We start from the raw sequence: 71084 nt of genomic DNA, 5'->3' as shown, positions 1-71084 counted from the left end.
AGTGCACCTGTGAGACTAACTTCTCAGCACCCTTTGAGTTTCTCAGAGATACACTGTTTTAGCATAGGTTTTTGTTTGTTTGGTTTTATGTATTTTGTGAGTAGATTGGTGTCTGTTCTTCAATTCTAGGGTTTTGGGGTAGCAGCAAAGTCTACTCAAGACTGCAGAAAAGTGGACCCCATGGCAATTGTGGTGTTTCATCAGGCAGACATTGGGGAATACGTACGGCATGAAGAGACGTTGACTTAGGATGGTCATCCCAAGACCTTTTCGCTGTGTGAGAGGACTTAGCTGTTTCCTGGGTGTGCAAACATCATCACGTTGAATTTGGAGAACACCGATACATGCACCTTGGATTCTTACTCAACAGAAATGGCTTAAAAATAGGGTTTCAGGCCCTCTAGAGGCAAAAGCAGGTGGATCACAAGACCCGCTTGGGCTACCTGGCAAGTTCAAGGCTAGCCTGGGCTACCTAGTGAGACTCTGTCTCAAAAATCTAAAACAAACAACCCCAAAAGCTGTCAAGTGTTTGTATAGTAAGTAGTGTTTCTGTTCTCCACCTGCATGGACTCTGTTTGCTTCATCAGACTTGGTCTGATAACGGGTTCTAAGTTACTGCACTGAGGACAGGGGCAGTTTTATTGTTATCTGTGATAACACTCTTTTCTAGCCTAGTAATAGCATATCAGACTTTCTACTATTTTTTAAAATATCATTAAAGATAGAAACAGCCATATAAAGGTAAGCTATGCCTGTGATTTTACAGATGGAATTTAGTAAAAATAATAGATGCAACTCAGCCATTTTTCTTGGTGGTAAGTGGTGTGTGGTGTGGAAGAGCCTATACTCAAGCCTCATTCCTACCACCTGCCAGTTGTGTGGTATTGGACAAGTTTTTCCACTTAGGCTCCATTTTCTTCCTTTGTTAAAAGGAGGGTGGGGGGAAACATGAAACTGCTGAGTATGGTTGTACACATCTTTAATTCCAGCACCGGGGAGGCAGATGGTCTCTGTGGATTCGAGGCCAGCCTGGTCTACAAAGGGAGTTCCTGGCCAGCCAAAAAAACAAGCTCAAAACCCACAAAACTGGAAAAGCGCCTTTAATCGTCACTGTAACAGCAGTATTCATAATTAATGATTGTAAAGCATATAACATAGGATCTGGCAAACAGATGTGAATAAATACTGAAATATGTTTTTAAAAGGGTTTTACATTTATTTTTTGTATGTGAATGTTTTGTCTGCATGTACGTATGTGTGTGCACCATGATATGGAGGCCAAAAGAGGGTCTTGGATTCCCTGGAACTAGAGTTACAGGTAGTCGGAAGTTTTCCTATCAGGATTCGTGTAACAGTTACAGATGTGTGTGAGCCACCGTGGGGGTGCTTGGGACCAAACTGGGTTTCCTCCGAGAGCAGCCTGTGCTTTTTTAAACCATTGAACGTCTCTCCAACCCCCATTTTTAAAAATTGCATGTGTGCCAGGCATGGTGGCACACACCTTTAATCCCAGCACTCAGGAGACAGAGGCAGGTGGATCTCTGAGTTCAAAGCCAATAGTCTATATAGTGAGTTCCAGGACAGCCAGGGCTATGTAGAGAAACCCTGTCTCAAAAGAAAAGCTGTGTGTGTATGAGTATATTCCACTTGGATACAAGTCTCCTCAGGCCGGAAGAGGGGTTGAATTCCCTGGAGCTGGAGTTAAAGGCAATTGTAAACTGCCCTGTGTTGGTGTGCTGGGAACCAACGTCCTGTCCTCTGAAACAGATGGCTCTTGACTTCTGGGCCATCTTCCCTGCCTGTGTTGAAATATTTTTGTTACATTATTTTAATTGAAACAGAGTCTCACTATGTATCCATGACAGGCTTGGAACTTGCTGTGTAGACTATGTTGGCTTTGAACTCATGAGATCCATCTGCCTCTAAATGCTGGAATCAAATGGGTGAACAACCACACTGGGCTCAAACACATATTTTTTTTTTTTTTTTTTTTGAGACGGTTCTCTGTGTAGCCCTGGCTGTCTTGGCCTTGAACTCACAGAGATCCACCTGCCTCTGCCTCCTGAGTGCTGGGATTAAAGGTCTGCGCCACCACTACCCAGCATCTCTTTTATTTTAGATACAATTTAGATACAATTTTCTCACATTGTATCTAAGTTGGTCTGAAACACTGTAGTCAGCCTCTCACGGGATGGATGGTATTATAAGTCTGTGTTACCACACCTACTTTCCCAAGGTAACATCCTTTAAAGAGAAATATTTTGAACCACAGAAAGGCACTGTGAGGCCAGCAAGATAGCTCAGTGGTAGGCTGGTAGAGTGGATAAGGACATCGGCCACCAAGCCTGATGTTGAGTTCAGTCCCTGGGACAAGGTAGAGGGAGGGAATGCTAAACTTTACAGCCCTACACAATGGATTAAAAATTCTTAAAGACACTTAACAAAATTAGACTTTGTCCCATTGATTTCAACTCTTCCTTCAGAGCGTTCTAACTTATTTTGAGATAGGGTCTTGAACTGGCTGAAGCTGATCTCAGTGCTTCCACTCTGGAGTGCTCAGGTTCAGACTTGTGTGCTACCACTCTGATTGATGTGGGGGTTCTAAGGATCAAAGGTAAAGCTGCTGCGGGCAAAGCGGGCTCTCGGAAACTGGGCTACATCTTCAGAACCCCCTTCCAGGCTCTTCTGTTACCTTCTAAGTGGAGTCCATGAGGGGAAGGGACAGTTGTAGAGAGAATGGTATTTTAGGTGGGGGTGGGGGTCGGGGGCTTGTAGTACACACCTTGGCAGCAGTGGGGAGGCAGAGGCAAGTGAATCTCTTGAGTTTGAGGCCAGCTGGGTCTACACAGCAAGTTCTAGGCTAGCCAAGGCTACATAGTGAGACCCTGTCTCAAAAAATGGTATTTTAGTTTAGCACGTAATACATATTTTAGAATAATCAGCATCAGCATTCTTTATTATTGCCATTTGCATTTATTAATGAACAAATATAGGATTTAAGTTGACTTCCCCCCCCCCAAAAAAAAAGCTGATTTGATCAAAGCTTTGATGAAGATGCTGTGTATTAGCATCTTGGCTTTGTGTTAGTGGTTGAGACAGTGAAAAGACGTTTCAAGAAATAGAGCTGAAGGACCCCAGAAAGAACAATGGCAAGGCTCTGAGCTGCGGACCACCAGTTCACGTAGGTGTAGTTGGACTGGAGAAGGAAAAAGTCAGCCACTTTCCTCATTCTGGCAAAGTTGTAGTAGCGCCACATGTGAAAAACATTGTTCTGCACCTTTCGTGTGCTGTGCTGTGGGAAAAAGGAAAGCTGCGTTGACTGCCGGCTGGGCCTCCCTTGCACTAAGTTCCTAAGTCATATTACTCATGATTCTGACATCCATAGCACTATAGCAGTTGAAAATAAAGAACACACACCTTTAATCCCAGCACTTGGGAGGCAGAGGCAGGTAGATCTCTGTGAGTTCAAGGCCAGTCTGGTCTACAGAGCAAGATCCAGGACAGGCAGAGCTGTTACACAGAGAAACCCTGTCTTGAAAAAAACCGAAAGAAAAAAAAAAAACATGGTACTTTGGCTGTATTTGCAAAACTTTGCTGGGGTAGTTTTAAAGTTGGGAGGTGTGGGTGGGGGCTTGGGATGTACCTCAGTAGTAAGAAGGATTGCCTACTACGCAGAAAACTCAGCACCCTAAACACAGCCTTGCACATTTGAGGTAAACATTCTTATTGAGCTCAAACTCTGTAGCCAAGGATAACTTTGAATTCCTGACCTACTCTGTTGAGGTTACGAGTATAAATCACTATCGGTGCCAGAAATAGTTGTAGGACAACAGATTAAGATGTATGCTCGGAGCCGGTCGGTGGTGGCGCACGCCTTTAATCCCAGCACTTGGGAGGCAGAGCCAGGCGGATCTCTGTGAGTTCGAGGCCAGCCTGGGCTACCAAGTGAGTTCCAGGAAAGGCGCAAAGCTACACAGAGAAACCCTGTCTCGAAAAACAAAAAACAAAAACAAAAACAAAAAAGATGTATGCTCGGGGCTGGAGAGATGGCTCAGTGGTTAAGAACACTGTCTACTCTTCCAGAGGACCTGGGTTCAATTCCCAGCACCCATATGGCAGCTAACAACTGTCTGTAATTCCAAGATCTGACACCCTCACACAGACATGCATACAGGCAGAATACCAATGCACACAGAGATAAATAAATTATTTTAAAAAAAAAGATGTATGCTCAGCCTGTCATTACCCTCCTAACTGATGTCTTCTCCCTACAAACTGTTAGGCTTATAAAGAAACACCTTTGGCAAGATGTGTCTTGCAAGTACTAAATTTTGCCATTATAGCCCAAAAGCAGTCATACATGATGTGTAACTGTCAAACGAATGTGGCTCTGTTCCCATAAGATGTAGGTTTACAGAACACAAGCTTTTGTATGCCAAGGAGACAAAGTGGTGGGAGATGTGTGCAGATCACATGTCAGAGGGGGCTATGTGTGCTGCTGGTGCTTGTACATACTGGGCAAGGACTCACTAGCACTGAGTTACAGCCCCAGCCCTGAGCAAAGGATCTGAATAGACATTTTTTCCAAGATCTACAAAATGGTTAATAAGCATGTGAAGACGGTCTTTATCTATATATCTCCAGCTGTCCTGGAACTCGCTCTGTAGGCTAGCTCAGACTCAGAGATCTGTCTGCCTCTGCCTGTGAGACCTGTGTGGTTTTTTTTTTTTTTAAAGTAATCAAAATGGGTTAGTGGTGGCGCACGCCTTTAATTACTGCACTTGGGAGGCAGAGGCAGGCGGATCTCTGTGAGTTCGAAGCCAGCCTGGCCTACAAAGCAAGTTCCAAGACAGCCAGAGCTGTTACACAGAGAAACCCTGTCTCAAAAAAAACTAAATAAATAATCAAGCTGGGCATGGTGGCACATGCCTTTAGTCTCAGCACTAAAGAGATGGATGGAGCTCCGTAAGTTCAAGGCATAGTAAGACCTTGTCTCAAACAAAAGCCATGCTTCGTGAAAGAAGCCGCCACAAAGTCACATGTTTACATAAAATTTCAAACAGAAAACCTACAGGAACAGTACAGCAGTGATTCTACTAGCATTGGGAGATTCTGGAGGGAATGGGGGCAGTCAGGATATGCATAGAGTTTCTCTAGAGGACATGAGATTGTTGTGCTTTAGGGACTAGGGGTAGCTGCCCAACCTTGTGAATACATATGAAAACAGGCAGTGGGCTAGATGGAGCTGTAACAGGAGCTCCATGCTGCATGCTGCTGCATTGGATCGTTCCACTCCTCCTGTGGTTTCTATCCTGAGTCAGCATTCAGGCTCCACCCCCAGGATGCTAAGCCCATTACCTCAATCGCATCCAGAGTGTCGTTCAGCTGTTTCCTTTGGTTCTGTTTGTGATCCATTTCAGGCCCTTCGTAGAAGACGCCAAAGTTGAGATACACTTGTATAGCACTGAAGCGATTCTGCTCATTTTTTAGACAAAGCTGATAGTAACCTGTGGGAATTCCTAGATCTTATTACCATGTTTTAGGTGTCCCACCCTGTCTTAAGGTTCCCCTAGACAGCTGTTCACCAGCTTGCTTTATTTATTTGTTTGTTTGTTTGTTTTGTTGGGGGGGCATGGTTCAAGACAGAGTTTCTCTGTGTAGTTCTCACTGTCCTGGAACTCACTCTGTAGACCAGACTGACCTTAAACTCACAGAGATCCACCTGTCTCTGCCTCCCAAATGCTGGAATTAAAGGCATTTGCTACCACTGCGCGGCTTGTTTTATTTTTTAATTTGATGCAGGGTCTCACTATGTAGCTCAGTCTGGCCTTGAACCCAGAATTCTCATGCCTCAGCCTTTGAAACACTGGGATGATAGTCATGCACTACCACCTCTAGTTTGTTCCCTGGTTTCAAAGTAACTACAGTAGCACCTGTTTAGGAAGTAATAGAACTATTTTTGACACAAAGGGCACTGTTCTTAACAGTAATTACTTATAATTACATTTTGTTAAATGATAACTCCTGTACTGGATACAAAAATGTTTTTCCTAGCTGGGAGGTGGTGGCACACGCCTTTAATCCCAACACTCGGGAGGCAGAGTCAGGCGGATCTCTGTGAGTTCGAGGCCAGCCTGGGCTACCAAGTGAGTTCCAGGAAAGGCGCAAAGCTACACAGAGAAACCCTGTCTCGAAAAACAAAACAAAACAACAACAAAAAAATGTTTTTCCTCTTCCAACACTAATTGGTTTTGTTTTGTGTTGAGATAAGGTCTCACTGTGTAGTTATGAAGACAAGTGTGGTGGTTTGAATGAGAATGGCCCCACAGGCTCCTATGTTTAAATGCTTGATCCCCAGTTGGGAGAAGTATTTGGGAAGGATTAGGAGGTGTGGCCTTGCTGGAGGAGGTGTGTCACTGTGGGTGGGCTTTGAGGTTTCAAAAGTAGTACCAGGCCTAGTCTCTGCCTCTCTGGCTCATGGTTGTGGGTCAGATGTAACCTCTCAGCTCCCGCTCCAGCACCATGCCTGCCTGTCTACCGTCTTCCTCCCCACCACGGTGGTCACAGACATACCCTCTGAAACTGTAAGCAAGCCCCCAGTTAAATGCTTTCTTCTACGAGTTGCCTTGGTCATGGTATTTTGCCACAGCAATAGAACTCAAACCAGGCTGGCCTCGATCTTACAGGGATCTGCTTGCCTCTGCCTCCTGAGTGCTGAGACTACAGACCTCTGTGTGTCACCCCAGGTATGTGTTGAAGTTGAAAGCATTGTGTCTTTGCCTCTTCTTTGTAGGCTATTAGAACTGGAGGGTGACATCTTGAACTTGAAACTAGGAAAAATTGCTGGGCAGTAGTGGTGGCACACACCTATGGTGGTATTTTATTTGTACTGAAATGTGATTTTTTTTTTTTTTTTTTTTTTTTTTTTTTTTTTTTTTTTTGGTTTTTCGAGACAGGGTTTCTCTGTGTAGCTTTGCGCCTTTCCTGGAACTCACTTGGTAGTCCAGGCTGGCCTCGAACTCACAGAGATCCGCCTGGCTCTGCCTCCCAAGTGCTGGGATTAAAGGCGTGCGCCACCACCGCCCGGCCCTAAAATGTGATTTTAATTGTATGTTAATAAATAAAGTTGCCCGGGGGTCAGAGCTATTAGTGCCATAGCAAAAGCTGGGCATTGGTGGTGCACACCTTTAATCCTAGAACTTGGTAGGCAGAGCTAGGTAGATCTCTGTGTGGTCAAGGATACAGCCAGCATTGGAGACACATGCCTTTAATCTCAATACCAACCATAGAAGACCTGGAGGTCTATACAGACAGGCAGTGACGAGGCAGTCATGTGGTTGGTTTTACAACCAATGAGAAGGCAGAACAGAAAGTCTATATAAAGACAGACAGGAAGTAACTCTCTTTTGGAGAGGTCTCTTGGCTGAAGAGGCTAGCTGCAGCAGGCGGGTAAGGCTCTTAGCTCTGATCTCTTGGCTTTCGTCTTTGTATTGGCTCTGTGTTTCTTATTTAATAAAACGGTTGGTTACATCTACACAAGCCTTTAATCCCAGTACTAGGCAGGCAGAGACAGGTGAATCTATGAGTTTGAGGCCAGCCTGGTCTACAAAGTGAGTTCCAGGACAGCCAGGACTACACAGAGAAATGCTGTCTTAAAAAACAAAACAAGGGGCTGGAGAGATGGCTCAGAGGTTAAGAGCACTGACTGTTCTTCCAGAGGGCCTGAGTTCAATTCCCAGCAACCACATGGTGGCTCACAACCATCTGTAATGAGATCTGGCGCCCTCTTCTGGCCTGCAGAGATGCATGCTGTATACATAATAAATAAATAAATCTTTAAAAAAAAGAAAAAACAAAAGAAAAAGAAAAAGAAAGAAACCTAGGAGAAATTGACACATTATTGACACGTTATGGACAAAAGTGTCCTAACTGGAGTAATTCCCTACAAAGTGTTCTGTTTGGTGACTGAAAGTTTGAAGTTTCTTTCTTTTTTTATTTTATTTCATTATTTATTATTTTTGTTTTGTTTTGTGTTTTGGGACAGGGTTTCTCTGTGTAACAGTTCTGGCTATCCTGGAACTCACTTTGTACATCAGGCTGGCCTAGAACTCACAGAGATCTCCCTGTCCGTGCCTCCTGAGTGTTGTGATCAAAGGTGTGGGCCACCACTGCCTCTTATATCCAATTTCATAGAAACTTACGATTATTATCATAGCCTTGGGAATGAATACAGACCTGTCTCTTGTGTAGCGAAGTTAATCTGGCCCCGAACATCCTGGGAAGTGTCAATAAGGAAACCCTGTGGAGTATGTGCCGTGACAGCAATGTGGCGGTCATGTGACATCCCGAGAATGAGCTGAACCTTCCATCACCATTTAAAAAAAAAAAGAAAAGGTCCCTACTACGTCACTCAGACACCAGCAACATGGTCAGACCGGCACACCCACGGCATCAGCGCAGCAGTCCGTGTGGTGGGACCACCCTCCCCAGCCCTCGTCTGGAAGCTCAAAACCGAGGTGGCTCTTTTAGTTGCCACCATGACGGTGTTGTGGAGCCACATCAATGCTGAGCGTTCTTCAGTGTCACACACAGAGTGTAGGATAGAGTCACCCAAACCATCCCCCTGATAAGGAAGAAACCAGCTCTCCTGGCACACAGATATGGACGGATCGGTGCCATATGCAGTTGCCTGTGGGGTTCCTGCCTGACGCTGGGGTGCTTGAGCTCCCTGGGGAGACCTAGATTTGGGTGTTTGCTGTGTGAGAGTCCCCTACCCAAAGCACGCAGCACTTCTGGACACTTGTCCACAGTAAGCTCATTAGCAGCTCTGGTCTAGTAAAACATAAACCATAAGAGACTAGTAAATTAGGAGCCGGGCGGTGGTGGCACACGCCTTTAATCCCAGCACTTGGGAGGCAGAGCCAGGAGGATCTCTGTGAGTTCGAGGCCAGCCTGGGCTACAGAGTGAGTTCCAGGAAAGGTGCAAAGCTACACAGAGAAACCCTGTCTCGAAAAAAAGAAAGAAAAAAAAAAGAAAGAAAGAAAGACTGGTACATTGGGCTGGGTGTGCTGATGCACACCTTTGATCTCAGCACTTGGGAGGCAGAGGCAGGCAGATCTCTTGAGTTCAAGGCCAGCCTGTGGAGCCAATTCCAGGACAGCCAGGGCTACACAGAGAAATCCTGTCTTGAAAAATAAAAAAATAAGCCGGGCGGTGGTGGCACACGCCTTTAGTCCCAGCACTTGGGAGGCAGAGGCAGGCGTATCTTTGTGAGTTTGAGGCCAGCCTGGTCTACAGAGCAAGATCCAGGAAAGGCGCAAAGCTACACAGAGAAACCCTGTCTCGAAAAACCAAAAAAAAATTTTAGTGGAGTAAGAGCAATATAGCTTACTACTATGTAAATCAATATTAGAAAGTTATGGCTGGGTATGGTGGCGGTGGCACATATTTTGGGAAACACAGGAACCTTGCATATTCTCACCCAGTAAGGTCCACATATTGAGATCCTATCTCAAAAAATTAAAAAGAAAAAAAAGTGCCAAATGGTTTCTAAGATAAAAACAGGAGAGATAGGTTACAGCTCAGCGGAGCACCTGCCGAGTGTGCACAGGTCCTGGGTGTGAACTAAAGCCTGCTGGTGTGCACAGGTCCTGGGTGTGAACTAAAGCCTGCTGGTGTACACAAGGTCCTGGGTGTGAACTAAAGCCTGCTGGTGTGCACAGGTCCTGGGTGTGAACTAAAGCCTGCTGGTGTACACAAGGTCCTGGGTGTGAACTAAAGCCTGCTGGTGTGCACAGGTCCTGGGTGTGAACTAAAGCCTGCTGGTGTACACAGGTCCTGGGTGTGAACTAAAGCATGCTAGTGTACATGAGGTCCTGGGTGTGAACTAAAGCCTGCTGGTGTACACAAGGTCCTGGGTGTGAACTAAAGCCTGCTGGTGTACACAAGGTCCTGGGTGTGAACTAAAGCCTGCTGGTGTACACAGGTCCTGGGTGTGAACTAAAGCATGCTAGTGTACATGAGGTCCTGGGTGTGAACTAAAGCCTGCTGGTGTACACGAGGTCCTGGGTGTGAACTAAAGCCTGCTGGTGTACACAAGGTCCTGGGTGTGAACTAAAGCCTGCCTAGTGTACACGAGGTCCTGGGTGTGAACTAAAGCCTGCTGGTGTGCACCTGTAGTCCTAGCACTTGGAAGATGGAGGAGGGAGATCACCAGTTCAGGGTCATCCTTGACTGTATCTCAAGTGTGAGGCCACCTCCTTGCTGTATCCAGGGCTACATGAGACCTTGTCTCCTCTGAGGACCTCCATAACTTAAAAAAAAAAAAAAAGAAAGTACCTCTAACTTTAATATTAACCTCAGAATCTTTAGATGGCATTAACCTCTTGGGGTGTACTTGCCCAAGGGATAGGTACCTTCCTAAAAGAAATAGGTGGCTCAGTGGCTAAGAGCACTTAGCTGCTCTTCCAGAGATCCCGAGTTTAATTCCCAGTAACCACATGGTGGCTCACAACCATCTACAATGAGATCTGATGCCCTCTCCTGGCATAAAGGCATACATGGAGATAGAGCACTCATTTACATAAAATAAATAAATCTTAAAAACAGAAAAAGAACTAGAATTGTCTGGTTGCATAGACAAGCTTTGAGCTGGTTATTCCCCAGTTTACTGGGGTTAAGAGAGGCAGGAAGAACTGACGTGGCCCCTATCCCATTAACTGAAGTGGTTTCATCTGAAATCTATTATGTGACTTTTTCTTCTAACTCTGTGCTGCATAGGTAACTATTTTAGAAGGTATTGGCTCTCCTGTCACCTCAGATCAGAGGAAAGGTGGAGGGTGCCTCTCCTGAAGAAGCATGGTGTTGCCCCTTGGATTTGAGTACACTTCTGTAGTCGCCAGGTCTAGACCGACCCATATGCTTGAGCCACTATTGCCGGCTATTCCTCCAACTCTCATTCAGAGGTGCCCTCTAACTGCAGTTCACAAGCGACAACCACAGCAGCATAGCTAACCAGACCATGGCTCCATCGAAAACCTGACTCACTTTATCAAAGGGATGGCCAGAGGCCTCCACGCACCTCATAGCTGAAGTAGAAGTAACCCATCCGTTCAGCAAACTGCCAGAAACATTCTGTGTCTCCTGGTTGGATCATGATGGCAAAGTCATGTCGATCAGCTCCACGGAAGAGTGGTTGGTCCTCAGAGCCAGTTAGGGGGTCTGTTGCCTGGCTCTTAGCAGAAGTCACTAGGCTCAGAACCATCAGCCTAGCCACAAGGAGCAAAGGGAACATGCTGCCTTCTGTGACTTCTTCTGCAGGTGACTGCTCACAGTCCTGTGGGAAGATTAGACCGCATCTGGCTAATCATTAACCCCACGAGTCACAGTTAGCACCAATTTCAGGGCCATCATAGATATTCTGCAATACAGGTGCTATGTCTGCCTCCTTCCCCCACCCCCCACCTTGGCTCACAGATAGATTTTGCTTCCACCTCAAGAAAGTGGCTTGCTGGATCTGGTTAATGGGTTCTAGAAAAGCACTGTATCAGAAGAGAGGTTTCCATCCATTCTTTGTGCTGTTTTCTCAGTTCTTGTCTATTGTAGATTAAATGTGTGGCAAGTTAATTTATAGCCATTGTGCATACTGACAAGAGCCGGCCGAGGTGAGGTTTCTCTTATATCAAATGGCTAGGTGCCACTTACTGTCTATTCAACACCAGGGTAGCATCTGGCCAACAGATTTTGTGGCTAGACCGAAGCACAGCACATGCATGCATACAAAAGGTATTTTTCTCACTTTTTTGGGGGATGAGATGGGGTGCAGGGTGTCCTATGTAGACTGGACTATTTTTTAAAGGTGTTTTTTTTTATGTATATGGGTGTTGTGTCTACATGTATGTGGTAGATATACTGTGTACCCTAATAAACTTGCCTGAGGATCAGAGGACAGAGCCAGCCACTAGATTAGACATAGAGGTCAGGCAGTGGTGGCACACACCCTTAATCCTATCACTAGGGAGGCAGAGATCAGTCTGGATCTGTGTAAATTCAAGGCCACACTGGAAACAGAGCCAAGAAGTGGTGTCACACATCTTTAATTGTAGTATTGGGAAGCACACATGCCTTTAATCCAAGGGAGTGATGTCTGGGCAGAGAAAGGTATGTAAGTCGTGAGCAAATAGGAACTCACTCTCTTTAAGCTGAGGATTTTGTAGAGGTAAGAACTAGTGGCTGGCTGTTCTGCTTCTCTGAACTTTCAGCTTTCACCCTGATATCTGGCTCTGGGTTTTTTATTAAAAGACCATCTAGATTCAAACAACACATGTATATCTGCACACCAGAAGAGGGCATTGGATCCCATAGGATAGTTATAGAAGGTTGTGAGCCTCCATGTGGGTTCAATTCCTGCACCAAGGACCTCCAAAAGAGTAGCTAGTGCTCTTAACCACTGCTCTCTCTAGCCCCTAGACTGGTCTGGAACTCCAAGATCTGCCTGCTCCTGCATGCTGAGATTAAAGGCATATGTCACCAAGCCCAGCTACATAAAAGTTTTCATATATGAAGAAGTGTTGGCTAGTTTTATGTCAACTTGACACAAGCTAAAAAAAAAAAAAAAAAAAAAAAAAGCCGGGCGGTGGTGGCGCACGCCTGTAATCCTGTAATCCCAGCACTCGGGAGGCAGAGGCAGGTAGATCTCTGTGAGTTTGAGGCCAGCCTGGTCTACAGAGCTAGTTGCAGGACAGGCTCCAAAGCTACAGAGAAACGCTGTCTCGAAAAACAAAAAACAAAACAAAACAAAAAAAAATGGAGAAAAAGCCAATAAGCAGCATTCCTCCACAGCCTCTGCATCAGCTCCTGCCTCCAGATTCCTGCCGTTTGAGTTCCTGCCCTGACTTCCTTTGAAGATGAACAGTGATGTGGAAGCATAAGCCAAACACACCCTTTGCTCCCGGAGTTGCTCTTGGTCATGGTGTTTATCACAGGAATAGAAACCCAGACTAGGAGAGTGAACAGGAAGGTGGTCTACACTCTGCCGAGTCTCTCCTGCTGATTTCCACTGGTCTATCTAAAGCTCTCCAAAACCCTCTGAAAGATGATATTGTTTAAATCTTCCTTCTCTTCTTTTTTTCATGACTTCTTCAGCACCCACAGGGAGGGAAAGGCTGTCCAACATCCACTTTAATACCATTATACAGTCCAATCTTAAAACTGTCACATATCCCAGTCTTCAGTCTCCTATTCACGGCTTCAACATCCACTGATTCTGTTACAGGCACTGAACTCAAAATTTCACCATTTTCTTTCATCCTCACAATAGCACTCCAGGGAGATACTGTCATCTACTATGTTGGAGTTGAGGACAGTGACACAAACCTGAATAGCTCATGGTCCCACAGAAATAGTTGGCATAGCTGGAGTCCTTATGTTCTAAGAGTTTCTCTAGCTGTTGGGTCCCAAATTCTGACCATCTGTAACTTGGGGGCAGGTGAAATAGGATCTCACAGTGTAGCCCAAGCTGGCCTACCATTTATGATCTGTTGCCTCCACATCCCAAGTATTGGAATTTTAGATGGGTACCTCCGGGCTTCTTAATGTTTTTATTTCAGGTGGTGGTTTGAGTAGTAAATGTCCCCCAGATAGTCTTGGGCATTTGAATACTTGGTTCCCAGTTGGTGGCACTGTTTGGGGAGGCTTATGAGGTGGTGTGGCCTTGCTGGAGGAAGCATGTCACTAGGGATGAGCCTCTCCTAGATTTTTCTTTTCTTTTTGAAACTGGGTCTACCCTAGAACTCACTCTGTAGACCAGGCTGGGCTTGAACTCAGAGATCTTCCTGCTTCTGCCTCCCAAGTGCTGAGATTAAAGGATTATGGCCGACTCTCTCTGCTTGGTGCTTGTGGTTCAAGATGTGAACCCTTAGTTTCTGCTCCAGATGCCATGACTGCTGTTTGCCGCAATGCCTGCCTCCCATGATGGATTGTTTGGTTTTTTGAGACAGGGTTTCTCTGTGCAGCCCTGGCTGTCCTGGAGCTCAACCCACTCTGTAGACCAGGCTGGCCTGGAACTCAGAGATCCACCTGCCTCTCCATCCCAGTGCTGGGATTAAAGGCGTGTGCCACAGCTGCGTGGTCATGATGGATTCTTTATACCTCTAGAACCCTAAGCCTAAATAAACCCTTTCTTCTGTAAGTTGCCTTGGTCATGGTGTTTTCCAGCAATGGAAAAGTAACTAATACAGTCTTTAAAAAACTACAGGGGCCGGGCGGTGGTGGCGCACGCCTTTAATCCCAGCACTCGGGAGGCAGAGCCAGGCGGATCTCTGTGAGTTCGAGGCCAGCCTGGTCTCCAAAGGGAATTCCAGGAAAGGCGCAAAGCTACACAGAGAAACCCTGTCTCAAAAAAACCAAAAAAAAAAAAAAAACTACAGGGAAGGGGGATCATCTTCTTCAGTAGGACACTACTGAGAAGTTGCCTTGCTCTAGAACAGAGAGAGAGAGAGGGAGAGAGGGAGGGAGGGAGAAAGAGAGAGAGAGAGAGAGAGAGAGAGAGAGAGAGAGAGAGAGAGAGAGAGAAAGAGAGAGAAGGAGGAGGAGGAGGAGGAGGAGGAGGAGGAGGAGGAGCATTTAAAGCACTTAAAAAACACTCCACCAGCCGGGCGGTGGTGGTGCACGCCTTTAATCCCAGCACTCGGGAGGCAGAGCCAGGCGGATCTCTGTGAGTTCGAGGCCAGCGTGGACTACCAAGTGAGTCCCAGGAAAGGCGCAAAGCTACACAGAGAAACCCTGTCTCGAAAAACCAAAAAAAAAAACAAAACAAAAAAAAACACTCCGCCAGGCGGTGGGACACCTTTAATCCCAACACTGGGGAGGCAGAGGCAGATAGATCTCTGTGAGGTCGAGGCCAGTCTGGTCTTCAGATCGAGTTCCAGGAAACAAAATCAAAATACACTGTATTGGCACCTTTAAACTAAGAATTTCTCAGAATTCATCCCACTGGCTCCAAGTGTTAACAAGCAGACAACAGACTTCAGTTCCACTGAAGCCACAGCAACCATCTCACCATCTGGGAGGCCTGGTTGCTCTGGGGGTAGTTTTAAGGCAGGGGAGCCTAGGACTACCTCATTCTACAGGGACACAGATTTCTCTGTCAAGTTCCACTGCCAGCATGGTCTTAACATCACTTAAGTTACAAGCAGCACCCACAGAAAATTCTATAGTTCGGAAGTTGTTTCAGGAGCCCCGTACAAACAGTGAAGTCCTGTGGAAACACGACAAATGTTAACTGAGAATTCACCAGTCTCAGCCTTCTCCCTGGAAAGAGCCTCTAAGGACAGGATTTGAGGGCAAGAGGTCGTGACTCCAATCAGGGCTGGAGGGAGGCACGGCACTGAGCAGCTCCGGGTCTCACTTCCCTGTGGCTTCATGTGTTGGCTGGTTAAGAGGGCAGGAGTACCAAATGCCACACACACACAGTGACAGGTTCTGAACCCACACTTTCCACACTTCAGTTAAGTTCAAGACTTAATGGAAACTTCCACACATCTCTAAACCTGCCTAGCACTCACTCAGAAGACAGGAAGCAGGGACTGTTTAGTCCCTAGATAAAGTGATCCTTCGAGACATCCACAGCCTGTGTGACAGGGCATCCAAGGACTGGAGCGGCCTCACAGCAGCTCAGGAGCAGGTGAGGCGGCCTGTAGACCCCACTGCCCACCTGAGAACATGCTGCACCGCAATTAACCAGCTCCGGAAGCTTGAGAAGCAAGACTTTAATGAAGAACGCTAGAGTAGAACAGTTCATTCTCATAGTAAAAAAGATTACAGAAAACACTTCACTGAACTTTTTGTTTTTTGTTTTGCTAAAAAGACAGTTTTTAAGGGTGTCTGAAAGACAGCAAGCACAACACTGTACAAAAGGGAAGGGTGTTGGATTCCGGTGCAAGACACGACCACAGCACGACCAGGGAAGTGTGGAGCAACCACTTCACAGAGGGTGAGTTAGGCATTGGATTCAACCAGGACTGATTTTTAAGCTTTAAAAGTTCAGCATAAGGAAGGGCTCTGAGGAGGAGGTGGATGGGGGTGGGAGCTAAGCTTTATCTACAATCACCACTTTACCAAACACACACTTGTAACCACATGAGAAGTGTGGAGGGTAAACCTGCCATGAAGCCCAGCACACGTTAACAGGGATGCCAGGCAGTCAGGTCCAGGGCTGATGATACAAGTGGTTCAACAGTTTTCAAAGGAAGCAGGTTCCACGAGGACTGACCTCTCAACACACAGCGTTCCTTTGTTCTCGAGTCAGGAGGCCAAAACTCAACAAGGATTAAGTTCATTCCAGATAATGCTCACACTGCTGGTTTGAACAGGTCATGGGATCATAAGTACTCCTAAAGGATTCCATCATTTCTTAGGAGAAGGTTCTATGGATTACTGGGGATTCAAATCGAAGCAAACCACTAAAGGGGAACGAACGCTAACGATATTCTGCACTGTACAAGCTGTGTGCCTGTCGCTTCTACTGCAGATGTGGGGTAGACTTGGCTTTGCTTCTCAGCTCCATGATCTCCAACAGTGATGCGAGTGTTCATGGGACCTCCCTGGACAGAAAGAGGCTGCCCACAATTCTCATCTCAGTCCAGCTTCTGAAAGAGACATCAGAGCATCAACGACGATTACGCAGAACCATGTTCTTGTGAATCCTGTGGAAATGAGAGGCCTTTTCAGTTCATGCCAAGTTTTTTCATGGTCCGCCAGCGATCTTTGATCATCACAGCTGTTCGGTTAATAAAGGGGTAACTTTTGGAAATGGCAACCCAGTTTCCTTCCCCATACTTCTGCACTCCGGCCTTCACCCACTCGCTTTCTTCTATGGTCCACTTCTGCAAAAGAAAACCATAAAACCTGTCAAAATTGTCGTCACTTACCTCTTTTCCACATACTGATGAGGTAATCAAAGCAAAAAATCCTATGAGAATACTTGGAACCCAAAAACACAGTATGAGCTGGGCAATGGTGGCGCACACCTTTAAGTCCCAGCATTTGGGAGGCAGAGGCAGGCGGATCTCTTTTGCAAGGACAGCCAGAGCTACAGAGACAGACGTGGTCTAAAAACCAAACCAAACACTGTGGGTCTGGATAACTAGTAATCATCAATGTTCTGACATGCCATTCTTTATTGATAATCACTGCTGGGGGGCTGGAGAGATGCTCAGTGGTCATGAGCACTTGATGCTCTTGCAGAGGACCCTGGTTTCTTTTCCTGCATTTGTATGGTGGATCACAGTCATCTGTAAACTCCAATTTCAGGGGATCAGATTCCTCTTCTGGCTTCCTGGGGTACTGTACACACATGGTACATAGCCATACATGCAGGCAAAACACTCACACAAAGAAAAAAAAAGCTAAAACACCAAAAAACCACTGAAACTTAAAAATAAGAAAAGTAAAGGACGAGGGCACAGCTCAGGGGCACAGTGCTCACCAAGCATGTGTGAGGGCTTAATCCCTAGTACCAAAAACCAAACAACCAACCCACTGTTGGACCTTAGTTTGAACTGTCTTAAGAGGTCTTTTTACCAGGTATACCGGTAATCTTGGCCTGAGAAGGGAAACTTACTTTACCTGTTCCCATCAGAAAAGAGTCTTAAGGGCTGGAGAGATGGCACAGCACTGACTGGCCTTCCGGAGGACCTGGTTCCATCCCCAGCACCCACACCATAGCTCAAAACCATCTGTAATGGAACTCCAGCTTCCGGTGATCTGATGCCCTCTCTGGCCTCTGCACACACCAGGCACACACATGGTACACAGATACACCCAATTTTGGTTTCCAGCACCATCATCAGGTGGCTATCGGTCATTTGCAACTCCAACTCTGGAGGAATCTGACACCCTCATCTAGATTCCACGGGCACTGCAGTCACATGCACAAGCGCGCACACATATATAATTAAAAATAAAATCTTACACGTAGGCAAAACATCCACACACACCAAGTTTAAACAAGTTTCTACTTACCTGCTTTCTTGTTAAAGTGGCTGACTTGTCTTCATCTGGCGCTGTTGGAAAACATGAAAAGCATATTCAGTTTAGAATTCACATGAAGGAAACAGAACATCCCCAAAGGGAAAACTTGATTTCAGTTTCACAGGCACTGAAGGCTGGGTAGGCAGCTCAGTGCTAGCGTGACTGCCCAGCTTGAATAAGATGGAGTGTGATCCCCAGAATGGCAAAACCAGAACAAAACAAACTTCACTAATGCTGAGAATTCCAAGGACATCACGAAAGAGTAATTTCTTCTGTTTTTTATTTGCATTCACTTCAGGTTCTGAGAATCTGTACAAAGAAGGGTTTTATAAACAGACCTGCAAAAATTGTTTGTTTTAAGGTGTTTTTGAGACAGGGTTTTTCTGTGTAGTTCTGCCTGTCCTGGAACTCACTCTGCAGACCAGGCTGGCGTTGAACTCAAGAGATCCACCTCCCCAATGCTGGGATTAAAGGAGTGCACCACCACCTCCTGGCCTATATCAAACTTTTAAGTGGTTTTAGAAAGTAATGGTTTTGGGGGTTGGGGATTTAGCTCAGTGGTAGTGTGCTTGCTAGGCAAGCGCTAGGCCCTGGGTTCGGTCCTCAGCTCTAGGGAAAAAAAAGAAAAAGAAAAAGAAAATAATGGTTTTGGTAAAGAGTTTGAAGTCTGTTATTAATCAAAATTTATTGGAACTGGGCAGTGGTGGCACACACCTTTAATTCCAGCACTCAGGAGGCAGGGCAGGAGGATCTCTGAGTTTGAAGCCAGCCTGGTCTACAGAGTGAGTTCCAAGACAGCCAGGGCTACACAGAGAAATCCATCTTGAAAAAAAAAAAGTTTAGCCGGGCGGTGGTGGCGCACGCCTTTAATCCCAGCACTCGGGAGGCAGAGCCAGGCGGATCTCTGTGAGTTCGAGGCCAGCCTGGGCTACCAAGTGAGTTCCAGGACAGGCGCAAAGCTACACAGAGAAACACTGTCTCGAAAAACCAAAAAAAAAAAAAAAAAAAAAAAAAGAAAAAAAAAAGTTTAATAAAGGGCTGAAACATAGCTCAGTGGTAGTGTGTGTGTCTAGCATGCACAAGAGGCTAAATTCCATGGCAAAATATCAAAATACAAATTTAGGGCTGGGGAGATGGCTCAGCTCTTTGAGAAGACCAAAGTTTGGTTTCTAGTACCTGCCCCAAGTGGCTCTCAATAATTTGTAACTCCAACTCTGGGGATCCGACACCCTCTTATGGATTCCGTGGGCACTGAAGTCACATGCACAAGCCCATACACACATACATAATTAAAAATACAATCTTACAAAGATTTACTACATATGTGCATATATACATGGCTGTGTATACTCCCTGATTTACAATCCCTTGACAACTACTGCTTTGAAATATCATCACTTTACTGTTTTTCTGCTAAGAATTTAAGTTCCTTGGGAGCTGGCAAGGTAGCTCAGTAGGTAAGAGGATGTGTGGCCAAGCTGACGACCTGAGTTCAATCCTCAGGACCCACATGGAGGATGAAGAAAACTGACTCCCTCAAACTATCCTCTGACCTTCACACACAATCCACAGCATGTGTGTGTACAAATAAATGTTTTTTGGTTTTCTGGGACAGGGTTTCTCTGTGTAGCCTTGGCTGAGTCTCACAGAGATCGGTCTGCCTCTGCTGCTTGAGTGCTGGGATTAAAGGGATGCACCACCACTGTCTGGCTAAAATAAGTGTAATTTGTTTTTTTCTTCTTTTTCCCCCCGCTGAAACAGAGTCTCACTATGTAGTCCTAGCTGGCCTCAACTCAGAGAACCTCCTGTCTCTGCCACAGAGTGCTCAGATTAAATCACATGTCAGCCATGCCCAGTCTCTATGAAGGAACTTTAAAACTTTATGAAATTTTAAAATATTTTCACTTTGTATGTATATGTGTGCGGGTGCACTCACACACATAATAAGCAAGAGTGTGGAGAACAGATCGAGTTGAGAGCTGCTGCTCTTTACACTATGTGGGGTCTGAGGACTGAACTTGGCTCAACTGACTTGGCAGCAGGTGCCTTTACCCAGAGTCATCTTGCTGGCCCCTATGGAGGTACTTTTTAAGGACAACCTTTGGCACTGGGAAAGAATTACTGTTACTATTACAAGTCTTTACAATTCTCCAAATGAAGGTTTAGCATCTAGCTATTTCTATTAGAATGTAAAATATGTAGTGGAGAAGACTCTAAAACAAATGCTAAGAGCTTTAGATGTAATCACATAGAGTAAATTTTCCTATCCTATCACCTATGCATAGAAACTGGTCACGCATCTTTTTCTTTTCACTTAGACTGGGGATGTAGCTCAGCACACACACCAGAGACTTATTTTAAGAAATACAGAGGCCAGGGAGATGGCTTGGCAGGTAAAAGCACCTGCTGCCAAGTCTGATGACCTGAATTTGATCTCTGGGACTTATAGGGTAGGAGAAAACAGACCCCTCCAAGTTGTCCTGACTCCCACATGCCACCTCCTCACCCACACAAAAAATAAGTAAGTACAATGGAATTAAAAAAAAATTTAATACAGGAGACCTAGCACTCAGGAGACAGGCAGGTGCATGGATCTGTGAGTTTGAGGTTAGCCTAGTCTACACAGAGTTTAAGTCCAGCCAGGACTACACAGTGAGGCCCTGTCTCCAAATTAAACAAACAGAAAAAACCAGGTGTGATAATGGATGACCATAATCCCAGCACTTTGGAAGCAGGGGCATGAAGGCTGGAAGTTCAAGACCATCTTCAGCTGCTACCCAGGAAGTCCAAGGACATACTGGACTACATGAGACCCTGTCTCACCAACACCCTGCCAAGGGAAAAAAAAATACAGAGAGCCAAATGCAGCTACATGCTGTGATTCCAGCACCTGGGAGGCTGAGGCAGGAAGATCCTGAATTGAGACCAGCTTGGGCTCCACTGCAAGACCCTGTTGCAACAAAACAAACACAATCTGACCCCTGATGATTCAAAATGAAACCAGGTAACTGGGACACAGACGGCCCTGGAACATGAACGTAACAGAACATGCATCGCACACCAGCAAACATCTGCAAGAGGGCAAGGGAAGTCTGGGACTTACCCCGAACTTCAAACAGCTGGTCCTCTTCCACCCAAATTTCTTTTTCTTCAAGCCCGTTAGGGCTGTTCCACTTGTCTTTGGATACTCTAGGGGAGAGCAACGAAGATAAGTCATGAGAGACTCCCTTCACAAGCTCTGACCTCAGTCCCTCAGTGATCACTCAGGATCCACCACACAATGCTCAAATTCGCTATCATTCTTCCTCGGCCAGCCAGGCATCTCCATACATGAACACCTCCCAGGTTGCAGAGCCACGCCTCAAACTGGGCACCGAGTAAAGTACATTACCATATCGCCATCTCCCTCCAAATCGCTTTCATTTCCTCATTTGTTTAGTTTTCTTTTTCTGATGGTTTTAGATAGGACTATACTCTAAGCACATGCTGGCCCTGAGCGCTCAATCCTCCTGCCTCTCCCTTCTGAGTGCTGGGATTACAGGCATGCATCGACATACCCAGTCACTCGGGGTCCTTTAAAGGTCTCAGCATTTCTCCGACTTAGAGGTGCAAACTCCGGCCTCTCCTTCAGGGCCACACTCTACTGCATTTACACTGACTTTGGTACCCTGCCTATTCCTGGAGTTAAACTCAAGATACCTTGCATCAGTGTTACACTAGCCTTTTCTCCTTCTAAATCCAACATCACAAAAGCATATCGACTGGGCACTGTGGCACATACCTGTAATAACAGTATTTGGGAGACTAAGCTGTGAGAATCCCAAGGTCAAAGCCAGCCTGAAATACGCCATGCCAGACTACATAAACAACAACAGTCTGCACACTCCTCCTCTATGCCCTATGAATCCAGGCCATTCCCTACCTCGGCTCCACCACACCTACCACCACTACACACTGTATCTAATGCTTTGATCCTTTAATACAGATCTTCATGTTGTGGGGACCCCAAACCATAAAATGATTTCATCACTACTTCATAACTGTAACTTTGCTAGTTATGAACTGTAATGTAAGTATCTGATTGTTATGTGACCTCTGGGAAAGGGTCATTTGACCCTCAAGGGGTCATGGCCCACAGGTTGAGAACAGCTGCCCCACAGCAACCCAGGCTGCTCTGTTCCTCTTTACCCAGGAGTACCTTCCCTGCTCAGGAGAGTTACAGGTCCTTCATACTGTAAAAACACATCTTTTTCTTTTTTCCTTTGAGGTAGGGTTGCCCAGACTGGCCTCAAATGTGCTGTATAATCAAGGAGACCTTTATCTTCTGACCCTTCTACCTCCACGCAAGCTGTCACAGGCATGTGCCACCAGGCTGGATGTAGTGCTGAGGGCCAAATGAAGGGCCTCACACACGCTAGGCAAGCATTCTACCAGCTAAGAGGCATCCTCAGCCTAACACTGTCATTCTCAAGGACACCTGTAACTACTGATCCCAGCACAGAAAGCCTCTGCCCCCACCTCTGCCAATCTGAGGCTGTCCACAACCAGTCAAGGTCCCCCCAATTCCTCTTCTGTAGTTTTCCTAAGTACCTACCCAAGTAGCTGAGACAAATGGCGGACAATGTGTGCTGTTAATTCCGATTAGATCTCGAGAGTAACTTACTTGAAACGAGTGGTATCACAAGCCTCCTTTAGTTTTACTGCGGACCGCTATTTACAGAGGCAGGTAACAACCAGGCTCCTGTTTTCAGTTTTCTGCTTTTCTCCGTCCTGACACAGTCAGTTTGAACCTTGGTTCCTGCGGCTACCACTTCCCTGCGCTGCTGTTCTGACCTCTGCCTTTTTCAAAGGTAGGTTACTAGTGACCTGTCTTTCTTCAACTCTCCCTTTGCACAAATGTTTCAGCAGGGCCTGCCTGAGGCCTAAGCACCGGTGTGGTGCCCGACTGCCAATGGCCGTTGTTCACTTCTCACTTGGGGAAGGGGCTGAGCATAGTCTTCCTAGCTGTCAGGGGCCTGTGGTCCTGGGCAAGTCAGGTCATTTCTGGATCTCATATTCCTCACTAGCTAAGTTACAACTTCATGCACACTGGTCTAGTAGGGACTTGTCAAACAGCCTGTGGCTGCTGGGTTTGGTGTCTCCCTCCTCTCCAAGGGAAACCTTAACCCTTAATGTATGTATGGCCTACATACACTTAGGGTGTGTCATCCCTTACATACAAGTTCTAAGAGTCCCTTTTACTTGACTAATAAACTCCTAGCAAATCCCTACTGTGTGCAAGGTGTTGTGGGGCACAGACAGATCTAGGCATACGGCCTTGCCTTTCAGGCAGTTTCCACTAGCTCTGCCTTTCCCTGCTGGGTCCTTCTGCCTGTCTTCCCCAAACTCTCCCTGCTTATCTGTAGCTGTCTCCAGCTCCCTACCCCACCCTCAGTGGTGCCCCACAGGCCAGGGAACAAACATGTTAAAAAAAAAAAAACAAAAAACTTTAAATGTGACCTCTGCAGTTTGAGAAGCTGCCTGCCTGACAGACTGACACTACAAACTTAAGACCTGGCCAGCTGGTCGGTCCCCGCTGCTGCTCTATGCTGTAGTCTCCTGGTGTCCCATGCCCACAGACAAGCTACAATACTGTCTAGAAGTCCTCTGACAAGGCACTTGCTACCTTCCTACTCTTTCAAGGCCAGCTCAACCTTTGTTCTTCTACGGGATGCAGTCCACCCAAGACTTGTCTAAGCGGGCTCAGGAACTCTCCCCCAGCTCACAGGGCACCTCACGCACTTCCTCACGCTGGGCTCACTAGATAGTGTGTGCAGCTTTGCAAGCCTTCCCACCACGGCAGCGGCTGCCACGATTCAAAGTTTCACAGCCATGGACAAGCCCTACCTGCTGGGTGTGGCTATGTTCCATTAAATTTTATTAACAAAACAGGTAGCAGGTGATTTTGTCAACTCTTGCTGCACAGTACCCATCACACTCCAGACCCTGGACATATTACAGCACTGGGTATGTCTGCAACTGTCACACATACTCCCATTTACAATCCTCCTGGCATCCTGAATGCTCCTGTTTCTTCGTCTGCTCATGGGGCAGTATCTACACAGGGCTTCTCTGAGAAATAAACGGATCATGTATCAAAGGAGGACAAGGTATGTAGAGCTGCCATTAACTATGTCTGCCAGTGACTCGTTTCTCAAGGCGAGAGTGGTACATATAGTGCAAATCTGTCCGGAGGAAACCATGTTACCACATGCCATGGCCTTCACATTGCAGATCAGAGCAGGGTTCTCCAAACAATCCCAACACATAGCAGTGCACAGAGATGGCAATGGCCTTGGGAGATCAGTGAGGTAGATGACACACAGCAGGGACATCCGGAGAAGAGTTCACGGAGGGCTAAGAGCTTCAAGAGAGGCACCTGAGGTCTGTGGCCCCGGCTGCTGCGTCAACACCACACAGATCAAGACCCTGAAACCCCCCGTTTGCTACTTTCAGCTGCGTGACCTCCTTTTCTGAGCCTTCCTCATCTATACTCATCTAGGGCCAACATCATCTCTGAGAGAGCGCTGGGGATTCAGGAAGAGAACACATGAAGTGCTTGAGGCCAGAAAGCCCTTCGAAGCACCAATGGAATTCTGACAGGCAGTGATGGAGGAAGGACAGTCCACCGTGGGAATGAGAGGAGGGAATGTACAGCAGGAGAAACAAACAAACAGCATGTTCCAGAGAGCAAGCAAACCAGTGCCTGCAGGGTGGATCCCCGCAGGGCACAAGGTAGCCAAACTCAAACCTGGGCGGGAGTCACAGTGGGGAATAAAATGAATAGAATTAACATATTCTCCCCACTGCCCCCGAGCAGCTGGCAGAACATGGAAGATTAGGAAATCTTTACTGAATTCTGCTGAGTCTCAAACACCTACGAAAAGGTACAAAACTAAGTATTCATTGCTTTTCATAAATACCGAGTATATGAGGCCCAACTCAGACAAATTTCACAAAGAAGGCACTTAGAGTGGCCGGCAGAAGGCTCCGAGACCCTCCCTCCTTACTGCTGCCCAGGGGCAGTGCCGTCAGCCTACAGTGGGCTTGGGAACTGGCAGGGACCGCTACATTGTCACTCTCTGAGCCAGTCTCCTTCTAGCAGTTGAGCAAGCCTCGGCGGAGAGTAACTTAGCTGACGGTTACTTCATTCATGGAAGGAAAACCAGGGCCAACCCAGGACCGCCAACCAGCCCCAAAACTGCTACAAAGAAGGTCTTCATACTTGGGGTTCTTCTCCCCTGTGAGGGGTTGGTTGAGAGCTCTGGACTTGGATGGTGATGCTGACATGGCCTCCGGGGAGGAGGTGAGGCCTGGGCTGGGCTCAGTAATCTGGCTGTCCTCCTCCAAAACCAATCTGCTTATCGTCATTCGACTGTTCTTGGACTGCAGTTCTGAGCCTCCCTCACCCTCAGCAGGAGCTGAGTTTTCATGTTCATCTTTCCTGGGTCTCTTGTTTTTGTGGGTTGGTGATGATGGGGATGCTAGATTAGGAAGTACCAGATCTTTCTGGTCCAGTTTTGCAAAAGCCGCCTCTGAGTCTTGTGCAGTGGACAGAGTTTTGAAAGCTGCCTTCAGAGTTCTGATTCCAATGGTGGTTGGAGTGTTCCGAGGCTGTCTGCAAATAAAACACACACAGGAGAGTCAGTCTCCCCAGTGTGGAAGCACATACAAGTAGGCAGGACTCTGCAAAGATTAACCCTTCCAACAGAGGCCTCTTCAAGACTCTCCATCAAAATAAAACAAACAGGGGGTGGGGGTGGGGGTGGGGGTGAGGCAGCACCTGCTTCCTTTAAACAGCTGTTGTGTATAAATGCCTTCACTTAATGAGCACAGATCTAAGTTGAATCAATTTTAAATTCCAAACAAGAGAACCTTACAGGCGCCAAGGCCAACGCTATTCTCTGCAGAGGTCTCCAGCCTGCATGCTATCAACCCTTTTAGCCTGTATGATCAAAGCAATGTTTTCCATCATGTAAGAGCTCTGAGTAGTACCCGCCAACCTCACATCTACCTGGGCAGCCAATTGAAAACGCTACAGTCTCACTGAAATCTCCACTCTTTCAGCCATCCCAGTCCAACCCTCGTACGAGAAGCAACTAATGGTCTATACCCACAATACATTAGAAACAGTGGCTTGAGAATTCTGAGCAAGTGGTGTGCCATGTGATCTGGAAGCATGAGACTGACTTTTACAGAAATTTTATCGATCCTCTGGAACAGCTAATGAGGTTAGAGTAAAATCTGTCAGAAAAAGACCAACCTCCCCTGACAAGTATGTCGGACTGTCTAACATATACAAAGCTGTTTTCTAAAATCAACATTCAAAAGTTGCAGAGGACCCAATTCAGTTACCAGCACCTACACCAGGTGGCTTAATATCAGCTGTGACTGGGCAGTGGTGGCACACGCCTTTAATCCCAGCACTCGGGAGGCAGAGGCAGTCGGATCTCTGTGAGTTCGAGGCCAGCCTGGTCTACAAAGCGAGTTCCAGGAAAGGCACCAAGAGCTATACAGAGAAACCCTGTCTCGAAAAACCAAAAAAAAAAACAAAAACAGCTGTGTATAACTCTGGCTCCAGGAACTCCAATGCCCTCTCCTGGATTCCATAGGCACCCATATTCATCATACACACTCATGCATACAATTAAAAAATAAAATAAATCTGTTTAAAACCTGAGAAATCTAACCATACACAAAAAAGGACATCTCACACATAAATCCGAACTCAAGATTTGGAATGTTTAGACGCTCTCACAAAGTAGCAACTGCCCAAATCAGAAAACCCGGCCTGCCTCCTCTTTCTAGTGTCCTGTTTTGGACTGTATTATTTTAGGATCCATTTGGCCCTCCGTATTTCAAACCAGGGTGCTATGATTCAGATATGGTTTCAGTGAATCACATGTTGACATTGAACTCCTGGTTTGAATATGGGGGCCTCAGCAAGTAATGAGGATTAGAAAAGGCCATCAGGATAGAGCCCTACCAATGTGCTCAAGATCAGAGGACAGACAGACAGACAGACAGAGAGACACACACTTTCTTTCTTTCTTCCTTCCTTCCTTCCACTCCCCCACCCCACCCTCTCCCCCATCAATCAGCATGCCAGTAAGAAGACCATCACCTGCCTTTAATCCCAGCACTCCAGAGGCAGAGGCAGTTGGATCAAGGCCAGCCTGGGCTACAGAGTGAGTTCCAGGAAAGGTGCAAAGCAACACAGAGAAACCCTGTCTCGAAAAACCAAAAAAAAAAAAAAAAGAAGGCCATCACCACATATGGGCCCTCAAACTTCTAGTACTGTGGGCTAAACAAACCTTTTCTTCCATGATTAATAAAAAAGGACCAATACACAGGCCCCCAGAAGAATCTACACTTTTGACTTCCGTGTTAGGTCACCAGACTTGAGATTCCGACTTGTCTTCCTTCTTTCCTCTTCCTGAGAAAGGGTCTCACTATAGTGTAGTGACATTCCTGCTGAGCTGCACCTGACTGGCCCCAGAGTGAGCACCCAGCCCTAATCCATCTTTTGTCAGCAGACACCTTCTGTTTCCTTTGCTGCCCTCTATGCGAATCCTGTCTTGGGTCGCTACACCAGTGGAATGAAGACACAGAGGCATCTTAAGAATGAATTCAGCCTATCATGGCTGCAGGGGGTCCAGCCTTGAAGGACTGAAGCACTAACCCTTCGCCTCGGGCGGGCAGTTTTATTTCTCTCCAGTACAGTTTAGACAGTTAATTTCCATATGCTCAAAACAACCTGAAAGGGGCTCCCAACAATACAATGCCAAGTGCAAATTCCTCCGTTTGTCAGGTACCACAGTTTTCCGGGTTTCCTGAATCAAGTTTTGCATAGGCCTTTGTATTCTTGGGAAACTCAAGACAGGATTCACACAGAAGGCAACAAGGGAAACAAAAGTTGTCTGCTAAACAAAAGATGGATTAGGGCTAGGTGCTACACTCTGGAGCCAGGCCAGGTGCAGCTCAACAGGAATGCCACTACACTATATAGCCCAGGCTAGCCTCTAACTCAGAGCCTCTTGCCTCTGTCTCCTAAATGCTGGTATTAAAGCTATATGCCACCAGAGACAGGACGTCTCTGAGTTCAGGGCCAGCTTGGTCTACAGAATGAGTTCCAGGACAGCCAGGGCTACACAAAGAAACCTTGTCTCTAAAACCAACCAACCAACCAAACAAACAAACAAACAAAAGAGCTATGTGCCACCATGCCCAGCTCTGACTCATTTACTTGAACACCGCTTCCTGAGTGAATTCAAAGACAGTCATCGGGCCAGGCATGGTGGTTGACGCTGCCCCGCTTCACAGGGGAAGCTGAGGGAGTACTGCTGAGTTCCTGGCCCAACGGGCCACAAAGTGGGACTCTGTCTCCATAAAACGAAAGAAGTGTGCACACTGTGTGTGTTATAGGTGAGACAGAGAAGTACAACAGAACCTTTGGGGAAGTGCCAATCAGGATCTTCTCTTGGAGACCCCTAACCTCATTTTCCTAGGCCACGTTCTCTACCTCTCACAGTGTGCTATGCCAATAACCTGGTAATGTCATCAAATTCACTAAGAGAAACTGACCTTGAGCAATCACAAAAGGACATTCTCACCTTGAAGGCTCTCTAAGCGGCTTTTCCACTGGCTCCAGGACTGGCTGCTTTTCTTCCTTCCCTGCAGTTGAAGCAGCAGACTCAGATTTCAAAGCCTTCTTGGCCATCTGGGAAAGGAAGGGTGTCATTAGGAAGAGGAAGCTGCAGAAGTTCATTTAGTATCTGCTTCTTTCACCAAAAACCCACTCACTATGAAGCAATGCATTTACAAATCCATAAATTTACCGGCTGGAGGACACAGACGGGCACAGCACGACGGGACACCCTCAAACCTGTCTTCCTTATCACAATACAGTAACACTTCCATAGACGGCTAGCCACATTACGGAGGACTCTCTTGCACTGTACCTTTGTCCTTCCAACCTCAGTCCTATCTAGTCCCTGGTTCCCAAGTCTCTTTTGGAGTCAGGTATAAAACTTAAATTTTTTTCCCTACTTCTTCTTTAAAAATATGATTTTTTATATATTTTCATTTTCACATAGATGTGCACACACTTGCTGAGTTCATGTGTACCACATGCCCATGCAGGCCAGAAGAGGACACTGCCTGAAACTGGAGTTGCAGGTGGTTGTCAGCCACCTTGTGGCTGCTGAGAACCTAACCTGGGTCCTCTGCAAGAGCAGCGAGCCATCTTTCCTGGTCCCTCCTTTTTTTTTCCCCTTAGGTAGGGTCTCAGCATATAGTTCTGGGTGGTCTACAACTTGACAGATGGACCAGGCTCGCCTTGGACTTGCTGGCATCACAGGGGTGTGCCATCATGCCTGTTTGTTTGTTTCCCAGGTGCTGGCATCATAGGGGTGTGCCATCATGCCTGTTTGTTTCCCAGGTGCTGGCATCATAGGGGTGTGCCATCATGCCTGTTTGCTTCCCAGGTGCTGGCATCATAGGGGTGTGCCATCGTGCCTGTTTGTTTCCCAGGTGCTGGCATCATAGGGGTGTGCCATCATGCCTGTTTGCTTCCCAGGTGCTGGCATCATAGGGGTGTGCCATCATGCCTGGCTCAAAAGGTTTTTCAAAACTTAGGATAGTTTGTTATGTAACTTATTAACTGTATCTCCACAAATGTTTGTCTTACTGACAGCTATCTGAAAATCCTTACCAACACTGCACGGGAAGACCTAGGCAGGTCATTCTTGCCCTAACTCTGTTCCTCTGTCTCCCTCTTACTCTAAGTCTAGACTGTTCCACTCATTTTGGATACTGTGACTTGGTGTCTTAGATGAGTTCTACCCTCATATAAGGAGCAGCAGAGTATTTTCTAGTTACCCAAAATGCAAAGGAATGAAACACATCTAGACCAAAATTCCAGCATCCAGATGCTTCCTGGCTAGCTATTCCAAATACCTGTTTACAAGTGACCTGCGATCTGTGAAATAGCTGACAGGATCCATCACTGACACTATTCTAATAAAGGCCTCAGATCCCCCATTATGACAGGCTATTTTTAACATTATCAAAATCATGGCTCCCTGACTTTACTCTCTCTCTCTCTCTCTTTTTTTTTTTTTTTTTGGTGGTACTGGAATCAAACCCAGAGCCTTATACATACTAGACCAAGAGTTTTAATAAGCTACATCTCTAGTCATTAGGTTCTTTGGATAGGGACTTGCCATATAGGCAAGGCTAGCCTCAAAACTCATGCTCCTTACTGTACAGAGTAGTGGCGTGCCTTACCACGAAATCTAGAGTCCAACTAAACGATTATCTTCATAAGGCCAGTGCAGAATGGTGGCCCACACATTTAACCCCAGCACTCAGGAGGCAGAGACAAGTGGATTGCTGTGAGTTTGACGCCAGCCTGCTTTACATACTTTTCTAGGCTAGCCAGGGGTACATAGAGAGACCGTATCTAAAAAGGGATGGGGGTAAGCCGAGAGAACAGCTCAGCAGTGAAGAGCACTGGCTGCTCTTGTAGAGGACCCAACTTTGATTCTCAGCACCCACATGGTGGCTCACAATAATCAGTAACTCCAGCAGTCCCAGGGCATCTGACACCTTCTGGCCTCCATGAGCACTACATATCTGTGGTGCACAGGCATCTGTGGAGGCAAAAACATACATACACATAAAATAAAAAGAGAAGGCTAAAAAAGGATCACTTTCATCTGGCTCCTTTAGACTGTATCATACTTCTAATCTCTCCTCCCACCATTCCATATCTACCTCTCAGCTCAGATTTCACTACCTGTGGGAACCAGGATTGTAAGAGAAGGCTCTACTTTAACTACCAGATTGGTCCCACATAAAAGAGTCTCAAATGCAGGTGAGAGAAACCAGGTAGGTTCCATCATCTTAGGCATATGCTCATCTTAGGCACCTCACAGGTAGTGCACATAACACAGTCAATGTCACACCATTTTTTTCACTTCAAAACATGGTTATAGGAAGAAGAGAGGCTGAGGCACACCGTGAGGAGGTAGGGCTCCGTGTCATCCAGGTGGCTCTCCAGGAAACGCAACATCTTCTGCTGGAAGGTCTCATAGGAAAAGTTCTGGATAACAGGGTGGGCCAAGTTCTTCTCTCGGATAATGTTCAGGAGATCAGTTCTGAGCTTCTACATGAAAGATCGACGTTTGTAACAGGAGAAAGGAAGAGAACAGTAAAACTTCAGGGCTGGGCTGGGTCAGAGTACCACCAAAACATCTGCAGTACTTTCAGGCAACTCAAAGGATTGGCTCATCAATCATGGGTCAGCCACATGAGTGGGTTTCTATGTAGCTAGTCACAAAAAAGGACAAAGAGGCTCTATTACATGTTAATAAAAAATCCTGGGCTGGAGAGATGGCTCAGTGGTTAAGAGCGCTGGCTGTTCTTCCAGAGGTCCTGAGTTCAATTCCCAGCACCCACATGGTGGCTCACAACCATCGACAGTGGGATCTGATGCCCTCTTCTGGTGGCATAAAGTTGTATATGCAGATACAGTACTCATACAGAGCACTCATACATTAAATAAATAATCTTAAAAAAAATTAAAAGAAAATCCCTTGCTACAATAATAAGAAAAAAAAAGGATAAGTGTTCAGATCAGTGTGAAGCATCTGCCTGCATCCCACATGCGGAAGGAAAAAGAAAATGTGTTCACGTGTGCACATACAACAGACTTGCTTGTAGACAGTATCTCTGAAAGGATAAAAATAACAACGGCTGCCTCTGAGAGTGGGTGAAGGCCAAAGACGGGAATTTTCACTCAACTCTTTTATTACGCCCAGCTTCATTCTGACGTGTGTGTGTGTGTGTGTGTGTGTGTGTGTGAGAGAGAGAGAGAGAGAGAGAGAGAGAGAGAGAGAGAGAGAGAGAGATTGTCTGTCTGTCTGTCTGTGTCTTTGTGTAATAGCACAAGTATGAAGGTCAGGTGTTGGGTCTTGGGGATGGAACTCAGGGTGCCAGGCCTGTTGTCAAGTACCTTTACTGATTTAACAGGCCTTAGAATACCTTTTGAATTCTGTACTATCTACATGTTAGTTCTTCAAAGATAAAGGGGATTTTTGCTAGGCATGGTGGTACATGCCTTTAATCCTAGCATTGGGGAGGTAGAGGCAGGCAAATATCTGTTAATTTGAGGCCAGCCTGGTCTACATAGTTAGTTCAACAACAGCCACAGCTATATAGAGAGGCTCTGCCTCAAAACAACATCAAACAGGGATAGAGTGGGTTGTGTGTGTGTGTTTGGTGACAGGGTTCAAACTCAGGACATGTTAGGCAAATGCCCTGCCATTAAGGAATACTCCTCAACCTAAAACTTAAGTTTATAAAATAATACAAGTTGGGGGAAGAGAACCCAATTAAGGCTGTAGCTCAAAATGACTTCCACACTTTTCCAAAGTAGCCCTCCAAGTCTACAGGGCTAACATTTATATAGACAGGGCTAGAAGTCTCATACTTTTTGTTGATTATCTGGTACTGGTTACTTAAATGTTCTATCACAAAGACAGAACAAGAAAAACAAGTGGTTTATGAAAGGCCAGTCTCTGACACTCAAGCCAGTCTGTTACCTTAAAAATAAGATGTGAAGCATGTTTTAAGACTGTGTCTCTTAGGCTGGCCTTACAACTCTCTATATAGCCCAAGGCAGGCCCCAAGCTTGCAATTCTCCTTCCTAAGTTCTCAGAGGTTGGGATCACAGACAAGATGTTGGGTATTTAAAGGTGAATACTTAAATGACTTTTTTTGGGGGGGTGGGGTGGGGGATGGGGGTGGAGATACAAAGTCTCACTCTAGATCTGGCTGGCCTAGAATGCACTCTATAGACCAGGCTGGTCTTGCAAAGATCTGCCTGCATCTGCCTCCCCAAGTGCTGGAGTTAATGGTGTGTCCTACCACACCTGGGATAAATGTCAGTGTTAACGAAGAATCCTTTTCTTACTGCTCCACAAAAGACAGTAAGATGGATTAAGTCACAGGAATAAAAATGTATCAAATTTACCTGAGTTGTAGGGTCCTTGGACATGTATTTTTTCAAAATTTTTGAAGCCTTTTCAAATTCTTTGTTTTTGATACAAATAATGACAGCCTACAAAAGGGAGAAAAACTTAAAAGTTTTGTAATGACAGATGTCATTAGAATATCAAATATCAAAACATACTCTGCTGAGAAGCTAAATCTTCTTAACTACCTATGACTATTTTCACATCGTATCACATTTCTGCACTTAAAAGCCAACGTGACTGCTCAAGCACCAGGAGCAGCTGTTATGTGCAGCTTTTTGTTGTTTTTAATGCCTGAGAGAGCAAAGTTGGGTCCCTGGGGTTACAGACAGCCAATCTGAGCTGGATTGCCTAAGGAAAGACAAACAGACAGGAGTCATTCCAGAGGCCTAAAATTTCAGGTCCACAGAACAATTGATTCCAATCTTTTTGGGTACAAGAGCTTTGAAGCAGGGGTGGGGTGTGGTGAGAGGATATAATGTGGGCAAACGGACAAGCGATGTGCTCACCACAGCGTTCGGTGAGTTCTATTAAGGAAAGGGCTGAGGCCAACGCTGCGGAATGAGAAACAAGCCTCTTATACCACAAATGCCAGCTAGCTACTCTAGCTGGAGTGTGCAGGGCATTACTGAGACTGGCAAACATCTCACCCACAATAGCAGATTTAAAAACGACCAAGAGTCGGGTAGGACTAGATGTTTTTATCAGCCACAGAGGAAAAGGTTTCTGTAAAGAAACCCCGAGAGAATATCCACACAGGGAAAGGCAACAGTGCCTGGGTAACTGAAAGGAGACTTTTACATGCAATCCAGGGCAGATGGATCCGGTGCCAAATGCTCTTCAACAAGCAGGCATAATACCAATTCTTGGAGGATGCAAAATTAACCATCTTTTCCAATGATGTTTATTTACACATCATTTTCAGAATAAATATTATACTTTCTTAAATCAACACAGATTTTTCATAAGCCACACCAGTTCTATTAGGTTTAACTGTACTTAACTTGCACACAGCAAAACTGTTTAGGGTATATGGCACCAACTGTTAAGATGCCCAGACTTCTGTAACCACAAAATACAAAAGCAATACCCTCCCGTACCCCCTTTCTCAACTGCTCTTCTTGCTCCTTTGTGTCTTTGCAGCATTACAGGACTGAAGGGCACTGCTTCTGCTTTTGTCAGACAGGGTCTCATCCCCTCAAACCCTCCTGCCTCGGCCTCCCGAGAGCTGGGGAATTAGTCATTCACCACCAGACCGAGCTCTAGCACCAGCTGTATGAAGGATGTTTCTTTTACTCAGCACAATGCCCTCAAGCTCATCTTGTTGCCGGACTGTCAGAAGTTCAGTTTTCTTGCTGCTGAGCACTCTGTATTGTTTGGGATATATTATAGCTGACCCATTTATCCATTCAAGAACATCTGGAAGGGTCAGCTTTGATCACTGTGAACAGAGATGCTAACCACGGGTTTCTGTGTGAACAACTCTTAACTGAGGTAAATATGCAGGAGTGGGGTCCTTAGAGCAAATGTGTCCCGGGGGAAGCAGCAACCAAAGTGTTGATACAGAGTAGGTGTGCCACTTAACATCCCATCAGCGATGGCAACTGTTTCAGTCACCTGAATCCTCTCTAGCATCTTTTTTTTTTTTTTTCCGGTTTTTTTGAGACAGGGTTTCTCTGTGTAGCTTTGCGCCTTTCCTGGAACTCACTTGGTAGTCCACGCTGGCCTCGAACTCACAGAGATCCGCCTGGCTCTGCCTCCCAAGTGCTGGGATTAAAGGCGTGCGCCACCACTGCCTGGCTCTAGCATCTTTTAAAACCCCCACAAGAGTCCACAGTTCCTGGAGGTACTACAATACCGGCCGATGCATGGAGGAGGTGGAGTGAGCTCCTACCCTATCTCCGGACTCCAAAAATCCATTTACCATATCGTCCTTGGATAGATGAGAACGTACCAGGTATTAAATTGTTGAGAAAAGTTACCTGATCTTAGCCAAAAGGCTCAAAAGTGATCCCATAGCACTTTTTAACTATATAAATGTATCATGCTCATGTTCTAAAGTAAAGCAGAATTTCTTTGGAGTTATTTATAAGTTTGGCCATCTAACTGGTTCCACACAGCAGGCAGGGTTGTCTGCTTTGATGGTACTGGACACTGAACCTAGGTCTTACACCCACTACAAAAATGAGCTTTAGTCTCAGCCCTTTGTAAATTAAAAAAAAATAATCTTTAGTTATGTGCCCATGGACATGGGTGGGTCTGTTGTGAGCACTGGTATCCACAGAGGTGTTGGGTCCCCCTGGAGCTGGAGTTACAGGTGTGATCTAATGTGTGTGTTGGGAATACAGCTCAGATCCTCTGCAAGAGTAGTACATGCGCTCTCTCTCTCTCTCTCTCTCTCTCTCTCTCTCTCTCTCTCTCTCTCTCTCTCTCTCTCTCTCGCTCTTTTTTGGTTTGAGACAGGGTTTCTCTGTGTAGCTTTGGTGCCTGTCCTGGATCTCACTCTGCAGCCCAGGCTGGGCTCGAACTCACAGAGATCCACCTGCCCCTGCCTCCCGAGTGCTGGGATTAAAGGCATACAGTACATGCTCTTAACCTGAGTCATTTCTCCAGATCTCTTTTTGAATTTTGAGACAGGGTTTCACTAAGTTGCTAACTACCCTCGTACTTATTCTACAGCCTAGGCAGGCCCAGAATTTACAATCCTCCTGCCTCAGAACTGAGTGCCTGAGACTACAGACCTGTATCACGAGAGCACTCATAGTGGCTTTAGTTTACAATTCTTTAATGAAGTTGAACATCATTTCACGGGTGCCTTAAATTTTTTTTTAAAAGCAGGGCATTGTATACACCTCTATCACAGAACTCAGGAAGCAGAGGCAGATGAATTCATAAGTTCAAAGCCAGTCTGGCATAAAGTTTCAGGCCATCGAAGGCTATATAGTGAGATCCTGGCCTCAAGAAACTAAAAATCAAACTACATTGCTGTATGGGGTGAACACCCACCGCAAATGAGAAGTCAGAGAACAACACACAGATTTTCCCCAACCACGTGAGTCCTGGGGACTGAAGTCAGGCTGTCGGGTGTGGTAGCAACTGCCTTTACCCACCGAGCCACCTCACCCACCACAGCTGCTTTTTGGTTGGCTTGTTTTGGCCGTCGTTTGAAGACAGACCCTTACCATGAAACTCAGACCGACTTGTCATCTTCCTGCCCCACTGCCCCAGAACTGAGGTTACAGGTGGAGTCGGTACTCAGGCTTCGCTATTTATGGCTATGCTTTTTGCCCCCTTAAAAAAAGTAGATTTTGGGGTTGGAGAGATGGCTCAGTGGTTAAGAGTGCTCGCTGCTTTGTAGAAGACCAGAGTTCTAGTCCCAGCACCATGCCAGGAAGCTCACAACTGCCTATAATGCAAGCTCAGGGAAATCAAAGGCCCGTTCTGGCCTCTGTGGGTACCTAACACACACACACACACACACACACACACACACACACACACACACACACACACACACACACTTTATCTATTTATTTTAAATTAAAGATCTTTTTAATCTTTATTCTTCACATTTTTCTCCATAGATGCATGTGTACCACGTGTATACCCGGTGCCCGTAGAAACCAGAAAGGGGTTGGATCATCCAGCACTAGAGCTACAGGTAGCTCTGAGTGGGTGCTGGGAACCAAATCCAGATCCTCTGGAAGAGCTCTAAGTGCTCATAACCACCAAGTCATCTTTCTGGCCCCCACATATTAAAACAAAAAAAAAAACATGTACTAGCCTTTGGGAGGATCAGGAGTTCAAGGGTCATCTTTCAGCTACTTACCAAGCTCAACAAAGAGCCTTGTTTTATCTCAAAACAAAACAAAAAGATAATATAGTTTTAGAAGTTGGCTCAGTCGTTAAGAACACTTGTTCTTACAGAAGACCCAGGTTCAATTCCCAGCACCCACATGGCAGTTCACAACCATACCTCCAGGTCCAAGGGATCCAATGTTCTTCTGACCTTGGTGGGCACCAGGGATGCACATGGTCCACAGACATCCAAGCAAGCAAAACACTCAAACACATAAAAATGAAGTAAATCTCATGGCTGGAGAGATGGCTCAGCATTTAAGAGTACTGACTGCTCTCCCAGAGGACCTGGATTCAGTTCCCAGCACCCACATGACAGCTCACAATTGTCTGTAACTCCATGATCTGACATCCTCACACAGGCATACATGCAGGCAAAACACCAATGCACAAAACATAAAATCAAAATAAATAAATTAGCTGGGCAGTAGTGGTGCACGCCTTTAATTCCAGCACTCGGGAGGCAGAGGCAGGAGGATCTCTGAGTTCTAGGCCAGCCTGGTCTACAGAGCAGTTTCAGAGCAGCCAGGGCTACACAGAGAAACCCTGTCTCAAAAAAACAAAACAACAACCAAAAAATGGGGGAAGGGAGAGACCGAGACCAATGTTGGGTCAATATAAACACTTTTCATATTCAGGATTTTCTCTTTCTCATCTTCTTTATTTTCTCTCTTCTTTTTTCTTTTTTTTTTGTATTTTTTTTTTTTTTTTTTTTTGGAGACAGAGTCTATGCCTGTCTATGTCTGACACTCACTATGTAGACTAGGCTGGCCTGGAACTCATGTCAATCCTCCTGCCTCAGTCTTCTGTGTGCCTTCATACCCAATGGGAAGAATGGTTTTGTGTTTGTTTGTTTGTTCTGAGACAGGGTTTCAACTGTGTAGCCCTGGCTGTCCTGGCACTCACTCTGTAGATTGCCTTGCCTCCCCAGTGCTAGGATTGAAAGCATGTGCCACCACCACCCATCTCGAAAGAATAGCCATTTCAGAAAACTGTTGCTCTTCCTTGTCTTTAAACTTTCTTGGGTGGTGGTACTGGGAACTGAATCTGGGGCCTTATAAATGGAGACAAAGTGACCCGCTGCAGAGCTACCCCACTGGCCCTTATTTTTAACACACTTTCATTACTTATCGTGTGTCCATGCATGTGTACGAGCCTGTGTGCCACGGAGCTCCTGAAGGTCAGAGGACAGCATGTCTAGTTGTTTCTCTCCTCCTACCATGGGGCTGGGGCTGGGAGTATCAAGCTCTGGTGGTCAGGCTTGGCAGCAAGTGCCTTTACCTGCTGAACCATCTCACTCTCCCCCCTTTTTTGAAAACAGGATCTCATTAAGTTTACCATGCTGACCTTGAACTTGTTCCAGTCTCCTTAACAGCCTGGATTTTTTTTTTTTTGTTTGTTTTTTGAGACAGGGTTTCTCTGTGTAGCTTTGCGCCTTTCCTGGAACTCACTTGGTAGCCCAGGCTGGCCTCGAACTCACGGAGATCCGCCTGTCTCTGCCTCCCGAGTGCTGGGATTAAAGGCGTGCACCACCACCGCCCGACACAGCCTGAATTTTTTACAGGCCCTCATTAGTCCCACTCTTATATCAAACTTTAACAAGTGAACTTTCATTCAAAAATTTTTACTTTGCTGGGTGGTGGTAGCACTGGCTTTTAATCCCAGCACTTGGGAAGCAGAGACAGGCGGATCTCTAAGTTGAGGCCAGCCTGTCTACAGAGTAAGTTCCAGGACAGCCGGGGCTACACAGTGAAACCTGGTCTCAAAACATACTCCCCTCAAAAATTTTATTTTATGTGTATGGGTGTTTTGCCTGCATGGATGTCTGTACGCCATGTATGTGCAGTGCCTGAGAAGGCCAGAAGGAGGCATTAGATCCCCTGGGACAGTATAGTTATAGCATGTTGTGAGGTACCATATGGATTCTAGGAATAGAACCAGGAGCCTCTGGAAGAGAAGCCAGTACTCTATTTTATTTGTTTTTGGTTTTTTGAGACAGGGTTTCTCCGTGTAGCCCTGCTGTCCTGGAACTCACAGAGATCTGCCTGGCTCTGCCCCCCCCCCCCCCCCCCCCCCCCCCCCCCCCCCCCCCCCCCCCCCCCCGCCCTGAGTGCTGGCATGAGCCAGCATCGCCTGGCCTCCTAGACCCTATTTTATTTTATTTAATTTTTTATAATTTTATGGTTGGGGGTTACCACAATATGAAGAACTATATATTTTTTAAATTGCTTTGTTTTGTTTTTTTGTTTTTGTTTTTCGAGACAGGGTTTCTCTGTATAGTTTTGCGTCTTTCCTGGAACTCACTTTGTAGACCAGGCTGTCCTTAAATCTTTTTTTTTTTTTAATTTAACTCTTTTTTACATGCCTTGGCATTTTGCCATGGCTGGAGTTACAGACAGTTGTGAGCTGCCATGTGGGTGCTGGAGATTGAACCCAGGTCCTCTGGAAGAGCAGTCAGTGCCCTTAACCTCTGAGCCATCTCTCCAGCCTCCAGACCCTATTTTAATATCTTAAACACTTTAAAATAAATGATTGTGCCCAGTGTGATATTGTCTTTAATCCCAGCGCTTGGGAGGCACAGAGGCAGAAGGCCTCCTGAGTTCCAGACCAGCCTGGTCTACACAGCAAGTTCTAGGCCAGTCAAGGCTACATAGTGAGACCCCTCCTCAAAAAAATAAATAAATAAATTACTAGAACACTTTACAAAGCTTAGATGAACCTAGGCATCCCATAGTATTTTCTAAGATGACCATTAGGAGACTCTAGGACACTAAATGAGAAATCCAGAAAGTGTCATTTAGTAACCAGGGGATCAAAGTAGTTGTGACCCAGGCGCTAAAGCAGTCCTCAGAGATCCTGACCTCCTGATAGTCCCATGTACACTATCCCACAGCTGGTCTAAAGTGTGAGTCCTGCTAATAGGCACATCAGAGTGTGGGTTAGATCTCTCAGACCCGAGACGGGATCTTCTTAGCTTAGGCCTGCTTGCAACTCAAGATCCTCCCACCTCAGCCTCCTGAGTACCAGAATTTCAAATTAGCATCACCACTGCCAGCACCAGCTGAGTCTTGAAATGGCTGTAATTGTGTTTATTTACTTATTTATTTCTGCAGTGCTGAGGATTGAATACTAGGCATGCTAGTACTGAATGCTAGATTGAATACTTTGTACCATGCTAGGCACAAAGACTACCACTAAGCCACAGCACCGCAACTCCAGCTGACAGCTTGACGATAACCTTACTGGAAATCCTGGGCCAAACCGACTTAGGTAGGCCACAGCTTCCTGACCTTTGGAAACTAAAGGCTAGTAGTCACTCTTTTGGCGGCTAAGTCTGAGAGCAATTTGTTATATTGAAGTAACAAATGCAGAAGGACTAGGAATGCAGCTCCATAGTGGAGCGCTTGCCTAGCACACATTCAATAATTTTATTTTCAGAAGGTGTAATATGTGCACATAATACAACATTCAAAAGACATAACAAGAGTTTAGTGAAAATTCCTTTCTCTGACCTTTGCACAGCACTGTTAAAAAAAACAACAACCCAAGGCAGCCAGGCATGGTGGTGCATGCTTGTAATCTCAGCACCCAGGAAGCAAAGGCAAGAGGGATAGCAAGTTCCAGGACAGCCTGGGCTACACAGAGAGTTTCAGGACAGTCAGGGACACAGAGTGAGACTGTTTCCCCTTCTCCAAACCACAGTAATATACAAGTATAAGACACAGCCTGGTAGACTGAAAACACATGGAAGCCACAGAAGAAAACGGCTGACTATTTTAAAGTTTAGATTAAACAAAAAAATCATTGTTATTCTATGCCTATGGGTGTTTGGTCTACACACATGTCTGAGCAATACATGCATGCCTGGTGCTCCAGAGGGCCTGGGACTGGAGTTATGGTTATAAACCGCCATGTAGGTAGTGAGAACTGAACTTGGGTTCTTTGAAGGAGCAGCCAGTGTTCTTAACCACTGAAACCACTGAGCCATCTCTCCAGCCCCAGGGAGTTTAGATTTCACTGACAGACATTACAAACAAATGTTTAAAACATGAACTTTGTCACTTAGCTGGTTGTGGTAGTAAAGCCTGCAATGCCAGCACTCAGGAGGCTGAGGCAAGAGACCGAGGCCACTCTACATATAATAAGACCCTCTCTCAAAACAAGACCCCCCCAAATAAACAAAAACAGGAAGAGATCCATGTGCTTAAGTAATGAAATTATAATGTATGTATGCCTTCAAAGACTCACTGACAAGATAGGCCAGATGACAAAGTCAAATCCCTTGTTTATAAAGGGATTGAATAAATTACTCTGAACTAGTAACATTTCTTCCATTCAGAAGAACCTGAGCTGTTCTCAAAGTACCCTTGGGTTTCTCCTCCATTGTTAATGACTTTTCTGGCATTTAACCCTCAACACAAACCTGACTTCCCTATACTAAAAATCTATAAAGGGCTTATTCTTCCTTGAACTGAATAATAATTATCCAAGTATTCTTTGCAAGACTAACCAGAAGTTCCTGCTCCAGGTTTAACTGAACAGGTATCTGTACCCAACGCACATTAGATTTTTAAAAAACAGGATATTTGAGTACCCTAGACACGGTCAATGTCTTCCTTGTGAAACAAGGTTTTCTCCCTCTACCCTCCTCCACCTCTAAGATCTCGTCCTTTTCAGGAGTTCTCTTTTCTCCTATTACCCTAACTTTCCTTTACCAAGGCAATGCTGAGCTGCCATTCCATCCCTACCTCTGCATCTGCTTCCATGCCCCTAGCCTCGGTTATTGAAGAAGGAAAACCCACTTCTACGCTTTAAGAGTTCCACTAGAAGCAATCTGGCTTTGACATTCTAGAATACTCTCTGCACTTTTCTCTTTCTGGCTTGTGATAGACAATGGTGACCAAACCCAGGACCAGAAAAGGCTGGGGCCTCTTCTCAGTGCTCCTGAATGGTACAATAACTTACAAAACAGCAGTCTTCAATGTCAACCCACTTCCCAGTGCAATGGTCCCTCCTGCCAAGGCCACAAAGACTAAAACTAGAGCCTGGGTGAGAAAGCAGACACGTGAAGAGAGGATATGTTGCTTGCCCCCACCCACCCACACCCACACAGAGAAGATTCTACAACACGTCCTCAAGAACCCCCAATTTTTGCCAGATGAAAAAATAAAACATTAAGAACAGTGTCTTACAGCCTTTTTGACCAGTTTCCTACTGGATTCCACCACTGCTTCTGTCAGTGTGAATTCTGTTTTAATCATCTCCAGCACATTGATAGCCGATTCCAGGGGTGTGAGCTCGGCCTCCATATCAAAGGAGCAGTCTAGGACAAAACACAGGACTCACTTCAAGCTCTTTCCTAAGGAGCAGCACACATGTCCAAAAAGTAGATACAGTTTTCTATGGAAGCATGAAGACACCCAAAGCCTCATTTGCATAAAGGACCATGCAAACCAAGCATCTAGTCCCAGCACTCAAGAGGCAGAGGCCAATCTGGTCTACACAGTGACAGTCAGGGCTATGTAAACAGATCCTGTTTAGTAATAATAAGCCATGCAAACCCGTTAGGGGAGGCAGAGGCAGGCAGATCTCTTTGAGTTCGAGGCCAGCCTGGTCTACAAAGCAAATTCCAGGACAGCCAGGGCAACACAGAGAAACCCTGTTTTGAGAAAAATAAACAAATAAAAGATTTGCATTTATTTTGCTTATGTGCTTGTGATTATGGTCCCAATTTAAATTAACCAATTTTATTTTTGTTTGTTTTTCGAGACAGGGTTTCTCTGAGTAGCTCTGGTTGTCCTGGAACTCCCTCTGTAGATCAGGCAGGCCTCAAACTCAGAGATCCCCCTGCCTCTGCCTCAGTACACCCAGCTTCAAATCAACGTATTTCAGGTGACTTTCAATACTTTTCAACACTGCTCAACTGAAACACATACATTTGCCTCTAAAATCCAGAATAACACATTTGTGAGATAGAAGTGGCCAACACTGGAAGACAATTTGTTAAGCAGCTGCCAAGTTCAACTGGGGGTGTGTGGGGAAGGTGGGGGGTTTTCATGCTCTACTACGGGGAAAAAGAGGGGGAAGGATGTGTCCTTAAGGATGTAACTTATTTTCAGCAACAAAAACGGGTGTGCAATTAACAGGTGGGAGAAAACAAAAAAAAACCACATAAAACTAGCCAAGAAATCTTAACTGGAGAAAACTACAACCAGGGAATTCAACCACCATTGAACGAAAAAGACCTCCGCGGTGCAAACAGTAGTGCACTTTAACCCGGAATCTTTCAGTCCCGGATGTTAAGTTTGAAAATAACAAAACCCTACGTAAGTGAGCCCAGAAAAGAACACAAAAAATAGCCATACCTAAATTTTCCCCTTCTTCAATGCGCGACAGACACTGCATAACTCGCAGCAACCGGGACACCGTATGCTCCTTCCCCAAAGGCCTGACAAGCAACGCTGGGAAAGAAGACATGGTTGGCTCCGCGAGCCCGGAGACCCCAAGGCATGCACCCACAGACCTTCCTTCTCCCCGCGGCCCCGGGCCGGCCCTCACCCTGCATGATGTCCCGGATCTGCCTGAAGTCCCCGTACCGGCTACTCCGAAAGGCCCGCAGCGCCTCGTGGAAGTAGAACTTGAGCACCCAGCGGTTGACCGCCTCCTCCAGCTGCGCTTCCCCCCGCGCGCCCCGCTCCGACGCGCCTCCCAGCCCCGGCTCGTGCCGCCCCCGTCGAACCCGCCCGCCGCTGCGCGATGCCCGCCGGCCCCGCCGCCCGCCCGCCGCTGTCGCTGCTCCCGCCTCCTCCCGCCATCGTGCTCGATCGCCGCGCGCCCTCCCCGCCCTCCCGGCTGGGCCGTTTCCTTGGCTGTGACGCCATCGGGTCACGCACAACGCCCGGGCCGGAAGCAGAGCCCGCTGTCCCGGCTCCCGCGGCCATGATACCGACGGGGTTCCAAGCCGCCCGCGGGCTTCTGGGAGGGAAAGGACCGAGAGGGGGTACACAATCCCCCTCCTCGGCCACCGTAGTTCCCGTTGTGTCTGGCGCAATGCCTGCTGGGGATTGAAGTCCACACAATCCAGCCGGGCGCATTGTTTTGAAGGTTATGCTACTGACACGGGACACTGAAAATATGAAAAATAATCGCATGCATATTATTAGACATGTTGCAAATTGTGTAAAGCAGTATAATAGAGAAAAGGTTGCTTTGTTTTGAGACAGAAACTCACTATTGTATCCTTGGTTGGCCTGGAACTCATGATATAGATCCGACTGACATGGAACTCTGCCTCTGCCTCATAGTGCTGAGATTAAAGGCTAGTGCCACCATGGTCAGCCTTTGTTTTTGTTTTTGTTTTGTTTTGTTTTAATTAAAAAAAATTTGTAACGTGGGTTTATTCTCGGAATTAACTCGGGTCCTCGCGATTCTACAGCAAGCACTACATCAATTATTCGGTCTCCCCATCCCCCAGTAAAAATTTATTTTAAGACAGGTCCTGCAAAGTTGCCGGGCTAGCTTTGAACCCGCTTCAGAGCCCAGGTGCAATAAGACTTTGGAGCCTCTTTCTGAAGCAGTCCTAGCTATGGCAATCAAAGCTTCTTGGTGAGCCCAGCCTGCTTGCCTTACTTAAAAGGAGCAAAATTATCCACCTTCACATCCTGACAGTTCTACTTGTTACTGTATCAACCTTGAGCAAATTACTTTCCCTTTTAAGTGTCTCTTCCCCTTTCCGTCAAGGGTACATAATGAAGGTACCTCACAGGATTGTATTAAAATGAGATGATGTAGTATTTCTGGTGCCTGTAACTCAGGGCTGTAGTAGAATATTATTATTATTATTATTATTATTATTATTATTATTATTATTATTATTATTATTATTATTACTATTGGTATTTTCGAGACAGGCTTTCTCTGTGTAGTTTTGGTGCCAGTCCTGGATCTTGCTCTGTAGACTAGGCTGGCCTTGAACTCACAGAGATCCTCCTGGCTCTGCCTACTGGGATTAAAGGAGTGCACCACCACCACCCAGCTGTAGAATATTATTTTAAGATGTGTTACTTTTCTTTTTTATGTTGTGGAACATTTGTTTTAATGATGCAAAGATGTGTTGCATTCTTTTTTTTTTAAAGATTTATTTTTTTATTATGTACACAGAAGAGGGTGCCAGATCTCATTACAGATGGTTGTGAGCCACCATGTGGGTGCTGGGAATTGAACTCAGGCCCTCTGGAAGAGCAGTCAGTGCTCTTAACCTCTGAGCCATCTCTCCAGCCCATGTGTTGCATTCTTTTATGTTGCATTTGTTTAACTCTGTGAAACTGTGTTACTTTGCCTGTCTAAAATACCTGATGCTCTAATAAAGAGCTGAATTGCCAATAGTGAGGCAGGAGAAAGGATAGGCAGGGCTGTCAGGCAGAGAGAATAAATAGAAGGAGAAATCTGGGCAGAAAATTTAAGAATAAGAGAACAAGGAGAGGAGGAGGCTAGGGGCCAGCCACCCAGTCACATAGCCAGCTACAGAGTAAGAGTGAAAGTAAAATATACAGAAGTAAGAAAAGGAAAAAGCCCAAAGGCAAAAGGTAGATGGGATAATTTAAAGTTAAGAAAAACTAGCAAGAAACAAGCCAAGCTAAGGTCAGGCATTCATAAGCAAGCTGGGTGGTGGGATCCCAAAAGAGCAAAAACAACCATCAACACAGGGCTCAGCTTGTAAGGGTTCAACAAAGATTTTGTGTGGTGTGTATGTACATGGAGATCCACGGAAAACTTTTACAAACTATTCTGTCTCTAGCACTGTAAAAATAAACGTCCCTCCCTTCCTTTCTTTTTTCTCCATACAACTTATATAAAGCGCACAAGTCTCAGCCAGATGTGGTGCCTGTAACCCACCTTTTGGGGTAGTAGAATTTACAAGATTGAGGTCAGCCCAGGCTACCTAGTCAGATCCTGTCTCACAAACAGGTGAAACAAAAGCCCCTGTAATTCCAGCACTTGGGAGATGGAGACAGGAGGATTTGGAGTTCAAGGCCAGCAAGGACACCACATGAGACACTATCAGGAAGGAAGGCAGGCAGGTGGGCAGGCGGGCATCTCATTTAGCTCAATCTGAAGTGCACACCTTCATGAGGATTCTCATTTTTCATTTATTGCTTTTAAAACAAGCCTAACGTAGCCATGTTGACCTCAAACTCCCAAACCTCTCATACCTCCATCTCCCAAGTTCTGATATTCCAGAACACCTGGTACTGTTCTAATTTTGAAAGCCCAGTGTTACATGGTTGAACCCATGTTTATCTACCACAAATACACCGTCATAGGGAACTCCTCTGTGGGACTCGGTTGTTTCAGAAGCTCCAGTTTTCTCCACTAGGGGGCAGAGTGGTGTAAGGGAAAAGTCATCTCAGGGTTAAGAACAGGCTGATCCTGGATCTCTGTTTTACCGGCTTAGGGTAAGAATTTAAGCTTTGGGCGTCTAATTCCCCCCCCCCCCCCCCCCCCCCCCCCCCCCCCCCCCCGTCTACTTGAGAGTCCAGACTACCAAATGGACAATTTATAGAGCTGTAATTAAGATGTGAACAAGAAATAAGTTAATGCCTGCAAAAACTGCCCAATCCTGGTGCAATTAGCAATGTTCCTTTTTTCTTTCTTTCTTTTTTTTTTTAAATTTATTTATTTATTATGATACAGTGCTCTGTCTGCATGAGTCCCTGCAGGCCAGAAGAGGACGCCAGATCTCATTACAGATGGTTGTGAGCCACCATGTGGTTGGAAGGAATTGAACTCAGGACCTCTGGAAGAGCAGTCAGTGCTCTTAACCACTGAACCATCTCTCCAGCCCGTGTATGAGTGTTTCTATGTGTGTGGAAGTGCATGTGCACATGTGTGCACAGTGTATGTGTAGGCCTGAGGTAGACATAGGTATCTTTCTTTTACTTTTATTTGTTGTTTTTATTTTGTAGAAGTTTCTTACTATGTAGCCCTGGCGGGCCTGAAACTTTCTATGTAGAGCAGGCTGTGTTTGAACTCACAGAGATCTGCCTGCCCCTGTCTTTCAAATGTTAGGGTTAGAGACACTCAGCCCCAGCAAGGTTTTAAAAATTAATAATATCCATTGTCAGGGAAGGTGCTGTACAATAGGTACTTTCACCCATGGATGGTGGGAGTGTCAATACAACCTTTCCAGAGAGGAACTCATATAAAGAACAAGGCCCCAGAAGGCCACACACATTGCATCTTTAGAAATTATTCCTGGATGGAGACTCATAAATGAGCACCACGATTTAAAGACTTTTCATCAGTGGTTACTAATACTGTAGAAAAAAATACAACCAAAAAGATCTGATAATAGAAGTTTTAAATAAATCGTGATGTGTATCATGCCTAGGAATCTTATGCTGTGATTTTAAAAAATGGCACCCTTGTTAAAGTAACTAAATAACTAAGTGTCCAACCATAATTTCATGCTCGAGGTATAAAGGAAGGAAAAGGAGTAGAGCAACAGAAATATTTATTATATAAATAATTTCTGGATCAGGGGCTATTGGTGCATGCCTGTCATCCTAGCTGAGGCTCAGGCAGAAGGATCTCAAGTTCCAGGCTTGTCCAGCTGGCCACAGAGCTGGTTCAACCGGAACCTGGGCAGCTTACTAAGACTTTCTGTCAAAATAAAAGTAAACAAACAAACAAAAACAACAAAAGAGAGAGAGGGCCGGCAAGATGGTTCAGGATATGGGTGTTTGTGCATAGTTCTGACGACAGCAATTTCAGTCCCTGGATTCCACCAGGTAACAAGAGAGAATCGATTCACACGCACACGCACACGCACATGTATGCACAGACAGGACTGGGAGTGGGATGTGATGCCACATGTGTGTTAGCACTTGGGAGGCATAATTGCCTGGTCTACATACCAAGTTTTAGGCCAGCCAGGAAACCACACCAAGAAGACAAAACAAAAAGTGGGACTGGAAAGACGGCTTAGCTGCTAAGAGGGTATGATGCTCTTCCAGAGGAGTTAGGTTCATTTTCTAGCACCCACATCTGTACAAACACCTATAACTCCACCACCAGGGTATCCAATAACTTCTGGCCTCTTCTGACTTTGTGTACATGGTATACATAACATACATTCAGATAGACACACACACACACACACACACACACACACACACACACACACAAAATTAATAAATAAGGGCTGGAGAGATAGCTCAGCCATTAAAGGTTAGGTTCACAATCAAAAATGTAAGTAAGAGTTCCGTTTTCAGGATCCACAACTGTCTCTCCAGCCATAAAAATAAGTAAGTAGGGCTGGAGAAATGGCTCAGTGGTTAAGAGCACCGTCTCCTCTTCCAGGGGTCCCAAGTTCAATTCCCAGCAACCACATGGTGGCTCACAACCATCTGTAATGGGATCGGATTCCCCTTTCTGGTGTGCATGAAGACAAGTCACTCATATACATATTTGACTTATTAAATATTTCATTTAATAAAATAAATCTTTTTTTTGTTGTTGTTTTGTTTTTCCACAGGGTTTCTCTGTGTAGCTTTGCGCCTTTCCTGGAACTCACTTGGTAGCCCAGGCTGGCCTCGAACTCTGGCTCTGCCTCCCGAGTGCTGGGATTAAAGGCGTGCGCCGCCACCGCCCAGCAAATAAATCTTTTAAAAAGTAAATAAATAAATCTTTAAAAAAGTCAAATGCCGGGGCTGGAGAGATGGCTCAGAGGTTAAGAGCACTGGCTGCTCTTCCAGAGGTCCTGAGTTCAATTCCCAGCAACCATATGGTGGCTCACAACCATCTGTAATGAGATCTGGTGCCCTCTTCTGGCCTGCAGGCATACATGCAGGCAGGACACTATATACATAATAAATAAATAAATCTTAAAAAAAAAAAAAAAAAAAAAAAAAAAAAAGTCAAATGCCGGGCGGTGGTGGCGCACGCCTTTAATCCCAGCACTCGGGAGGCAGAGCCAGGAGGATCTCTGCGAGTTCGAGGCCAGCCTGGGCTACAGAGTGAGTTCCAGGAAAGGCGCAAAGCTACACAGAGAAACCCTGTCTCGAAAAACCTAAAAAAAAAAAAAAAAAAGTCAAATAAATAAATAAGTAAAAACTACAAAAACAGCCGGGTGGTGGAGGCGGCAGTGCACGCCTTTATTCCCAGCACTCAGGAGGCAGAGGCAGGCAGATGTCTGTGAGTTCGAGGTCGAGCCTGGTCCACAGAGAAAGTTCCAGGACGGGCTCTAAAAAGCTACACAGAGAAACCCTCTCTTGAAAAACCAAATAAATAAATAAATAAGATAAGATAAGATAATAAAAAATAAGCTGGGTGGTGGTGGTGCACACCTTTAATCCCAGCACTTGGGAGGCAGAGGCAGGCAGATCTCTGTGAGTTTGAGGCCAGCCTGGTCTACAGAGCGAGTTTCAGGACAGGGAGGGCTGTTGCACAGAGAAACTCTGTCTCAAAAAAAAAAAAAAAACCAATAAATAAATAAAGAACACTAGTTCTTCTTGAGGAGTCACATAGTAGTTCAGGACAGCTAGGCTGTTGCACAGAGAAACTCTGCTCATAAATAAATAAATAAATAAACAAAACAAAACAAACAAATAACACTAGTTCTTCTTCTTGAGGACCCACATAGTGGCTCACAGCCATCAGTAACTCCAGTTCCAAGGGATCCAATGGCCTCTGTGGGCTCTGCATGCACACAGGCAGCACATACACAAAAAATAAATTAATTAATTAAAGGCTGGGTTGTAGCTCAGTTAATAGAGGGCTTGCATAGCATGCCTGATTCCCAGGAATTCAGAAAACTTGACTTGGTAATGCTTGGTTTAAACCTTTGGTCTATTTTTTTTGGTTTTTTTTTTTAAAGAGACAAGGTTTCTTTGTGGAGTTTTGGTGCCTGTCCTGGATCTCACTCTGTAGACCATGCTGGCCTGGAACTCACAGAGATCCACCTGGCTCTGCCTCCCGAGTGCTGGGATTAAAGGCATGAGCCACCACCGTCCGGCTTTAGTCTATTTTTAAATCCAAATATAATTTAATTATTTTGAGACAAAAATCTCATTATGTAGCCTTTATTTTTGGGTCCTGAGATTAGAACCCTGGACCTTGAACATGCTAAGCATAATCTCTAACTACAAGTCACATTCCCCAATCTAAGTCTTATTTTAAATTTAAACCTATTTGATAGCAGTAAGATAAAATGACAAGGGAGTTGATTAGTTTCCTCTGTTCTTGAAGTTCTTATAAACAGAATCTCACATGAAGCAGTCTTCTGTCTGGGTTCTTTTGCACATGTCTTTGAGTTCTATCCACGTTGTTCCTTTTTATAGCTGAGTATTGTGTTTCATTGTATGAAGGCCCCCAATTTACCCATCCATACTCCTGCTGATGGACATTTGTATTCTTGCCAGTTTTGGATAATTAGGAAAAAGGCTGCTGTTGTGTGACATTTTGATTGTGTTCTGACAAATAAAGCTTGCTTGGATTCAGAGGGAGGAACTAGCCACTAGCTGGCCATGGAGTTTTAGGGGACTGTAGAGAGAGGAGACAGGAAGTGGTAAGGCGGGGCTGAGAGAGGATCATGGGCCTATTGGATGGAGGAACAGAAGAGGTAGGAAGTGACTGACTCCTCCCCCTGGGTTCCCTGAGAGGCTAGTCTCATGACAGTGGAGGTTCATTTACTGCCAGCTTGGGGAGCCAGGTTTACTGCCCCAACTCTGGGAAGTTTCTAGGGCCGATGCCACCACCGAGTAGCACGCAGCCCACTTTTGCCACTACCTCCGAGCCGGAAAGCCTTCTCTTAAAGGAACAGTGCCTCTGCTCACTGTCAGCAAACTGAGCCCACAGGAGAAAAGGAAGCTACCAAGAAGCCATGCTTGACTCTGCTCTTGTGTGTCTAGAATCCTTCTTCAAGTTTTGTCAGGTTTCATGTGGAAATTTCGGCCATATGTTGGAAGGCCATACAAAATAGAGTATTTTCTCTGAATTTGTCAAAGCAAATGGACTAGACATTGTTAATGTAATTCTTACCTGTGTTTATTTGTATACAGTTATTGTACTTATTGTATATAGTTTTACTATGTTAGTTAAAACCTTTGTTTTTATTTAGACAAAAAGGGGGAAATGATCTGTGCTGTGGATGATTGATTGACAAATAAAGTGCTGATTGGCCAGTGGCCAGGTAGGAACTATAGGCGGGACAAAGAGAGAGGAGAATTGTGGGAAGTGGAAGGAGGAGGAGAGAGACACTGCCAGCCGCCGCCATGAGAAGATGTTAAGATACTGGTAAGCCATGAGCCACGTGGCAACTTATAGATTAATAGAAATGGGTTGATTTAAGATATAAGAACTAGATAACAAGAAGCCTGCCACGGCCATACAGTTTATAAATAATATAAGCGTCTGTGTGTTTATTTGAGTCTGAGTGGCTGCTGGCCCCGGGCGGGACTGGAGATAGCTCCAGCTACAGATGTGTGATATTTTGTGTGCTGACAAAGCTTGCTTGGAGTCAGAGGGCAGAGCTAGCCACTGGTAGGCCATAGAAGTCTGGAGGACTGTAGAGAGAGGAGACAGGAAGTGGTAAGGCGGGTAAAAGTAAAAGTTTCAGATGTAACTGTAGATTGCTCGTGGAGAGGGATACATAATTTTAGGTGGCAGTTCCTTTTCTTTATTGTGGAAAACAAAGCCAAATTTGCTTCCAAAATATTTACTCCATCCAACACATCTCTCTCTCTCCTTTATATTTTAGCCTAGAGACAGTGTGGTGAGAATGCAGTTGGGTTTGCTGAAAACACCTTTCATCTGGATCTAGATGATCTGCAGCTCTAGGGGATCCAATACAGACATACACGCAGACAAACACCATTTATAAAATAAAAATAAGTAAATCACTTAAAATTATTTATAAAAAAGAAAAAAATCGTCCATCAATCACTCTCTGGTTTATATTTAAAACAAGCAATTTTGAAAATTATATTTACATGTGTGTGTGTTTCCATGTAAGTAGAGCTGTCTGTGGAGGTCAGAAGAGGGTGTTGGCTCCCCTGGAGCTGGAATTACAGGTGTTGTGAGCTACCCAATGAGTCCTTTGCAAGAGCAGCCCATGCTCTTTAACTGCTGGGCATCTCTCCAAGCAAGGCTTCTATGGGTTATCTTTTATTCTCTTTTTAAAAATAAGTCTGCTAGTTAGATGTAGTGGCACACACATGTGATCACTGCTCAGTTGGTAGAGACAGGCGGTATGCTAGAAGTTCACAGTCAGCCTGAACTACATAGTTAAGACTGTCTCAAAAAAAAAATAAAATAAAATACATGGCATAGTGGTTAGGAGCACTTGTTGCTCTTTCAGAGGACCTGAGTTCAACTCCCAGAACACCCACATGGTAGCTCATGACCATCTATAACTTCAGTTCCAGGGGATCCAACACCTTCTTCTGACCTCCAAGAGTATCAGGCAAACATGTGGTATACATATGTACACACAGGCAAAACACTCATACACATATATATATACTAAAATAATGATGATAATAATAATAAAATAAACAGGGGGTCAGGTGTGGTGGCACTGCCTTTTTAAATTTTGTTTTTAAAGTTTTATTTATTTATTATGTATACAGAAGAGGGCACCAGATCTCATTACAGATGGTTGTGAGCCACCATGTGGGTGCTGGGAATTGAACTCAGGACCTCTGGAAGAGCAGTCGGTGCTCTTAACCTCTGAGCCATCTCTCCAGCCCTTAAATTTTTTTTATTGAATTTTTTCCATACAATATATTTTGATCATGTTTTTCCCTTCCCTAAATCCTTCCTAGATTCTTCCCACCTCCCTACCTTTATGTCTTGTTCTCTTTTTCTTTCAAACACAAGTAAACAAAAACCCAAGAAACAAAAACAAAAACCTCCAAAAAAAACACAAATCAAAATAAACAAGCAGAAGACCAGTAAGATTTTAAAAAGCCAGAATAAAGTAAAATGAAACAAAAAGTCCACAAAATGACTATTGAGTTTGCTTCTCCAGGGCATGGGGCCTGCTCTGGAGTACGCATGCCAAGTAAGGAGAAACTGATTGGAGAAAACTGATTTTCCTTTTGCCAGAGAGAGCAATTGCAGATAGCTTCTCGGTTAGGGGTGGGACCCTGCCTGGCTTGTGTAGGCACAGGCCTTTAATCCCAGCAGTCTAGAGACAGAGGCAAGTGGATCTCTGAGTTTGAGGCCAGGCCAGCCTGGTTTACAGAGAGAAAACTTATCTCAAAAACCCAACCAACCAACAAATAAACAAGGATAAATAGGGGGCTGGCTCTAAGATAAATAGAGATGGCTCAGTGTCGGAGAGTGCTTGCTGCTCTTGAAGAGAACCCGAGTTCAGTTCCCAGCACCCTTCGTGGGTGGTCACATCTGCCTGTAACTCCAGCACCTGGAGACCAGAAGAAGCCTCTGGCCTCCATGGTCATCCCCATGGCACCATACCCACATGCAGACACTACATGCATATAATTAAAAAATTTAAAAATCTTTAAAAAGCAAACTATATGCTTGCGCGCTCCTGTATGCGTGTGTGTGTGTGTGTGTGTGTGTGTGTGTGTGTGTGTGTGTGTGTGCATGCGTGTGCGTGTGTGTACTAGTGTATATGCAGGTATGTGTGGAGGCCAGAGGACAATTCCAGAAGCCCAAAGGATTTCTCACTAGCCCAGAGCTCACTAACTAGGCCAAGCTGTGAGCCCGAAGAATCCACCTGTTTTTACTTTCTCAGCACTGGTATTGTAAACATCTCCCAGAGTTTTACAAGGGTTTTGGGGATCTGATTCAAGTCTCTGTACTTGCGAGGCAAGCACTTTACTACCTGTTGCCCTAACCCTCAAACTATAAAGTTTGACCTTTCAGTCTTAAGATGATGATGATGATGATGATGATGATGATGGAGAGAGAGAGAGGATGGATGTGTGACATGCCATGGTGTGTGTGAAGGTCAGAGAGCAACTTTCAGGAGTCAGTTCTCTCCTTCTACCACGAGACTTCAGGGATTGCAAGTCAGGTTGCCAGGCTGGTGTGGCAGGTGCTTTTACTAGCTGAGAAGTCGCCCCACCCCCACAACCCATCTCCCATCTCCAAGTCTCAATATGTAGCCATGCATGGCCAGGACTTGACTATGTAGGCCAGACTGAACTCAAAGATCTGTCTGCTTCTGCCTCTAAAGACAATCTCGAGTAGCCTTCACTGGCTTCAAACTCACTATGTAGCCAAGGACAGGTATGGATTTCCTGACCCTCCTGCCTCCACCTCCCTGATGCTGGGATTATAGGCATGAATGGCCACTTTGGTTTTGTGCAGTGCTGGGGATGGAACCCCGGGACTTTGCACACACTAGGCAAGCATTCTACCATCTGAGCTTACAGCCTCAGCCCCTAGGCATAATCTTTTCTTTTTTTTTTCTTTTTTTTTTTTTTTTTTTTTTTTTTGGTTTTTTCGAGACAGGGTTTCTCTGTGTAGCTTTGCGCCTTTCCTGGAACTCGCTTTGGAGACCAGGCTGGCCTCGAACTCACAGAGATCCGCCTGTCTCTGCCTCCCGAGTGCTGGGATTAAAGGCGTGCGCCACCACCGCCTGGCCAATAATCTTTTCATCTAATCTAAATTTGATGTTTGAGAATAGCATAAAATAGGGCTCAGATACATTTTATTCCTCTGTGAGTATCTAACTCATTGCCCTTCATTAAAATATACATATATATCTATATCTATATCTATATCTATATCTATATCTAGATATAGATATAGATATAGATATCCCCTGGGGCTGGAGACAGTCCAGCGTTTAAGAACACACACTATTCTGTGTTCAGTTCCCAGCTCTCAACATGGAACTGCCTGCAAATCCAGTTCCAGGCAATCTGACACTCTCTTCTGGTCTCCATGGATACCTGGGCACATGTGATGCACATCAACTCCTGTAGGCACACACAACATACATATTAAACACACACACACAAACTTTCTTTTCTGAAGTGCCACCATTGTTATGAATTAAGAGGCCTTGCTGTGTAGACCTGTTTCTAGGGCTACAGTAATTTGAAAGTTAATTGAGTATGCAAGCAAAAACTGTGAAGACCACGTGACTGACCAGTTCTGGGGTCTTTAGTCATTTAACGCCCCTGTGCCCCTGTGCTGGGGAGAGGTCAGATAGGATGGCACAGTAAAGAAGCTAGGCACGAAGAGCCAAGAAGCCTCAGGCAGCAGTAGTAATGTTTTATTCCCCCTTTTGTTGTTATATTTCAAGTGCCACAGAGCACATGGAAACAACACCCACTTGGGCAGGAAATGCCAGGGAAAGAGCCCAGAGGACGTGACATTTGGGTGGGTCATGAGTGACAGGGAAATCTGTCATCTCTTTTTACGACTGCAATCTGCTGTCTGTGGCGCATTTCCCACCCGGGTTTCATCTACATTACGTCTTATCTGATTTAGAAGGGCCCGGAGGACTGTGCCTTGCCCCCGCCCCACCCCAACCCTCGCCACAGAAGATCTAGAGCTGGAGCTGGCTCTGCCTTTGTCAGACTCAGAAGTGTTTCACGAAGGCCTGGGCTGGGCCTTGAAATTTTTCTGTAACTGCAGTGCCACAGGATTCCTGAGTTTCACCCACACAGGCTCCCTCCTCGAGCCCCAGCTGGCTGCCAACACCCACACCAACAAACTCACCCCCAGCACCACCACCCTTGGCGATGTCGGAATTCACACCCGACCCCACCCCGCACCCCCAGGTCTATCTGTTCTCTGGGAGAAGAGCACAGGGTCTTGTGCGGCACAGACACCTGATAAGCATCTGGTGAACAACCAGTGAGTAACTACAGTAGATCAGGATACAGGAGCCGCTGTGTAGCAAGAAAGGGGAGGAACGGGGACTGTCGCCAGTGTGCTCTGTGCATCGGAATCATGGAGGAGCCCTGCAGTATTCAGATTCCTGCTCCCTTCCCCGTCTGGGAGATGAGAGTGGAGCACACAGAAAGCAGCCACAGCTTCCCAGTGAAACTCCCTGGGACCTTCTGTTCTTGATGCCCGAGCAGGTTTGGAAATGACAGCATTACTGAACACCTGGACCCATTCTTCATTAAAAGTATCAGATTGAGCCAGGTGTGGGAGCCCATGCCTGTAATGCCCGCACTTGGGAGGATGAGGCAGGAGGATAGCAGAGTTTGAGGCAATCCAGGGTTACATATAAAAACCTTGTCTGTAAGAAAAAATATGGGAGCCGGGTGGTGGTGGCACATGCCTTTAATCCCATCACTCGGGAGGCAGAGGCAGGCGGATCTCTGTGAGTTCGAGGCCAGCCTGGGCTACAGAGTGAGTTCCAGGAAAGGCGCAAAACTACACAGAGAAACCCTGTCTCAAAAAAAAAAAAAGAAAAAAAATGGGGGTGAACACACCTGTAAACACATGCACATATACCCCACATGTACACATACAAAGAAAGAAAGAAAAAGAATTATTATTTTAGGGGTTTTTTTTCCCCCAAGACAGGGTTTCTCTGTGTAACAGTCCTGGCTGTCCTAGAACTCACTCTGTAGACCAGGCTGGCCCCCAAGAGGCCATAGAGATCTCCCATAGAGATCCATCTGCATCTGCCTCCTGAGTGCTGAGATTAAAGGTGTTTGCCACCACCACCTGGCTAAAAAAAAAAAGAATTATTAATAATATTTAGCACAGGAAAACTGAATAGATATAGGAAGGAGTTTGCTTGTCTTTTTATGTCTTTCTTTCTTTCTTTCTTTTTTTTTTTGGTTTTTCGAGACAGGGTTTCTCTGTGTAGCTTTGCGTCTTTCCTGGAACTCACTTGGTAGCCCAGGCTGGCCTCGAACTCTGGCTCTGCCTCCCGAGTGCTGGGATTAAAGGTGTGTGCCACCACCGCCCGGCTTTTTTTATGTCTTTCTATGGCACTAAAAATTTAGTCTCAGGAATTACCATTTTTATATGTTACAAGCAGAGGACATAGCTCAGTTGGCAGACGATGCATGCTTACCTAGTATCCATGGGTTCCACCACCAGAACCACCCAAACCAGGCATGGTGGCATACCCTGTAATCCCACCACACTAAAGGTGGGGGCAGAAAGACCAGACATTAAAGGTAATGTTTGGCTGCAAAGTGAGTTTGAAGCCATCCAGAGCTACACAAGAATTTGTCTAAAATAACACACACACACATACATACATACATACATACATACATACGAGCACACACTTGCATGCGCACATATACACATACATACACACTTGAGTGTACACACACAAATAAATAAATAGCTTTTTTTTTTTTAAACCACCCAAGCCGGGCAGTGGTGGTACACACCTTTAATCCCAGCACTCAAGATACAGAGGCAGGTGGAACTCAGTGAGAAAAAAATCTATGTATCCTCTGGATCCTGTGAAATGTTTTCTTTCCAGCAGGGGGCAGCAATGATTCTCAAATATCCCTGACTAAGCACTAAACAGAGGGTTGGCGTTCACAGGTTTTCGGTTCCAGACTCAAATACTGTCCTTGGATCACCAGATTACAAAGGAAACAAAAGACAACAACCTGTCTTCCAGATTTCTCCTTCTATATATTCTCTGCCTGTCAGCTGTACGAATTGTTGAGTAATACATTTTCCACACGGCTGTTTTATTGATTCCGAAAACCTTTATTGTCCCTGAAGTGCAGTTTTCTTTCTTTTTTTTTTTTTTCCTTGAGACAGAATTTCAGTGTATCCCTGGCTGCCTTGGAACTCTCTTTGTAGACCAGGCTGTCCTGGAACTCTCTGTTGTTTGTTATTTGCTCTTCTGTGGGGCCCGCCACCCAGTTCCCAAATAAATCACACGTGGAGGATTATTCTTTTTTTTTTTTCTTTCTTTTTTTTTTTAAAGATTTATTTATTTATTATGTATACAGTGTTTTGTTTGCATGTATCCCTGCAGGCAAGAAGAGGGAGCCAGATCTCATTACAGATGGTTGTGAGCCACCATGTGGGTGTTGGGAATTGAACTCAGGACCTCTGGAAGAACAGCCAGTGCTCTTAACCTCTGAGCCATCTCTCCAGCCCCCCCCCCTTTTTTTTTGAAGATTTGTTTATTATGTATACAGTGTTCTGCCTACATGTATCCCTGCAGGCCAGAAGAGGGCACCAGATCTCATTAAAATGGTTGTGAGCCACCATGTGGTTTCTGAGAATTGAACTCAGGATCTCTGGAATAACAGCCAGTGCTCTTAACCTCTGAGCCATCTCTCCAGCCCTTGAATTATTCTTAATCATGAATGTCCGGCTTTAGCATGGCTTGTTTCTTGCCAGCTTTCCTTCACTTAAATTATCCCATCTACCTTTTGCCTCTGGGCTTTTCCCATTCTCTTACTCTGTAAATCTTATTCTTACTCCGTGGCCTGCTCTGTAGCTGGGTGCCTGGACCCTGGAGTCCTCCTCCTTCTCTGGCTACTTCTCTCTTCTTCCAGATTTCTCCTTCTATATATTCTCTCTGCTTGCCAGCCCCACCCATCCTTTCTCCTGCCTTGCTATTCAGTTCTTTATTAGACCATCAGGTGTTTTAGACAGGCACAGTAACACAGCTTCACAGAGTAAAACAAATGCAACATAAACAAAAGTAACACACCTTAAGATAACAATCTACAACATTGATCTGCAGACCAGATTGGCCTTGAATTCAGAGATCTGCCTGCCTCTGCCTCCCAAGTGCTGGAATTACAGGGGTGTATCACCACCGCCCGGCTTTTTTATTGTTTCTTTTCTTGTTTTTGAAGCTCAGTTTTCTCATCGGATAAAGTCTATGGATTTGCTGAAACCACTTTAAAAAGCTCTTTTTCCATCTGTTTAAAAACAACAAGTCTGTCAGTGGTGGCACATGGCTTTAATTCCAGCTCTTAGAAGGCAGAGGTCAGAGGATCTCTGAATTCAAGGCCAATTTGGTCTACAAAGAGAGTTCCAGGACAGTCAGAGCTGTTACACAGAGAACTCTGTCTCAAAACCCCAAAACCCACAAAACTTTAAGCAGGCATGATGGCACGCACCTCTAAACCCAGTATTCAGGAGACAGAGGCAGGCAGATTGAGTTTGAGGCCAGCCTGGTCTACAGAGTGAGTTCCAGAACAGACAGGGTTACACAGAAATTATGTCTCAAAAAACCCTAAATAAATAAATAAAACTTTAGTTGGGCATGGTGGCACGTGCTTCCCAGCACTCAGAAGGCAAAAGCAGGCAGATCTCTAGGAGTCTGAGGCCAGCCTGCTCTACACAATAAGTTCCAAACTAGCCAGTGCAACATTAAAAAAAAAAAAAAAAAAAAAAAAAGCTGGGCGGTGGTGGCATACGCCTTTAATCACAGCACTTGGGAGGCAGAGGCAGGTGAATCTCTGTGAGTTCGAGGCCAGCCTGGTCTACAAAGTGAGTTCCAAGACAGGCTCCAAAAGCTACACAGAGAAACCCTGACTCGAAAAACATAAGAAAAGAAAAGAAAAAAAAAAAAAAGACTTGAGTCTGGAGAGATGGCTCAGCGGTTAAGAACACGGGCCGCTCTTCCAGAGGGCCCAGGTCTAATTCCTAGCATCCACATGGCAGTTTACAACTCTCTGTAATTCTAGTTCCAGAGGATCTAACACCCCCACACAGACATCCATGTAGGCAAAACATCAATGCACATAAAATAAAAATAAATCATAAAAAATAGACTTTACAAATCAAAATCAGCATTAAGAAGAAACAAGCCCTAGTACCCTCTGAAATTAATGGACTTATTAAATTATCTGCTTGACAGCCCTCAGCTGATCAGGATGAATCATTACCAGTTTATATTTAGTGTAGATCAAAGAATACCATTTTTGGGTGGGGGTATTGGTAATTACTCAAAACACTGCTGGAGAAAAAGAGCTCTTCCCACTCAATAAATGTTTAGCATGTGTGCAAAGGTCACAGGTCTAGTGTTCAGAAGGCACACACAGACTTACCAAAGGATCTTGAGTGGGCTGGCCAAATTCCACAGCAAGCAGCTGTAGAGAAATGAACACAAGGTAAAATTTAACCGAAACGATCAGTCTTGCAGTTCGATCCTCCTCAGTGGGTGGGGCTGAGAGGCCCCTTCACTCTAGCAAGAACTTGAGCTCTGCTGTGACCGCAGAAGGCACTTTCTACATAAGCATATTCATTGTGTACTATACATCTTTACATACATAGAACATTGGGACTTTTCCAGCATTTTCCATGCTTCAGCAATGCTGTTTTTACAGATGGCTGAAAAAAAAAATCATAAAACTATTTTCCTCTGTGTGTGTGTGTGTGTGTGTGTGTGTGTGTGTGTGTGTGTGTGTGTGGTGTATTACTAGGAATAGAACTCAGGGTCCATTCCATGCTAGGCAAGGGCTCTGTTCTTAAGCTACATCCCTAGGTCTTTTTGTACTTTCTATTTTTTGAGATGAGGCATCACTAAGTTGCCCAGGCTGGCCTTGGATGCTCTCTGTACCTAGACTGGTCTTGAACTTGTGACCATCCTGCCTCAGCCTAATGAGTGCTAGGGTTAAAGGTGTAAACCACCACACCCAGCCCCATAACTATAATTTGATTCTACCGAATGTCTCTAGGAAAGAGTGATGCTGGAAAGGAACCTCAATTTCCAGGGTCAGACAGGAGCTTAGGCCAGGTCTCAAGGAAGGAGGACCTAAGAATCCAGAATGGTCCTCAGGACTAGATAATCAAGACAGGCCTAAGAATCACCTAGAACATTTGTTACACCATTGCCATGGTCTGCTCTCTGAGATTTTCATGCTGATCCAAAATGAATTTCATTACACACTGTACTCATGAAGCGAGAGAGAGAGAGAGAGAGAGAGAGAGAGAGAGAGAGAGAGCGAGAGAGAGAGAGAGCGAGAGAGAGAGCGAGAGCGAGAGAGAGAGAGAGAGAGAGAGAGAGAGAGAGAGAGAGAGAGAGAGAGAGAGAGAGATTTTTATTTGAAGAGAGAAGAGGGTGTCAGGTCTGGAGTTACTCGTGGCTGTGAGCTGCCAGATGTGGGTGCTGGGAACAGAGCTCTGGTCCTCTGCAAGAGCAGGAAACACTCTTAACTGCCATCTTTCCAGCTCCACTGTACTGATTTTTTTTTTTTTAAACTAATCTTGGCTCCTGTTGGGGAGCTCGCGTGCATTTACGCACACGTGTTAGAGGCCAGCCTGGGTGTCTGTCTTCCCATTCCACCTCATTCCAGATGTCATCTCTTTTGTTTTGTCTTTGTACTCCAGCCGGCCTCCAAGCTGCTGGGGATTCGCCTGTCTTCACCTACCCATCGCTGTGGGAGTCCTGAGATTTGAGAGGGGCACTTGCGCACCCTGCTTCACTTGGGTTCTTCCTCAAGCAGTTTTTAACCCACTGAGCCAGCTCCTCAGCTCCGAGCTAAAACTGCCACAAAACTTTAACCACAGGAGGGGCCACACGTGACTTTCTGCAGCCATTTCCTTTCCTGCCGGTTTGTTTGTTTTCTTCTCCCAAACACCGACTGGCCTCCTTTATCCTCAGTCAAGGGCATCGCTTTGAAGTGCGGCGGTGTCGGGCACCCTTCAGTTCAGCCTTGGCATGAGGGGCTGTGAATTCTTTCATCTGAAACCCTCTTCGGTCTGCCAGCCACACACAAGTCAACAGTCCATCTCTACTCTAAACCTGCTTCAAACTCACCTCCCCTGGCAGCCTTCCCTGACAACTTTCAACTTTTTGCTCTGTTCTGTGCTATGTAGGCGCAAAGGGGTAGTTCGGATATAAGCCAGGAAGGATCCTTAAGACATACGTTAATTCTGGTTCTTTCCATTTGGGGCAGTATGGCTTGATGAAGCAAGCAGGGACTCTGGAGTGCGTATGACATACACCCTCGGGAGTCCTCGAGTTCATTATGCTGTCCCCTGTCCCCTGGGAAACAATTTTCCCTTCTTGTGGGCTCTTGTCCCACCTCAGCTTCTCCAGTAGCTGTCTTCTCTCCAAGAGTGGAAGAACAGGTTTCTTTTACCTTCCCAGAGCACAATAAAGCTCAAACCATCATCCCATTGTGTCCTCATCTGTCAGTGGAGGATAATTATAGTCCCTTCCTCCTTGCGTTCTTGTAGGAATGAAATGAGATCAGGCATGTTTCCAGAGGTGGCACCTGGGTCGTTTAAAGCCCTGCCAACGCCTTCGTAGTTGGTTTCTTGAACTGCGCGCAGAGCCCAGCTTTCTCATGCCTCTGGAAGCAATGGTTCTATTTGCTCTTCTCTCCCACTTGTGGAGGGAGAAGGAGCCGGGAAGCACCTGTTTCATCCGTGCTGATGGAGGCAGAGGCAGTGGTATTTTGGGACCAGGAGCTGTGGCCACAGCTTGGCCGTTCTGGAGCTCCTGGTTGGTGGCAACACTGTCACTTGCTCATCAGCCGGTTCTACAGTATTTTGGAAGTCATTCTTGGGTATTTAGCCCAGAGTCTATTTCTTCAACTTTCCATAATAAATCAGTAAGAGAAAAGTATCCGTCAACTGTAACTGAGAAAAAAACAAATCAGTCAAACTTTGTTGAGGGCTACTGAGATGGCTAGGTGGGAAAGGTATCTGCCACCAAGACTGATGACCTGAGTTTGATCCCTCAGACCCATTGAGCAGCAGGAGAGAAACAACTCTCGAAAGATGTCCTCTGACCTCCACACCCATACCACATCCATACGCAAAGTAAGTAAATAAATAGTTTTTAAAAAATTCACTGAAGGCTTGGTGATACAGGACATAATCATATTTCAGGAAAGAAAAAAATTATCTTTACTGACTTGTGTCTGCATGTGCCACGGCCCATGTGTGGAGGTCAGAAGACAACCTTCAGGAGTGAGTTCTTTCTTGCCGCCATGTTGTAATAGTGAGGGAACCCCGATGCCTAGTCTGGCATGCTCCTCCTACTGAGACATCTCACCAGCCTTTCAAGAAAGAAGATTTTAAATTGACGACTACGTGGGGTCATGCTAAGTAATCATTAGATTATTAATGTCTCATAGAACTTTTTTTTTTTTTTAATTTTTAGAGACAGTCTTGCCATGTGGCTCTGGCTGGCCTGGAACTCGTTATGTCGTTATGTAGCCCAGGCTGTCCTCAAACCTCAGCCTCCAGAATGCTGCGGTTACAGGCATATGGCACCATGCCTGGCTCTTTTTTTTTTTTTTGAAGCTGAGGATCAAACCCAGGGCCTTGCGCTTGCTAGGCAAGTGCTCTACCACTGAGTTAAATCCCCAACCCATGCCTGGCTCTTAATGATGGCTTTTCTTTTTATTTTATTTATGTATTTATTAATTTTTTTGTGTGTAGGTGTTTTGCCTATATATGTGTCTGTGCAGCATGGACATACAGTGCTTGCAGGGCCAGAAGCGGGTGTCAGATCCCCTGGAACTAGAGTTACAGATAGTGTAGATTCTGGGAGCTCAACCCAGGTCCTCTGGTAGAGCGGTCAGTGCTCTAACAGCTGAGCCATCTCTCCAGCCTCTTCATGGTGGGTTTTCAACACTATACTGTAAGTCCTAGCTAATGAAAGAAAACAGTAAAAGGAAGTATGAGGTATACACATCAAGAAGGAAGAAATCAAACTGTTTGTGTTTCCAGATGTCATAATTATCTATGTATAACATTTGAAAGAACCGAAGAAGAACCTCTCCAGTAGTCAGCAATTATAGCAAAATCATAGGAGGGAGATTCTATGTTCCTGGGTAGGAAAACTCAGTACTGAGCTCAGGAGTTGGAGCTCAGTGATAGAGCATCTGTCTAGCATGTCACAGCCCTGGGTTCAATCCTAGAAAAAAATAACAAAAAAGACTTATTGTAGGTTCTGCCCTACATGTTCAAAAGAACGCCAATCAGAAGTTATTCTGAAAATATTGACAAACCAACTCTAACTCATTTTTTATTATTTATTTTATTTTTGAAATAGGGTGTCATGTAGCTTAGGTTGTCCTTAAGCTCAATGTGCAGCCAAGGCTAGCTTTGAACATCTGATCTTCCTGCTTCCATCTCCCAAGTGTGTACCATCATACCTGGCTTGATTCCAAAATTTATTTGGAAAGACAAAGATCAGCATAATGAACGTACTACTGAAGGAGGAGAACATGCTGGAAGGGTGGCATTACCAACTTTAAGACATGCTATAAAGTTACAGTATTCAAGGTACAGTGACGGAATAGACAGATTGATGGAATAGAGACCCAGAAACAGACACATAGCAATACAGTAAAATTATCTTTGACAAAGCAATAGAGACAATATAATGTAGAAAGGGTAGCATTTTCAACAAATAGTACCTGACACACCCAATACCCATGTACAACAAATGAGTTTATACACAGACCTTGAACAAAATTAACTCAAAAATGACTCACAGATTTACAGGTAAAATGTAAAATTGAAATACCCTAAATAGCCGGGCGGTGGTGGCTCACGCCTTTGATCCCAGCACTCAAGAGGCAGAGCCAAACAGATCTCTGTGAGTTCGAGGTCAGCCTGGTCTACAGAGCGAGATCCAGGACAGGCTCCAAAGCTACACAGAGAAATCCTGTCTCAAAAAAACCAAAACAAACAAACAAACAAACAAAAAACATACTCTTGTTTTCTTGTTTTGTTTTGAAACAGGGTCTCTCTATTATGTAGCCCTGGCTGTTCTGGAACTTGCTCTATAGATCAGGCTGGTCTTGAACTCACAGAGATCGTCCAACATATTTTTTTATTAATTATTTGGGAATTACATACAATGCATCCAGATCACACTTGCTTCCCATTCCTCCCAGGTCCACCCTCCCACCCCTGAGCCCTTCCCCCTCCAAAAATAAAAAATAAAATAAATAAGAAAAGAAAACAAAAACAAAAACACCAACTCCAATTTATGTTGCCCATATACTCTTTTGTGCCTAGGCAAACTCCCAGTGGCCAGCCCCTGAAGGATAACTGAGTCCTTCCACTCCCCCCTCCCCTGAGACAAAAGCCATCAACTGTGAAGAGCTACACTTCAGTGTCTATATCACAATTTTTAAGTCTTCAATAGCTTCATGTCTGGACTGTTTCTCTTTTCTGGGGATGTGAAGGACAGACGGGGGAGGCGGATGGGGGAGGTTGACACAGAAGCCTTTAGTGTCTTCTCAGTTATGAGTCTGCCGTCATCAATACCACTGTAAAAGATGCATCCCTGCCCACAGAAGCCTGCGACAACATGGATCATGGGCATCAATGTGGTTTCAGGCAGCAGCGCAGATCACAGACATCAACATGGTTTCCAGTGGGACATCACATGGTTTCGTGCAGCTGCACGGATCACGGATATCAATCAACATGGTTTCCAGCAGCAGCATGGATCACAGCAGTCTTCTGAGACTTAACCCAGAAAATGAACCATTCTTCATTCCAGATATCTTGTTGGTGCTCAAAGTCAGGGTGATCGTGTGGTTGGGCAGAGTGTCTGGGGGCAGGACCTGCCCATGCTCCAGGCTGCTGGAAACCATCCTGCCCTCCTCACTGGATGCCCTGCCAGTTTTCCTGGCGTGACCATTGTGTTTGCAGCCAATGAGTGGCCCCGTGCTCTCCAGGCCCAGCGCTGTGAGTACCAAGGGTTAGCAGCAGCAGCAGCAGCAGCCGCCACAGCGGCTCCATGCTGTGGGCCAGGCCTGCGGGCCAAGCAGCTGCATTGTCCTAGCAGGCAGGTGTCAACAGGGCAAGGTGGCCTGCTGGTGGCCTGAGCCTCCTGGTGGCTCAGAGACCTGCAGCACAGGCTCCTTTGCCTGCAGAGGCTCTTCTCCCATCTCTGGGCTTTAGGCACCATGGAGGAACTGCCTCTCTAATACTCTTCTTCCTTTTCATTTCCTCTTTAACTATTTGTTCAATTCAGCTTCTCAGCCACTGGATGGTTAAAGCTGTAGGCAAGTCTTTAGGGTATTTTCTTGATGTTGGAGGGCCGAGCTCACTACGGGCAGTTTCATCCTCTGAGCAGGTGGTCTTAACTCTGCAGAGACTCCTCTGGTGCAACAGTTGATCGTGTTCTCACACCAGGGATGTCATGGTGACAGGAGTCCAGTCACATGGTGTCTGCACCCAGGGTCACAAGCTCCCTGGGATTTTCTGTAGCTCCACCTAATCACACCTCGTTTCTGAGATCCTCCACCACACTTGCTCAGCCGTGATACCAGAGACCATACTGGCTTTCTGTATATTATTCTTAAAAGGGTGGATACATGCCATTGTACATTTGTCAAAACCCACAGAAAGTGTACCAACAAGGTACATTGTAATGCACACCCGTAGTCACAGCGCTTGGGAGTTGGGGACCAAAGGACTAGAAGTTCCTGGTCAATCTTGGCTATATATCAAGTTGTATGCTAGCCTGGGCTACATGAATCCCTATCTCAAAAAACAGGAACACAAAGAAGGCAGAACACTAAGAGTAACCCTAACACAAACTATGGTTTTTGGGTGATAATGATTTGTAAATCTAGGCTCACTAGTTGTAGCAGATGTGTTACTCCAATGTGGGTATTGATTGTGGGGGGTGGGTTCTGAATGCAGAGGAGTCTATACTGTCTGCTTAGTTTTATGTGACCTAAAATTACTCCTTAAAAAAAAAAAAAAAAAAGGAAAATGAATGGGAAAGGCGGGCTCGAGGGACATAGCTTTATGGCAGGGTATTTGTCCATTGTATGAAGTCCAAAGTTCAATCCCAAGAACCATATAACAAGTCTCTTTAAAAGAGAAAAATCATGTGCTCGCTTCGGCAGCACGTAAACTAAAACTGGAACCATACAGAGAAGATTAGCATGGCCCCTGCGCAAGGATGACACGCAAATTCGTGAAGCGTTCCATATTTAAAAAAAAAAAAAAAAAAAAGAGAAAAATTTCCCGTCAGTGGTGGCGCATGCCTTTAATCCCAGCACTTGGGAGGCAGAGCCAGGTAGATCTCAGTGAGTTTGAGGACAGCCTGGTCTACAAAGCGAGTTCCAGAACAGCCAGAACTGTTACACAGAGAAATCCTATCTTGAAAAAACAAAAAACCAAAACGATCAGAGAGATTTCTTTCTTCCCTGTGAACTATTACAATGATTCTGGAAAATAAATAAATAAATAAGAGAGAGAAGACCAAAAGACGAGGCCTGTGGTGTATTAATGCTTTTTAGTTCTGAGTGCAAAGGTGTGCTGGTACCTGTTCAACAAGCAGCTCTCAGAAATTGCTGAGGAGAGCTGCAGTAGCCGATTAATATGGTATAAATACATCCACAATGAATGACTTTCAGGAGAGAGACGATGTTCGGCACAGACATGAGCAAAATTGGCTCTTCCGGGCATAAAATTATCTACTGGGCGAGGCTGGTCAGATCTCTATACAAACAAAACATTGACTTCTAGTCTCCAGGACTCACTCAGGCTCTGCCTGTGGCCTACTGTGTTCAAGGACAGCTGACTGGGCTAGCAGAGCAGAAACAGTAAAGAGATGCCCTTAATAGCTTCTGACTCAGGCAGCCTGAAGAAAAAAGGAATTCTTTTGCAAGCTTAGGCATTCCAGAAGCAGAGCAAAAGTGGAGTTGTGCATATTAATTAGACTTTAAATGGCTGAAAGAGAGCAGGAGGGATGCATATTTCAGTACTTGAAAGATTTGCTGGGCGTGGTGGCACATGCATAGAATCCCAGAACTTGTAAAATGCAAGAGGATCAGGAACTTGAGGCCAGCTGAGGCTACAAGAGGTCCTGCCTCAAAACCAAACCCAAACAAAATCTCTATGTGGTGGTGCATGCCTGGAGAGGCAGAAGTTAGCAGGTTCAAGACCAGCCTGATTTATCCTGCAAGTTCTAAACTAGCCAGTCAGGGATCCATAGTGAGACCTTGTCTCAAAAAAACAAAAAAACAGCCGGGCGGTGGTGGCGCACGCCTTTAATCCCAGCACTCGGGAGGCAGAGCCAGGCGGATCTCTGTGAGTTCGAGGCCAGCCTGGTCTCCAAAGCGAGTACCAGGAAAGGCACAAAGCTACACAGAGAAACCCTGTCTCGAAAAACCAAAAAAAAAACAAAAAAAAAACCAAAAAAACAAAACACACACACAAAAAAACAAACAAATAAAATAAAATAAAATTGGTTAAATTATAAAAAAAAAAAACAGCCGGACAGTCTTTAATCCCAGTACTCAGGAGGCAGAAGCAGGTAGATCTCTGAGTTCAAGGCCAGTCTGGCCTATAGAGTGAGTTCTATAGACAGAGAAATCCTGTCTTGAAACACCCCTTCCCCCTAAAAAATATGTAAAAGCAAGAGAGAAAGCTGGGTGTGGAGGAACAGGCCTTTGATTCAAGCACTCGGGAGGCAGAGGCAGGCAGGTTTCTCTGAGTTCAAGGCCAGCCTGGTCTATATAATGACTGTCAGACCAGCCAGAGCTACATAGTGAGACCCTAAAAGCAGACAAGTACAAGCTTTGAGTCAAATTCTGGCCTGGGTGATCTCAATATTTTACTGAACCTGCATCTCAGATTCCTTATCTGTATATGGAGACACTGTACAAGCTTTGACATAGAGTTTACAAAGCAGCTGGCCATGTCTAGCACATAGTAGGAATAATGGTCAATCTCCATTGTCAGTTTGAGTTAATTAGGAGTTACCTAAGAGACACTCCCCTAGGGAGTGCCTATGAAGGCATCTCAGAGGGGATTAACGAGAAGGGGAACATTCACCTTGCATATTGACAGCACCACCCCATGGGCTGGCGTCAGATGAGCACCAGCATTCACCCACCTGTTTCCTGGCTGTAGACACAACATGCGAAGTCACCTCATGCTCTCACTGCCATGCCTGGCTTGGTGTCCTGGGCTATCCCCTCAATCCACAAGTTAAGAGAAGCCTTTTTCCTTGAGTCGCTTTTGGGAGGCATTCTGTCATAGAAACAGTAGCTAATACAGCAGGTAGCCCATTTACCACAGTAGATGTTACTGCTCCTCATGGGCTAACACAACAATGTACTGCAACAAAATCCTGACAAAGGACATTCTTTGCTTTCTTTTTTTTTTTTTCCATGATAAATCTAACAGACTCAGGAAATTTATATGGTATTTGATACCATTTGTAGAATAAGTAGTTAGAAAGACATCTTTTGTTACTTCCCAAAGGGAATTGAGTCCAGGGCCACTAAGATCCTAAAATCCATGGATGCTCAAGTCTCACATAAACTGGCAGAGTGTGTGCATGTAATATGCACACATCTTCCTGTGTATATCCTTCTTGGAAGGGGGAAAGAAACGGGTACTGTGAGAAGTAAATAAAGAGAATCAAACCTTCGTCTGCAACACTCTAGTCTTCAGTGAGGTCTAGTCCTTTCCTAGCCACTAATTATGTCAAAAGTTAATAATATAAAAAAATAATGGCAGGAGTTTTGTTTTTTTTTTTTTGGAGACAGGGTTTCTTTATCTGGCTGTCCTGGACTAGCTTTGGAGACCAGGGTGGCCTCTAACTCACAAAGACCCACCTACCTCTGTCTCCCGAGTGTTGGGATTAAAGGCGTGCAGCACCACTGGCCCCCCCAATGGCAGGATTTTAAAGAGGGTAATTTATTATGAAACAATACAAATGATTATAAATGTGTTCTATAAAGCCATGGGTTTTTGTTTTATCTTGCTTTGTGTTTTGTTTTTCCATGTTGGTTGAGTTGAGACCACAAGAGGACATTAATCCTGGAGCTATCATTGAACAGCTCTGGGAACCTTCTGGAACACAAACATTCACAAAGAGTGCACATTGCAGTCAAGCTCCTCTTCCACCATGGGCCTGCCACTTTCATGAGATGACAAGAATAAATCGAAATAATAAATCATAAAGGCTCCACAGACCTTCCTTCCCATACAGCTAACCAGTGGGCAGCAGAAAGGAAGCCGGGGAAAAAGGCAGAGTTGTCCAAGTTCAGCTTTATTCTGGACCTTCTCTTCCCCTCTTCCCCCACACAGCTGTTCCCTATGAATGGACTTGGCTCTATTGCCTCCACACCAGAATGGACTGTCCGCATGGACTTGAGAAGAGGAACTCATTTTTCCTGAACCGATGGTGTCTCGACACGAATTCAGACTTAGGAAGGAGCTGTCTAGCTTTTGATAAACACTCAAGATGCGTATGTGACCAAAGACAACGGATTTCCTTCTGTCCTCCTGGTATCTCTTTTATCTCCCTAGATGTGCTGGGGCTTTGGTTCACAGTTGCGGTGAGTGGTAGCTGGGAGTGTGCCCTTTCTTCCTGCCCAGATTCACAAACAACAGGGTGTTTCCCGTAACCTGAAGTCCCAGGTGCTTGGAAATATTGCCAAATACTTTTTCCAGCTTAAAAAAAAAATTGCAATTCTATCTACTATTGCAGGTTACAACATACATTCACATAATATGTTCAGAAAATATAGAGCATAAAATGATTATTTGTTCCCCCATTCCCAGCTCCCTTCCCCAGTTCTGGTAGTTTCTAGGCTATCTTTTCTGAGATAGAGATTTAAACACACTTACAAATAACACATTATAAATAAGAACAAGCTCATCAAGCCTGATCGCCTGCGTTTGCTCCCTGGGAGCCACTTGGTGGATGGTGAAAACTGACTCCTGTAAGTTGTCCTCTGACCACTTACATGCATATTCATCACACCACCCACCCCCAAAATAAACAAACAAATGTAAAATGAATAAAAAACATTTATATTTATGTCTTCTTCTACCTTTTTTGTTTGTTTGTTTGTTTTTTCAAAACAGGGTTTCTCTGTGTAGCTTTGCGCCTTTCCTGGAACTCGCTTAGACCAGGCTGGCCTCGAACTCACAGAGATCCTCCTGGCTCTGCCTCCTGAGTGCTGGGATTAAAGGTGTGCGCCACCACCGCCCGGCCCTTTTTTTTTTTTTTTTGAGACAAGGGTAGCCCTGGCTATCCTGGAACTCACTATGTAGATCAGGCTGGCCTCAAAATCACAGAGATCCACCTGCTTCTGCCTCCCAAGTGCTGGGATTTAAAGGCGTGTGCCACTATGGCCAGTGTTATTCTTCTACCTTTTATCCTTTTGTTTTATGTTAATAACACTGTATTATATGGAAATAGTTTCCTTTCTCTCTCTCCCCCCTTC

The 71084-nt window shown here is 45.4% G+C and overlaps 3 protein-coding genes and 2 non-coding genes across 5 annotated transcripts in view; 2 read left to right on the top strand and 3 right to left on the bottom strand.

The window, feature by feature from the left end:
- The window catches only part of Nip7 (nucleolar pre-rRNA processing protein NIP7), a 2482-nt gene extending 1275 nt beyond the window's left edge, over positions 1 to 1207 (top strand). The window contains exon 5 of the mRNA XM_052727352.1: positions 130 to 1207. Coding sequence (XP_052583312.1) covers positions 130 to 249 — 120 coding nt within the window. The 3' untranslated portion in view covers positions 250 to 1207. The remainder of the gene's footprint in view (positions 1 to 129) is intronic.
- A 1857-nt stretch (positions 1208 to 3064) lies between these two features.
- Positions 3065 to 11294, bottom strand: Tmed6 (transmembrane p24 trafficking protein 6). Its single transcript, XM_052726799.1, has 4 exons — positions 11082 to 11294; positions 8236 to 8362; positions 5359 to 5507; positions 3065 to 3292 (listed from the first exon to the last, which is right to left on the bottom strand). The coding sequence occupies exons 1-4, from the start codon at positions 11292 to 11294 to the stop codon at positions 3065 to 3067; spliced, it is 717 nt and encodes a 238-aa protein (XP_052582759.1).
- Positions 11295 to 15753: 4459 nt separating this feature from the next.
- Positions 15754 to 44265, bottom strand: Terf2 (telomeric repeat binding factor 2). The gene is given in 11 exon segments (XM_052727721.1): positions 15754 to 16884; positions 18023 to 18063; positions 21135 to 21220; positions 25296 to 25688; positions 28684 to 28790; positions 31092 to 31238; positions 33108 to 33194; positions 42159 to 42289; positions 43332 to 43427; positions 43525 to 43735; positions 43737 to 44265. Coding segments are annotated over 11 exon segments (1839 nt in total). The 5' UTR covers positions 44118 to 44265; the 3' UTR covers positions 15754 to 16725.
- On the bottom strand, positions 34933 to 35120 carry LOC128104880 (U2 spliceosomal RNA). Its single transcript, XR_008216168.1, has one exon. It is a non-coding gene; the product is annotated as a U2 spliceosomal RNA (small nuclear RNA).
- Positions 44266 to 66724: 22459 nt separating the features above from the next.
- Positions 66725 to 66831, top strand: LOC128104902 (U6 spliceosomal RNA). The gene has a single exon (XR_008216177.1). It is a non-coding gene; the product is annotated as a U6 spliceosomal RNA (small nuclear RNA).
- Positions 66832 to 71084: the final 4253 nt, after the last annotated feature.

This window comes from Peromyscus californicus, unplaced genomic scaffold (genome assembly GCF_007827085.1).
Source record: "Peromyscus californicus insignis strain IS unplaced genomic scaffold, ASM782708v3 Scaffold_8__1_contigs__length_139910024, whole genome shotgun sequence".
NCBI lineage: Eukaryota > Metazoa > Chordata > Mammalia > Rodentia > Cricetidae > Peromyscus > Peromyscus californicus.
Note: the sequence above shows the minus strand (reverse complement) of the source record. Positions and strands in the feature narration are given on the sequence as shown.

Bases quoted from the DNA above. Each gene is read 5' to 3' on its own strand.
- Tmed6 (XM_052726799.1), bottom strand. From the start codon at position 11,294: ATGTTCCCTTTGCTCCTTGTGGCTAGGCTGATGGTTCTGAGCCTAGTG. The intron at 5,508-8,235 runs GTCTGTATTCAT...GAATTCCCACAG, and splicing joins CTTCGCTACACAAGAGACAG to GTTACTATCAGCTTTGTCTA. The intron at 3,293-5,358 runs GTAATGGGCTTA...TTTTTCCCACAG, and splicing joins ACACTCTGGATGCGATTGAG to CACAGCACACGAAAGGTGCA.